A 55,472-nucleotide genomic window follows, 5' to 3' on the forward strand; every position below is an offset into this window, starting at 1 on the left:
GATTCAGTTCATGGACAGATGTCCTGACATTTTCCTTTAGAATTCGCTGGGATAATTCAGAATTCATTGTTCCATCAATGACGGCAAGCCGTCCTGGCCCAGATGCAGCAAAACAGGCCCAAACCATGATACTACTACCACCACCATGTTTCACAGATGGGATAAGGTTCTTATGCTGGAATGCAGTGTTTTTCCTTTCTCCAAACATCCTTTCTTCCTTCAGTTGCTTAGAAGTTACCCTGGGGTCCTTTGTGACCTCGCCGACTATTACATGCCTTGCTCTTGGAGTGATCTTTGTTGGTCGACCACTCCTGGGGAGGGTAACAATGGTCTTGAATTTCCTCCATTTGTACACAATCTGTCTGACTGTGGATTGGTGGAGTCCAAACTCTCTAGAGATGGTTTTGTAACCTTTTCCAGCCTGATGAGCATCAACAACGCTTTTTCTGAGGTCCTCAGAAATCTCCTTTGTTCGTGCCATGATACACTTCCACAAACGTGTTGTGAAGATCAGACTTTGATAGATCCCTGTTCTTTAAATAAAACAGGGTGCCCACTCACACCTGATTGTCATCCCATTGATTGAAAACACCTGACTCTAATTTCACCTGTTAATCCTAGAGGCTCACATACTTTTGCCACTCACAGATATGTAATATTGGATCATTTTCCTCAATAAATAAATGACCAAGTATAATATTTTTGTCTCATTTAACTGGGTTCTCTTTATCTACTTTTAGGACTTGTGTGAAAATATGTTTTAGGTCATATTTATGCAGAAATATAGAAAATTCTAAAGGGTTCACAAATTTTCAAGCACCACTGTATCTGATTAACCTTCATTCTACACATTTTTAAATGTAAAACTTGAAGCAGAGTTTGATGGGGGTGTTTTTTTTTAAACCAAGTTAAAGTCAACACTTGGTGTTTCCTAGCACTTTCAAATATCTAAACACGTAAGCCCCTTCATACATGCTCACACCCGACTCCTGATAGGCCTAGCACCTGTCAGCAGATAAGCCTTTTCGATTTATCCTGATCTTTAAATAGTTCAGCTTCCATTACAGAATCCAAAGATGTCAATCTTCCTGTGAGCGACTCCGTAATGTTTTGGATGCATCTTTTTATCTGTCCTTTCAATGCTTGAGTAACTTGAGCAATACATATCCAGCGGTGGCTTGCTAGGCCTCATCCTGCCTTCACCAGAACCCCTTTAGCCACCGCTGTTGATGGACAAGAGCGTTATGCCGGATGCACCATGAGGAGGAATCTCCGACTCCTCTGTTCAGTCTACAAGGGCTTAAAAACTATTTTCACGAGGCTTCTTGAGTTCAGCGTGGTATCTGTTCCCCCACAAACATCGATTGTGGAAATTTACAAGAATCTATTTTAAGATTAGTCACAAGTACTAATCACCATGAATCAAGGCTAGTCTTTGGCAAAAGATTATTGACTTAAATGAGTTTTGCTTTTGGTACACTTGGACAGTAAGAGCTTCCATTCACTCCACGAGCTAACTATAGTAAGAAGCTTGGCTTTGAGAATTGTACCGATTCCCAGAGACAAGAAGCAGCCTTTTTCTAATATAATCTGCTGTACAGCACCAATGAGATTCTTGATCTTCAACTTGGAAGTTTGATCAAATCATGGAGACTTTTCTCCTCATGGCAAACATGAAAGTAGGCAAATGTCTTAGTAATCTCATTAAATTATAATTAAAAGCTTTTCTATAAAAGTATCTGTATAGAATATTTAAAAAAATCTTGGAGAACTACCCAGAAACTAATGCGGTCATTGACAGGATTTCTGTTGAAAAAAAAAAAAAATCTTTAAAAGGATTTAACAAAGATGGAAGTTTTTAATCTAGCAAAATGTTCTTTCAATTGACTGGGAGCTGCAAGAGAGCAGATAAAAGGAGCGTCTTTGCTACCTGATTAGTGGACTGGGTCAGAAGTACGTCACCCTAGTACTGAACATCTTCCGAAACCATAGGCATTAATACTGGGGCAACCGTTCACTACATTTTGGAGCATAGCTGGGGGAAATTGCCCGTTCATCCACAAGGGTGTACGATCGTACCTTTTACAAACATTGATCCTAATACCATGTTTACACCAACTACCTGGAATACTAACTAAAATACAATCTCTTAGCAAGTTAAAAAAAACCCCAACAATTATGGGATTCAATAGATTTCATTGTAACATGATGCGCTGCACACTGTTAAGGCCTCTGCATGCTCTTGCGACAAGGCTTTCGCAGACAGTTGTAATTTATCGTTGAGCGGGGAGTAATAGGCGTGCACGATGTTATTCACCGCCACAACGCAAGGGGGCGCGAAGTCGCAAAATCGCTAGGAGTAGTTGATGGGTGTGGTTAGTGGAGTGTTTATCCTCCGGTTACTTATAATGACTAGAACTGGAGTCGTATAGATGTACGTACTTCCTCATTTCCTCAATCAACCGCTCTTCGTGCTGCTCCATCTTCGCTCGTGTTTTTAAAAATGGCGGTCGTGAAAACAAACCAAACCGGGAAAGTAGGGAAGCGGAAGTGCGTGTACAGCGGATGTAGAGTGGACCAATCAGAGCCCTCTTGTCTGCGAGGCTTCTGCGGTGGTCACAATTTTTGGGAGGTGTGCGCAGAGCGTCTGCGAAGGTGGGGGGGCTACGCAGACGCTATCTGCGACACCGTCTGCGAGGACTGGGTTGTCAGCATAAATTGGCCTTTACTTAGTAGCCACAAACAGTGGCTACTAAGGTGTAGTGGTTAGCACTGTCGCATCACAGCAAGAAGGTCCGGGTTCGAGCCCAGCGGCCGGCGAGGGCCTTTCTGTGCGGAGTTTGCATGTTCTCCCCGTGTCCGCGTGGGTTTCCCCCACAGTCCAAAGACATGCAGTTAGGTTAACGTGGGCTGAAGTGCTCTTGATCAAGGTGCCTAACCCCTGACTGGTCCCCGGGCGCTGTAGTGTGCGCGCGCGTGCGTGTGTTCACTGCTTCAGATGGGTTAAATACAGAGGATGAATCTCACTGTGCATGTGACAAATAAAGGTTTCTTCTTCTAATCTAAACCATTCTTCCTAAATCTCAAACACTTGTGTAAAACAAGACCCACAAAAAAGAAAACTAATTTTTCTGATTTATTTCAAGAGCAGTACACTATGTACAGATTGTATATACAAGTGGCAAAATTGTCCTTTAGCTCAAAGCAGATGATTAGAAGTTCAACTTTTGAGCTGTAAAAAAAAAAAAAAAAGGGCAGAGAAGCAATCAGATGACGTGGGGATACTTACTGCCAAGCACAGAGCACAACATGACCCTTACATATTCGTTATAGAGCACATGGAGAGGAAAGGAATGGAAAGAAAGGAGACACAGAAGTCAAGAGGAAGCAGCAACGAATGAAAACTAGTTAAAGAAATTCACCTACAAGAGAAGTGAACATCACAAAGAGGAAAGGCATCAAAATAAAGCAAAAACGACAGTACTAAAGAGGTGGGAAGCAGTCAAATCAGAAGACCAGAGGAAGAGGAAAAGAGAGGAGGAGAGAGGAAGAAAAAAAAAAGCGAGCACAATGCACATTTACAGAGAGGGATGGGACCATTAGAAGAGTCAAGGAACACACAGTACATCAGCTACCACAAAATAAAAAAAAGTTAATCTAGAAGATATGGGCAAGCTGTTAATTTTCTTATATAAGGTCATTTAAGCTTTCAAGGGGAAAAAAAATAAAAAAAAAAATACATTCAGCTGAAAACCTGCAAACACTACATTCAGATGTGTCCTGTACCCCAAGCTTAATACACTGCCAGAAAAAAGGAAGCGGGAAAAAAAAAAATTTCACGATATTATAAAACTTGAAGCAGTATAAAGTCACAGAATATAAATTTAAAAAAAAAAAAATGTAAAAAGGGGAACAAAACACATCTGAACATACTGACAACCCATTTACTGACAATGGTGAAAGAAAAAAAAAAAAAGGTACTGTATGACCAAGAGCTTAAAGACTGCAGATATTAAAAAAAAAGGCATTAACATTGCAAACAGGCTCGTTTAGGTTTAGAATAAACACTGGAATAGCAAAGTGTATTCGTTTGTGTCACGTGTGGCTGCCACTTCCCAGCATCCAGCTGAACTCTGGATACACGTTTCTCTCTCATTTTTCATCCCTCGTTTAGCTTCCATTATGCACGACTGCAAAGACAAAAGAGAAATCTGGTAATGAGAAAGAGAGCATGAGACAGAGGGGTGCAGGAGGAGATGGGGAACAGGGTCAGTGCTGCACAGGACAATCAAACTGATCAATATTGCAACAGGCCATCTATTTTAACATCAAATGAAAAGAAACAAAAAGATGAGACATTCTACAAAACAAACCAACAGAAGCGACGCTTAAAGGGAAATGCAACGCAGCAGGTCATCACTTATCCCTACATACTTTAAACATTTTAAATCTTTCACAAACAAGGGGAGGAGGGGGGGAAAAAGAAAAAAAAAAAAAAAAAACCCAAAACCCCACACACACATGTACAAACACACCAGTTAATACGACTTGGCTAATTCTTTTCGATACGGCCAAAAATGCCAAAAGGAGGACAGTCAAACACACTCATTACTGCACAAACATGTAACAGTGGTGTTAACTGGTGCGGGAACAGTACTTAAATCATCTTGTGAACCTCAAAAAAAAAAAAAAAAAGTATGGGGAAAAACTAGCAGTGAATAAACAGTATGAAGAAACAAGAAAATGGGTGGGTTTAAAACAGCATATGGATGAAAAACCATTTACAACTGAGGAATACAGGTGGAGGGGGAAAAAAAAAAACCCCAGCAAAACCTCTTTCGATTATGTTCATTATGTCAGATATTAAATATAGTTATTTTCTTTTTTTTTTTTAATCAGACATCTAGTTTTTAGGTCTGTTTACCTGACGTTTCGACGTACGACTGTCGTCTTCCTCAGTGTCACCGGATGTTGTTGGTGACGCATCTTTTTATCAGCTGATGTTTCCGAAGGCGTGGCCTTCCTGTCTGGTTTGACAGGTCGGTCACGCCTTCTACTGTCTGTTCGTCCCCTGCAAGATCAGGGAGGCCATGGAGATCCGTAAGCGAAGCCCGAGGACCATCAACCGGGATGAGGGAGCGTACATGCTCTCCCATACCTGGAGTGCCATCTTGCAGGGGACGAACAGACAGTAGAAGGCGTGACCGACCTGTCAAACCAGACAGGAAGGCCACGCCTTCGGAAACATCAGCTGATAAAAAGATGCGTCACCAACAACATCCGGTGACACTCTGAGGAAGACGACAGTCGTACGTCGAAACGTCACGTAAACAAACCTAAAACTAGATGTCTGATAAAAAACTACCAGCAAAACCTGCTACGAAAACCTTGCCACCCACAAGGGGGTGGTGAGACTTGGTGCAATTAAAAGCTGGAACATTACCTCAGACCTGTTCATGCTACTAATCTTTGAACTCCAGCAACACGAAAGCAAGAAATTAATGGATACGTCTGCCATCCTCTCGATTTTCCACATTTCATTTACTCAACTGGATTTAACGAAACACTGGTGTTTAAAGGGGGAGGGGGGAGGAGCTTCCTTTTAAATATTCTGTCTGAATAACACTTACCATTGTAAAACAGGAAATTTCACCTATTTAATCCCAGGGCAAAAAGTTCAAATAAAAGGCGCTCTGTACAATATTTACACTTCCACACGTGCGAGTGCTTCACCTGAAGATAACTGAAAGATACACCAATGAAGAACATCTCTGCTCGGTAACACCACTAAAACACACCAAGGTCTGCTCTATGCTCCAACACAGCAAGCTGGGCCAAGAGTTTTGGGCTACAAAAAGAGAAAACCCACAGGCAGGCGACACCGTCAACCCCCCTGATCGATATTCTAAATAGGCGATTGTGTACAACGCAACCCTGCGTCAAGATTCCTTTCAAAACGGCGACATTTTTTCATTTAGCTTACGATCATCCCAAATCCTGCATAGAAACCTTGAACATTTACTCTTGCTAAATTCGTCAGGTGGATCGGAGCGTACTCATGACAGCATGTTTCACTTTATGGCATCTGAAACAGATCATGGTATCTGCTGCTGGATCGACATTTCTCATTCAAGTCCCTCCTTCTTACCACACAATCACGCACTCGGGACAGATACAAACCCATATGCTTTCAGCTCCTACACAGACAGGAGAAGAAAGCTCCGAATAGGAGGTCATCCGGCTGAACTGATCACGGCTGCACTTTCCTTGTGCTGCCATGGTCGTGTGACGCGCTCTGGATTCTCTCCGACGGGTGGTCTTGCTCTTCGTGGAACACCTGCTGTTGATTTGGGCCCTACACAGACTCCGGCTGTGAACTTCTGCAGAATTACCGTGGTCCTAGATTCTGTTGCAGATCTGCATCTCCTTTAACCGAGTCTTTGCCTTGCTGCGGCCGTTTCAGTGAGCTATGCTCTCCAGATGCTGACACAAACCGGTGAACTCGATGGACAGGTTAGGAGACGATGGAGAAGGACTGCACAGACTTGTATCTTGACAAGCCGAATGAGCCATTTTTGCAAGTCCGTACCTGGGATGAAAGACTCAGGATATTGCCGCCCTGTTGCTAATGGAGCAATTCTGCTGCTCTCATAATCGGCACCACACAGGGGGCCCATACAAACCATCTTCTCACCGGACCGGCACCCGTCATCAGTGCAAGGCAAAGTCCACTGAAAATGACAAATTCGGGAAACAGTCTGGATCAGAGAACGTGCGGCAGCCGTCTTTGTCCCGAGATGAAGTCGTTTCATAAATCAGCCTTTTGTCTTCACAGCTTTGGTTTTCAGGACATTCTCTTCTTATGAGCATTGAGGCTGTTGGCTTGAGGGAAGAAAAACATGAGAACACAGAACACCATTAGCTTCAAAACGATCTGCGAGCTCTGGGAAATGGGGGACCCCAGAAACTTCTCAAACTATCTATACCTCTCTGCCAGACAGTGGAAGATGAACTACAGAGCTGATGTTTTAGTGCACTTGATCTATCTCTGATTACTGTGTCGATGTGTGTCGTATATGCAGCTTCTCTCTCAGTGTTAATACTCTGAGGTTTCAAGTACAGGCAGATCAGTTAGTCACTAAGTCATTAAATGCACGTCTTTACAGTCCATTTCTGTACGTATGTCACTCTATAAGAGTAATAAGTGTAATCAATGTTGTATATTGTCATCTCTCTAAGCTGAGATAAGCTGGCTGTGTTATGCAGATATCTGGTCCCTCGTCACTCCTATCGTCTTTAAATAATCCCACCCCTCCCTTGGACTTTACTAAGTGGCGAGACAAGCTGAGCTGGCTTTGCAATCTATCTTGCTAGGATCTGACTGAACAAATGTAACTCCGAGTCCCGTCAGGAAGTTCAAACATGTATCTAAACAAGGGAAGGCCAGACTGGACTCTACATACTCCACCGGCACAGAGGGCCTGAACCTGTGGGAGACAACAGAAGAGGAAACTGGTTTAGTATCAAGCTGTTAAATAAATAGCACTAGAGAACACGTGTCCTTGTTAGCTGGACTCACGTTTTGAGAATAGCCCTCAGTGCTAACTTCCTCTCACGCTCCACAAACTTATCAATGAGGTACGCTGCCATACGCGGTGCTCTCTTGTACAACAGGAAAAAACGATGGTAGTTTCCAAGGGCCCAGGCAGCACGGAGCGCAAGAGCGTGAGACACGCATTCATCCTGACGGAGCTCGGGGGTCAGATAGACCAACTCGGTAGTTAAGTCTGGATTTAAAGAAAAAAAAAAAAAAAAAAAAGTTTGTCGACAACACAATAGCTGTAAGCAACAAATGGGCACAAAACAGGTCAGATTACAATGCATGTTGAATTCGGGTGACTTCAGGTAGCAACGACAGGCCATTTTTAAACCTGGTTGTGATCAAGGAGTGTAGTAAATCAAAACGAGTATGAAGTTCTGAATTCAAAACTGGTTTCATTTTCCCTCTAGGTTAAAGGGGAACAGAGGGCAATATATAGGAGTAGGGGTGGGTATTGCCAAGGACCTCACGATACGATACGCATCACGATAGTTGAGTCACGATACGATACTGCGATATTGAGGTATTTCACCTGACATCACAGGGTCACGTGACGCCCCGGTGTCCGCCATTTTGAACGTCAAGCTAGCTAATGTCAACAACAGTAGCTGGTATGTTACTGTAGCAATGTTTACGTTCAGTCATTTGGATGACTGTTAAAACCTTTCAGTCTCAAGTTTTTCCTTTACTGGATTTACTAGTTTAGTTTACTGAGCTAGCGCGCTCGGGCAAGCCGGCGGCCGGCTAGCGTGCGCTAGCTCCCAGCTTGCCCGAGTGCGCTAGCTCAGTAAACTAGTAAATCCAGTAAAGGAAAAACTTGAGACTGAAAGGTTTTAACAGTCATCCAAATGACTGAACGTAAACATTGCTACAGTAACATACCAGCTATGATGTTGTTGACATTAGCTAGTGCTAACAGCTAGTTGCTAATACACTACCACAACTACACCGACCCTAATAATACAGTTCTTGGTCATTGCCTGGTAACAGCAAATTTATAACGGGCCATGTCTCAACAGACTAAGAAGTTATTTCAATGACATTTAATAACATTTTGTTTATCCTGAGGACCGAAAGTAAATGAAAATGTGAACAAACCTTAGCTGTAATCAGATGGCGACCACCGGCTCCAGGGACGACCCGCTGATGTAGGCATGTTACCCAGCCTGACACAAAATATTTGGAGGCATCCAAACTCTTATACGCTTTCAGATCAATACCTGTGTATGGCGATGGGTTTTTAACGACATAGGTATACAGATCATGTGGGCCGAAGTCAGGTAAAGACGAGGGCTTCGTGTACTTCCAAACGTCAGTGAACAATCCTGGTGGAAGCAGGTAAATGGCGTTCTCTAAGCCTGCTAACCTCAATTTTTGCAAATACCTCTCCCTCTGCTCGCCCTGTAAATGCCCTACGTCGCTGGATAGTGAAGGTGTTTTCTACATCTCGCTCTTTTTTCTTTTATGTTTTTCGTTTGTCGCCTTCCTCGCATTCAAACCGATTCGAGCCGTGCCGTCCAAAATGGCAGCATCACATGACTTGGTCACATGGGTGAAATACCTCAATATTGCGATATTCTACATAGTTCACTGAAAAATGTAAACGCATTATGCATCTTAAAATCCGAGTTGTATGTACATCGGATGATCGTGATAATTCATGGGACAAACAGTCAAAACAATGTAATTCTAATTATCCATGCCATTTTATTGTAACTATACAAGCGCAAGTTACAACATATTTGCAGGAACAACACACTGTCTGGAACACAGTGAAAAGTGCAGTGGGCGTCTTAGTCTCCCTGAGCACAATGATGAAACAAAGTGCAGTGTGGGTCAGTGTCCACACACTGAAACTGAACTGAAACCTCAGTGAATCACGTTTCTTCTGAACTTTGAGTAAATACTCAAAATAAAATCTAGTGTCTCACACACTAAAACTGAAAATGAAAAATAAAAGTGCAGCTTCTTGCCTTTGGTCTTAAATGACAAACTTAAGTTCACAGTTACAGTAAGTCACACATCACTGAAGTAGACGGGAGGACTTTGGCGCTGTCCAGTGTAGTTTGCTTCGGGTCGGGTTTCGGTGGCTCCGGCTGAGCTAATATGTCGGGGTGATGTCGTGCTAAGCAAGTTTGCAAGTTTGTTGTGTTACCTGAATATCTAATTGGAGCGAAACAGGTTTTGCAAAGTGCGTACTCTTTGTCCAGCTCACTGTTTTTTTTTCTCCTTTCCTTTGGAATCCAAAGTGCCTCCAAACATCTGCCTTAAAGTTCGGTGGCGTCTCTAGGTTTACGATAACAGCCATGCTTATGCTTGCATGTTTTTTTTTCCTCACTGCAACCACCGGGAAAAAAAGAGAAGACGAAGAGTACCTTGCAGTGAGGTAGCGGCACAGCGACACCTTGCGGAGCGGAGGTGCGGAAGTCGTACTGGATTTACAACCAGTCTGAAACATGATTTATTATTTGAAAAAATATCGATATTCAAATTTTGAGTATCGATATTGAATCGGAAGACAAAGTACCGCGATATATCGCTGTATCGATAATTTTGCCCACCCCTAATATAGGAGTAAATATAACAAAACACACATTAATGAGCCTTATTCAAGACTTACAAAAGTTTTTTGTTCTAAGGTTGGAAAGTTAGTGTTTTGAAAGTAGCTCGAGCAAACTATTTCCGCAGTTTGAACAGCCCGCCATGATATTAATTTTATCCAATCAGAATGCACGTTCATTTTCTCTGCGTAACACTCATGACGTATGTATGTGCCCAGGTGTGGTGGCTCATTGAGGTTGTAATCGGAAAGTAGGATGAATTGTAAGTGATCGGCTACACAATGCCACAGTGTGTTGCTTTCGGGTGTAATAACAGGACCGATGGAAAGCATAACGATCCTCCAGACGTGTCTTTTCACTCGTTTCCGCTGAAAAACACCAAGCGAGTTCGAGCTTTCTTCTCTTCTTTCGTCATCACCGGAGTCGAGAGTACCTCTCCTAGGTTCAAACTGGTACCCTTCTAAGCCATAGCCTGCTTGCAGTGCGTCTTGCGGGATCTCTTCGTATGATTCGACAGAGCTGTCGCTTTCACTTGATGCGCCCGACGCCATGATTACACGCTTCTCTCCTAGTGCAGTGGGTAGCGCTGACGTCACGGTCTTTTAAAAATGGCGACTCTTGTGCCGTTTAGCGTACCGACTATTATATTTACAATTACCAAGATATTTCGTTGTTTTCTAGTATATAAATTTGATAGAATACTTAAGAATACGTTACTTTGTCACATCAGCAACTGTATATATTATATTTGGTACCCCTTTAAATAAAAGTTACAGCTGTTTGAAATTTGAACCCCCCCCGTCAGTCTTATTTGACCGCTTCCAGCAATATATATCCATCTTGAGAAAAGCCTAGGTCACAACCGGACGTACGATTTTTTGGCCGTGCGATTTTTGGCGTTTCCCAAATCGCTGCGTTTTTTTTTTTTTGTTCGTGGAGAAAGACGCACGTTGGCCATAAGTTTGCCTTGCAACCTGAAAAAAACATAAGCGCCCGTAGAGTTTGTTTGACATGACAAAGAACTTCTGCGGCCGGTCTGCGGCTCGAAAATCAGTACGTCACACGCGCGCCCTCCGTGCGTTTCTTGCACGTAGACCGGCCGTAGGAGCATGTACTTGCCGGTTGTGACCGAGGCTAAAGTAAAACACACCTTTAGGAGCAATTCTCATGCCCAAAACATCTACCAATTGCTCAGTTTAAAAATAACATTTCACTCTAGTATTTATTTGAAACCTCATTGCATTATTTGCATAGTGAGATGACGTAAACTACTCAAATCAGTTTTAACAACTGAGCCATGGCATGACCAGAACTGCTGACTGTAGGTACTTTGCTGGCCATCATACCGAATCATTCAAACCCGACTGAAAGATCATTAAGGATAACAATCTACATAGATTCCTTTTGAAGTATTAAATCTGTGCTCTCTGACTGTATTCTCTTCTCTACAACTCTCCTAATTAGCATACAAAACACCCCATATTGCTTGCGATAGCATAACAAGGCAAAAGGTGGCAGCACAGTTCTACACGCTACTTTTCAGAGGACAGTGCTCAAGAGCGCTATATTTTACATGCTTCTAATCAAATGTGACTTCTTCAAAACTATTAACATCCCTGAACCTTCTCTTTTTTTTCTTTTTCCTCTATCCTCCAGAATTCAATATTTTTGTTTCCTGTAGAAGGATACACATCTATTGACTGTGACTAGAACTCCCATTGTCTCTGGCTGGCTTCTGGTTTGACCGAAATTACCGCAAAAAGGCCAGCCGGGGTCATGATTGTTCCCGACCTCTGGTATCAATTTCAGCCAGTGTCGACCAACAGAAAGCGAGCTAGTCTAACGTCACCAAAATCCAACATGGCTGACCCAGCAGTTTCACTGCCAACATTCAGAAAAAAGATCATGGTGTCAAAAATAATCAGTATCGTGTAGATCTGAAAGTTCATGTTTCTGTGAAGCTGAATGTACTTTTTGTTGGTACACGGCGATCAAATATTTGCAATTTACCATGTAAACAGACAGGAGCTTCCCGAATGGCAAGCGCTGCTGGCATTACTACTTTAGGTATAGCAGTAACAAGAGAATAAAGAAGAATTAACCTCTCTGGATAAAGCCTGAAAAGAACTGGCAGATGGCCAGAGAGCAAAAATACCTCCAGAGTTCTTAGTGAATATATAGTAGAGAAGTCTGTAGGCCGTGAATTCGCCGACGTTGCTTGACGGACACTTCTTGTAGAGTTCCTTCAGCTGTGTCTGGCACTGGTTGAACTCCTCATGATCACCCTAAAAAGAAGTGTGTGATGACACTTTTGCTATAAATAATAATAACAACATACTAAACTCAGGAGACCAAGACACTTCAAACGTGAGAAGACACTGTACCTTCTCCAGGGCGATACGTGCATGGGTTTCATAGACCTCCACTGTGAAGTCTGTTCGTACCCCTTGAACCTTGAAAAGACAGATTCAGCTCTCTTAATACAGAGATAAGCCTTAAATGGGGGGGGGGGGGGGGGGGGGGGAGATAACTAAGCAATAAAATACAGAACTTACATTGGAGTTTCTTTAGCCAGATACAAAAACAAAACAAGGCCTACAGTATATTTCACAATTTGAATGAATGAGAAAAAAAAATTATTTTTTTTATATATACACACACACACACACACACACACACACACACACACACACCAGCTTAAGGTCGGTCCGTATGGTGAAATACCATGACCGAGGTCTTGAAAGTACTGAGCGAGGCCCTCTGGGCCGAGGTCACGGTATTTCACCATACGGACCGACCTCAAGCTGGTAAATAATATATATTTTTTTCTTTACCAAATTCCAACAGAAAACGAGAGCGCCCGAAAGGGAAAACCGAGCCGAGCCGCCATTTTGAATCCTCATTCACAGCTGTAATGCAAATGGCTTCCCCCTTGGTATACAAGTGCACTTCCATGGCAGGAAAAAAACTACATTTTGCCACCTATGTAGTCCCCTATTTATACAAATAGGAGTCATTCAGGATTCAGCCATGTTTTTGCTCGGCATTAGCAACAGTTACAGGTTTTTAGCTTTCTCCTGAAATGTTTTCTTTTATTATTTCTTCCTCAGGGTAGTAAAACTCGCTTTAGCTGTGAAGACTGTCGTTATCGCCATCCATGATGTAAAATTAATGCTATTATGCTGAGAAATGCTGGCAAAAATTTATAAGATTTGATAAAAATCTTATAAAAAAGATAAATGTTGACAAAAATTGCTACTATCTTTGTTGCTGTGAACGAGCGAGTCGCCAGAGGTCCATAACCGGGGTCTGTAGGATACGGACCAACTCGCCAGCCAATCAGAGCGCAGGATTTGATGAAAACCGCACTGCGAAAAAAATAATTGTGGTTATGTCTACCTCACAGGGCAATCTACTGAACATGAGCTACAGGAATTTATTAGGCCTCTAGTAATGGCTAACCAAAGCCACGTCTACAACCCCGATTCCAAAAAAGTTGGGACAAAATACAAATTGTAAATAAAAATGGAACGCAATAATTTACACATCTCAAAAACTGATATTGTATTCACAATAGAACATAGACAACATATCAAATGTCGAAAGTGAGACATTTTGAAATTTCATGCCAAATATTGGCTCATTTGAAATTTCATGACAGCAACACATCTCAAAAAAGTTGGGACAGGGGCAATAAGAGGCTGGAAAAGTTAAAGGTACAAAAAAAAAAAAAAAAATGGCTGGAGGACCAAATTGCAAATTAGGTCAATTGGCAATAGGTCATTAACATGACTGGGTATAAAAAGAGCATCTTGGAGTGGCAGCGGCTCTCAGAAGTAAAGATGGGAAGAGGATCACCAATCCCCCTAATTCTGCGCCGACAAATAGTGGAGCAATATCAGAAAGGAGTTCGACAGTGTAAAATTGCAAAGAGTTTGAACATATCATCATCTACAGTGCATAATATCATCAAAAGATTCAGAGAATCTGGAAGAATCTCTGTGCGTAAGGGTCAAGGCCGGAAAACCATACTGGGTGCCCGTGATCTTCGGGCCCTTAGACGGCACTGCATCACATACAGGCATGCTTCTGTATTGGAAATCACAAAATGGGCTCAGGAATATTTCCAGAGAACATTATCTGTGAACACAATTCACCATGCCATCCGCCGTTGCCAGCTAAAACTCTATAGTTCAAAGAAGAAGCCGTATCTAAACATGATCCAGAAGCGCAGACGTCTTCTCTGGGCCAAGGCTCATTTAAAATGGACTGTGGCAAAGTGGAAAACTGTTCTGTGGTCAGACGAATCAAAATGTGAAGTTCTTTATGGAAATCAGGGACGCCGTGTCATTCGGACTAAAGAGGAGAAGGACGACCCAAGTTGTTATCAGCGCTCAGTTCAGAAGCCTGCATCTCTGATGGTATGGGGTTGCATTAGTGCGTGTGGCATGGGCAGCTTACACATCTGGAAAGACACCATCAATGCTGAAAGGTATATCCAGGTTCTAGAGCAACATATGCTCCCATCCAGACAACGTCTTTTTCAGGGAAGACCTTGCATTTTCCAACATGACAATGCCAAACCACATACTGCATCAATTACAGCATCATGGCTGCGTAGAAGAAGGGTCCGGGTACTGAACTGGCCAGCCTGCAGTCCAGATCTTTCACCCACAGAAAACATTTGGCGCATCATAAAACGGAAGATACGACAAAAAAGACCTAAGACAGTTGAGCAACTAGAATCCTACATTAGACAAGAATGGGTTAACATTCCTATCCCTAAACTTGAGCAACTTGTCTCCTCAGTCCCCAGACGTTTACAGACTGTTGTAAAGAGAAAAGGGGATGTCTCACAGTGGGAAACATGGCCTTGTCCCAACTTTTTTGAGATGTGTTGTTGTCATGAAATTTAAAAATCACCTAATTTTTCTCTTTAAATGATACATTTTCTCAGTTTAAACATTTGATATGTCATCTATGTTCTATTCTGAATAAAATATGGAATTTTGAAACTTCCACATCATTGCATTCCATTTTTATTTACAATTTGTACTTTGTCCCAACTTTTTTGGAATCGGGGTTGTAAATACTTATGGAGAAAACTGGGTAAACTGCCAAACGCTGTTAAAACACCTACATATTTTTGGTACATCTGCCACATCTGTACAGAACAAGAGTTTTTCCCTCTGGCTGACCGTCAGGCAGCACTCTTTTGGGCCAACAGTGTGCTACAGGGAATATTACATCATAAAGCCTATGCAGTGAGTGGCATTTGGTCTGACTGTATTTTGGAAGACTTTCTGCATGAAAAAACAGTCAATATTTACATGAAACTCAGGCAACCTAAGAAATATGCAGCTGTTTTTGCTTTGTATACATGACTGCAACATTACTCAGTGCCTATCACTATTCCAGTGAGTTTACTCACAGTGAGGTCTTGTCGTATTGACTTCATCTGTTCACAGGCATATGGGTAATCCTGATTGGCCTTCCAGTGAGCCTTTACTGCAGTCAAGGACTTGCGCAACACCTGAAAGGCAGAACAATCAGGAACTAAACAAGCGTACACTGTACACAGCAATGTGTTGTCTAAACATTCCAGGAAAGCATTTGGCCCATCGCTCAGTATTATGGTAAAATAAGTGCCTAATAACTTTTTATTTTGCTCCGATTTACAGAAAAGGCCTTGGTGACAGACAGGTGGGACATTCGCGATACTGAAATGATTTCTGTATATTGCTCCAGTCATGAGGCCAATTATGTTTCATCTTAGTGCATGTGTAAGTGATGACCACAAAAAAACAACAAAACATACAGGCACAGGTCGCACGGTGACAGGATCAGGGGCACAGGTCAGACGCAGATAGTTTTTGGTGATGTCCTGGCAGGTACCCACAATGGGGCAATCGTCCCAGCTCAGGCCCTCCTGAGAGGCATTTGGGAGCTCAATGGCATTGATGTTCAGTACCAGTGGCTCAGTGCGCTTGGTGTGGAATCGTGCTGCTCGGCTCTGCTTCTTGGCCTCGTGGTTTGGGTCATGGAAGTCCAGGCCTGCTGTTCCACCCTTCCGCTTTTTACCGAAGACACCAACCAGATCGTCATTCCTGAGAAAGAAGCAGCACAAGCGAGACTTGACTGGTAACTACCATCAACTCTGTGTGTGTGTAAAAAATATAAGGCGTTCTTCATGAATCGATGCATGTTTTGTCATTTTATTCTGAAGCAGTTTTCACAGCTGCCGATCGGTACAGATTCAGGAATTTCACAAATTTACATGCAAGCCGTGAACATCATGTGGTGGCAGCATCCTACTTCAGAAAAGCTTTTCAGCAACAGGAACTGGAAAAGCTATCCGGTTTGGAGCGGAATGATTGTACATTTAACCAGAGACATCCTTGAGGAAAACCTCAAGAGCACACAAGGGATAAATGTTTATCAAAAAAAGTGAAAAAGGAACAGTGTGACATTGAAACGCATTTGGTCCATCAAGTTGATGGGAGCTTATTTTCAAAGTTTGTACCTTCGCCCTCGATTCGCCTTTCCTCCTCTTCCCCTGCCTCTTTCTACTCCTCTCCCTTTTTCCCTCTCTTCCCCACGACCTCTTCCAGCCCGCTGCCGTCGGGAGAGCGGTCGGAAGTCACCGGACATGCTGCTGTCAGACTGGGAGCCAGAGTCACTGCAAACGATACAATATCAACATCATATCTCCAGGCATTTTAAAGAATGACGTCATAGCTTTATTTAAACGTTGTGCTCGTTACCTGCGGCGATGTCTGCTTTTGTCTCTGTAACGGTTATGAGGAGACGGTGAACGTGAAGAGGAACGTGATGAGCTGGAGGAGGGACTCCTTTGAGAGAAAACATTTCTATAGTTGCCCAACCGAGCCCCACCTCGACCTCGAGTGGCTCCCCCTCGGCCAATAGTGTTTTCTTGAGAGCGCGGAGGTGCCGCTTCCCAGCGGGACTGCCGAGGTTTCACCCTGAAGAGAGACAGTTTAGTTCCCCTTTCTCCCAAAGTATAAGACAATGCTCAAGAAACCTCATGTCTGATCGTCTGAGACGACTAAAGTCTGTGCAAGGATGAGTAAAACTTTAATGGTAAGCGTCCAATCAGACGACAAAAGTTAGTGCTGGCAACACAGGCGCTAAGAAAGCAGGGAACCAGTCTAAAGTAGCTCGTCTTGTTTCATGGGAAACGCATTAAAAAGTTTTATTCATCAACATGACAATATATAAATGTACAAAAAATATTTTGAGGAAATCATTCAAATTTCCTTGCTTTTGGTTATAATTTGTCGAAGTATGCGTATGTGTTCAAGTGTACTGGAAAAGCTCGGCTCAGAGGGGTTCACATAATGACGTAATTATACCAACTGGCTCAGAGCGACGAGGGTCAAGGACATCGTGTGCCAGCAGCGCGGTTGAAGCGGACAGGTGTCAAACCTGGAACTTTTATATGACGATTGGAATTAATAATAAACGATATCACTGAATAATAAATGTTCCTTACCTCTAACTGGTAATGTGTGTGTAACGAGTTTTGTTTTTGATGGTTCCATATATTTCATAATGATATTTTTATTTTCTTTCTTTTTTTTTTAAAAAGATTTTTTTTGGGCTTTTTCCACCTTTATTAGATAGGACAGTGTAGAGACAGGAAATGAGCGGGAGAGAGACAGGGAGGGATCAGGAAATGACCTCGGGTCGGAATCGAACCCGGGTCCCCGGATTTATGGTATGGCGCCTTATCCACCTGAGCCACGACGCCCTGATATTTTTATTTTCTAAATATTTATCAACATACCGTCATCGTGGCATGGGAGCCCGTGATTGGTGGACAGCCTACAGAGGGTGGCTCCACTGGTTGTAAATTGTGACATAAAAATCATAAAAAAACACCGGATCTGCTGATTGGCAGTTCACATACTGAAGGCAAGTGGAGATGTCCGGCATCGGTTGCTGCTGTCTGAAGAAAACTACAGCTACAAAAGCTCTACTACCGGATTACTTGGACAATCTTGGTCAGAAAGAAGCACAGGATAGATATACACGGAAATTAGAGTTTATTAGCGCTTATGATCCATGCAAAATTCCTCTAAATGACTGGAGTGATGGTGCAGATTTGTGGCCTAGCGTCAGCATTAGCTACACGTTGGAATATAAATTCTTTTTCCTGAAAAGTCCCGACACGGAAGAACAGTTTAAAAAAAAAAAAAAAAAAAAAAAAAAAAAAACTACAGAAGCAAGAAAACCTGCTTCATGTCAAGACTTTCCTGACATCAGCTTTTGGGAACAGAATGTTGCGAAAGCCAAAGCATTTATTCTCAAAGGGCTCTGACCTAAACTGTGGGCTAGATGTTATCCCCACCCCTTCATGTCTCATCAACCCCAAGGACATCTAGTTAGACAGCTATTTACACTATCGTTTATACAGTGATGCTTATTATTGTTAAAAACAATATCTGACGTGCTATTACTTGTAAAATGAAATACCTTGCTCTAGACTTTCAACGTTGTAAAATTTTATTTTACTTTTATCTAATAGTGGATGGCACAATAATTACAAACACTAACAGAATCAGCACATTTCAGCTGTAGCCATATAGTAACTATAAATCAGCCTTGTAATAATAATTTCAATAAACGGTTAATGTTCAATTCCCTTTTCGTTAATTCCTGATTTAAAGGCAGAGTTGAATCACGCAGGTTGATCAGTGTGTAACGGACAGTAACAATTTTATCCAAAATAGTTTTTCCTGCCTTAGTTGATTTATTTCCATTTCACACGTGTGCATGTAGAACTCTCTCGACCTGTAGGTTCATTACTACACTCTGGTTCCATGGTGACATTTTGCACAGGACTGTGTCCCTTTGATAACAGAAACAAAGCTCCAGCATTATTCTCCTCATTCAAATCTCTCCATAACTTAATAGACCCTAAATTATTCATTCCTCTGCTACTAGAACTTATTTCTCTCTGAATGTGTCTGCATATATTGATGTTATGGTTTTGTGGATTTATGATAATTATGCTGATTCACATTTAAAAAAAAACAAACAAACAAAAAAAACACTGCATTCTGTCCCTCCCCAAAATAAGATAAAGCTCTGGGCAAGTGGAATTGTTTTTCAGGCAAGCATGTTTTGGGTGCTGCTTGCCCACTGGGCAAGTAAGGCTGGAAGATTTTTTTTTCGAGGACTGTAAAAAAACCACCACCATGCACCAAGACAAAGACGCAACTCACTCTGGCAGAGGTTCTCTAGTCCAGTCGATTTTGAAGGCTGAGCCATCCTGCAGTCTGCTCTGTAGAATTTCCTTTAGCACCTTTTCTGTCCTGTCTTTGTCTTCTTCTGTCTCACAAGCTGTGAAGCAACGTTGCACGTATTCCTTCATGGCCTGGGGCCAGTCCTGAGGCCTACACAAATGCACACACTGAAGTTACAATGACTGTCCCCCAGTGTTCTTTTTTTTGTGTGTGAATTACATTGAGGGAACATTGAGGATTTAAAAAAAACGTATTCCTTAAAGCACAGAATAAATTATGTAGCTTACAAAGCCATGTATCAAGTCTCACCCAGTTTGAGAACCTGCTGCAGTGGTAGCTGTTGCTGCTGAAGAAACAGTAGATGTTGAAGTGGTTGTGTTGGAAGCAGACAATCCATTTGCCTGCTCCACAGCTCCAAAACTCTGATTGGACATTACATACGGGCGTTTCTGGATGTTAAACTTCACACCTCCAGCTCCAGGAGCCTCTGTGGGTTGGGACAGATTTATTTTTTCACTGTACCATCAACCTACATGTTCCAACCTACTCATTTATTCTATAGCCAAGGTGACCTTGTCTAAAACAGCATCTTTCTTCCTCACTAAATGAAAAACATACACTTATTTTCTAAGACAACCCAAAATCAGTAATCCCAAGGTTACAACCCACCTTACCAGTTTCCCTTAAAAACAAACTTCCCAGGCATTCCGTTTACTATAACCTGGCTCCCTTCTTTAACCAATTATGTTTGTCAGTGTGTTATGCAGATCACATTTTTTCCCAACTTATACCACTAGGAACTACATTATTAGCTTGAATCAAAGTACATCATTTACAACCCCGATTCCAAAAAAGTAGGGACAAAATACAAATTGTAAATAAAAACGGAATGCAATGATGTGGAAGTTTCAAAATTCCATATTTTATTCAGAATAGAACATAGATGACATATCAAATGTTTAAACTGAGAAAATGTATCATTTAAAGAGAAAAATTAGGTGATTTTAAATTTCATGACAACAACACATCTCAAAAAAGTTGGGACAAGGCCATGTTTACCACTGTGAGACATCCCCTTTTCTCTTTACAACAGTCTGTAAACGTCTGGGGACTGAGGAGACAAGTTGCTCAAGTTTAGGGATAGGAATGTTAACCCATTCTTGTCTAATGTAGGATTCTAGTTGCTCAACTGTCTTAGGTCTTTTTTGTCGTATCTTCCGTTTTATGATGCGCCAAATGTTTTCTATGGGTGAAAGATCTGGACTGCAGGCTGGCCAGTTCAGTACCCGGACCCTTCTTCTACGCAGCCATGATGCTGTAATTGATGCAGTATGTGGTTTGGCATTGTCATGTTGGAAAATGCAAGGTCTTCCCTGAAAGAGACGTCATCTGGATGGGAGCATATGTTGCTCTAGAACCTGGATATACCTTTCAGCATTGATGGTGTCTTTCCAGATGTGTAAGCTGCCCATGCCACATGCACTAATGCAACCCCATACCATCAGAGATGCAGGCTTCTGAACTGAGCGCTGATAACAACTTGGGTCGTCCTTCTCCTCTTTAGTCTGAATGACACGGCGTCCCTGATTTCCATAAAGAACTTCAAATTTTGATTTGTCTGACCACAGAACAGTTTTCCACTTTGCCACAGTCCATTTTAAATGAGCCTTGGCCCAGAGAAGACGTCTGCGCTTCTGGATCATGTTTAGATACGGCTTCTGCTTTGAACTATAGAGTTTTAGCTGGCAACGGCGGATGGCACGGTGAATTGTGTTCACAGATAATGTTCTCTGGAAATATTCCTGAGCCCATTTTGTGATTTCCAATACAGAAGCATGCCTGTATGTGATGCAGTGCCGTCTAAGGGCCCGAAGATCACGGGCACCCAGTATGGCTTTCTGGCCTTGACCCTTACGCACAGAGATTCTTCCAGATTCTCTGAATCTTTTGATGATGCTATGCACTGTAGATGATATGTTCAAACTAGGGCTGCTCGATGTTGGAAAAAAATCAATATCACGATTTTTTCAGTAAATATTGATATCGCGATTTTTAAAACAATATTTATACACCTTTTTTTAAAGCCCCGATCATCAACACCCGAGGCACCAGGCCACATTTTTATAGTACAGGCCTCATAGGCTACCTGTCAACCCTTCCCGTTGTACCCTGAAACACCTTTTACTTAAACTATTTACTGTGCAAGCGCGTACTTTGTATGGGTCCTATCGCCTGCACAAGGCTCACGCTCTCCTCACTCAACATTTCCGATCACAGAGGCTGGAGCCAGCGCTGGTATTACCAGTGATTACTGCGTAACGTCCACACTGGCTCGTAGCCAGCCAAGGATAAAATCTCTCTCTCACACACACACACACTACAACGTAAGCTTGTGTGTTGTTAAGACACCAACATTAAACACGCACACACACGGACTGGCCATTGGGAGTAGTGGGAGTTTTCCCGGTGGTTCAGCGTGGGCCGGCGGGGAGAAAAAAAAAAAACAGTTGCGCGCTGGCCTTTAATATGATAAGCAACATTGCTTATCATATTAAAGGCCATCGCGCAACTGTAATAAACAATGTTAACAGTTTCTTAAAGAAACTGTTAACATTGCTTATATTAAAGGCCAGCGCGCAACTGTTTGTTTTTTTCTCCGCCGGCCCACACTGAACCACCGGCAAAACTCCCGCTACTCCCGATGGCCAGTCCGTGTGTGAACACGCACAATATAGAGACAAGTCCTTAAGAATTATACATGAAAATAGTTCAGCGGCATGTAAACATTCCCTGAAAGTGTAGGTGGCACTGCGGCTAGATGCTACGTGAAATGGCACAAGGCAAACACCATGCGTCGCTCAGTCAACAGACAAAATCCACAAACCCAGTAGTCCTCCTACTACTGTGGGTTAGTGTTCTGTGGCCAAAAACACCCCATGCACAGTCATTCCAAAACATCCCCACTAGTTGCAGGTTATGTCTCAAATACAGATATGCGTTGTGGATTAAGCGATCTATTTTCAAGCATCAGGCTTCTCTTCCTTCATCTTCCAAATGTGGACTCCGCTATCTTTTTGGCATGTCAGCACTGAAATACCATTTGCAGAGATATTTCACTCGAAAAGTAAAAGCAACACATGATTAGGGCTACATGATTAGCAGGGGGATACCGTTTTAAGCGCACGGAATTTTAAAAACAATGTAATTACATCTGAGTCCGTCTACATCGCGCAATAAACCCGTCCTTAGCAGAACCTACTTCAAAGCATGATGCTAGCTGCAGATGCACAAGTCAAAATCAAATGAACCCAAGTAAACATGCCGCGGCGGGCAACATTAATAACCAAATTGCCTTACCTTAAAACGCTGCCTTGACCACAGGACGACTCGCAATTATTCCACTTAAATCCACACGGTTTAACACATCTAACACAGCTAGCAAGCTGGATATGTGCTAATATTGTTGTGCTTGTTTTCTTCCGTAGATGCCATTTTTACATTACCCAGTCCCACATCCAAAAATATGACGTCAATATATGTTAATTGTATTATTATAACTATTAGCAAGCAAATCAAACAACATATTAACAAATCAATATATCAAATCACCCGACACGTATGAAAACAGAAGAACTGATTTTTTACTGTTGCGGAGATATCGCGGGAGTAGAATGGATGACGTATACAAGGCTACGGTGTGCCTTAGGGGACAGAAGGGTTCGTTTTACCTTACAAATGACAAAAAATCGTTTCATATCGATATTATGAATTTTGATATCGTTTGACACCAATATCGATATCGTGATAAAAATACGATATATTGCACAGCTCTAGTTCAAACTCTTTGCAATTTTACACTGTCGAACTCCTTTCTGATATTGCTCCACTATTTGTCGGCGCAGAATTAGGGGGATTGGTGATCCTCTTCCCATCTTTACTTCTGAGAGCCGCTGCCACTCCAAGATGCTCTTTTTATACCCAGTCATGTTAATGACCTATTGCCAATTGACCTAATGAGTTGCAATTTGGTCCTCCAGCTGTTCCTTTTTTGTACCTTTAACTTTTCCAGCCTCTTATTGCCCCTGTCCCAACTTTGAGGATGTGTTGCTGTCATGAAACTTCAAATGAGCCAATATTTGGCATGAAATTTCAAAATGTCTCACTTTTAACATTTGATGTGTTGTCTATGTTCTATTGTGAATACAATATCAGTTTTTGAGATTTGTAAATTATTGCATTCCGTTTTTATTTACAATTTGTACTTTGTCCCAACTTTTTTGGAATCGGGGTTGTAGTATAAATCCAAACACACTTACGTTTCATGCGGTTCCACATCTGCTGCCCACCTTTGTTCACATTTGCATTATTGCCTTTCTTGCTGGTATCCCCCAGACTGTATGGGCCTGGTGCTGTCCCCTGCTGCTGGGATGTTTGGTAGCTTGGAGCCTGGAAGCTCTGGTAACCTGTTCTAGTCTGCCCATAACCGTAAGTCCTCACAGGACTTGAGTCAGTAGGGCTATAAGGCAGCGCTCCATTAGGGTTGTAAGTAGTTGGGGAAGGAGGGTACTGAGAGTTGGGTGGGGGTGGTATGGGAGGGGGAGGAGGAGGAGGCGGCTGCTGCTCTGCGCCTGTGGGACTTTGTGGGGGAGGCTGGGGGACATCAGGCGGCAGAGCCTGTGCTTCACATGGGTAACCAGAAGACTGCTCCTTCAATCCAGCCATGCCATTGTGCTGCCAGAGAAAACAGACAGAAGTGGACCCAACTGTTACACAACTGTACAAGTCCATTGAATGCTCGGCACAATTTTTTTTAACCACCCTCTACCCCATCCCTGAAAAGCATAGGGACTACCAGTAGCCAAATATTATTTGGTGGTGGATCACTCATTTGTTTGCATATCTGCGTCACTGCTGTGTAACTATATTGCTAGGGGTGTTACGTGCAGCACTGTTGCTAGGATTTTAAGCACTACAGACTTACTGACGACCATACCAGAAATACCCACCAGGTGGATATACAACTTATCCTTTTCCATGCCTATAATTAGTGCTCTATCTCTGACCACATGACTGCTTGTGGCTGGATATTTTCTTAAACCAGCAGAAATCTGTTCAATGCTGCCATTTGCAATAAACACCACCAGATGCAAAATGCAGGGTTTCCCATACATAGACCATTGTGTGGCGCAGTGCCACACAATGGATTCCTAGCGCCACACAATCAGACTCGCGATTTTGAAAAAAAAATTCCGTTGCGTATCGTTCCGTTCATTCGTAGTGCTCGCTCTTCTCGTTCACGCGCACACACCCACACACACAGACGGAGGGGCGTGTCCAAAGGCCTGCCGTTGCGCTAATTAAAAATAGCGCAGCCTTCCCGATTCGCCTTCCGACCCCTTATTTTAAAAGGTAGCCTACGTCATGCTCGTGATGAGCTTTATCATAGCCTCCTTGGCTTACAGGAAACGGACATCCCTGAGTCAGGCTATAAACCAATTTTGATGCATACAGTAGCAGCTTGACGCGAGGAACTGGCCTTATTGCATTATCCCGCTTCAGCATTCATGCAAGTTATTAATAATGGCTTGACATTCACAATAAATAAGGATTTCCCCACTAGCCTAAATAAAATGTTATACTCGCGGGGATGCCTAGTTGATGCTATCTGAAGCATAAAATCTGAATCAGAGATGCACCGATTGACCGGCTGCCGATCGGAATCGGCCGATTTTCACGTGATCAGCCATTACCGGCGACCGGCCGGTCAAAATTAAAATATGCCGATTTTCTGCTGATCAAAACTTGTGTATCACAGAGATGAAAGTGGAAATACTTGCAATTCACAACTAAAAAGACTGCAGCTCCACTGGCAGCTTGAACATGCTTCTAGTGCGATTGTGTTGCACTTGCGCAGAACAGCGTCAGTCCTCATTTGGGTGGGAGCCTAACGAGCTCCGGTGCGCGCCATTAAAAAAAAAAAAAAAAAAAAAATCACTATATTTGGATATATTATATATCCAAATATAGTGATTTTTTTTTTGTGCCAGATATTGGATGTGAAAAGAAGAAAATGTTTGTGGTTGTGTGAATTTCCCATTACAGGAATTAATACGTTAGCCTATTACCAAACATCTAGTTAGATTTGTACAAAGAGAGAGAGAGTAAAAATGTCTTTGTTTTACAACCTTGGTTGCACTTGATTCCATTGGAAATTACTCTACAAATACACATTTGACAAAGCTGATAGAATGGCTATGGAAGTATGACTGGAAATTATTTTTGTATTTTGATACTGAATGAAGAAATGGGTTGTTCTATAAGGCATAAGTTTTCAGATCTAAATAGGCTTATGCAAGTGTGTTCCATAGCAGTAGGCAAATAATATATGAGGGGGAAGTTGTTTTTGTGCCAGATATTGGATGGGAAAAGAAAAAAAAAAAAAAAAAGTGTGAATTTCCTATTTCAGGAATTAATATGTTAATACCAAACATGAAGAAAGATTTACAAAGAACAATGCCTTTTTGTTTGTTTTCAACCTTTGAGGTGTTGAAAATTTATTACTGAAAATCTGGCAGAATGTTCTATTAAAGAAAAGATAAAAAGAAAGTCTTTGTGTGTGCTGTGAAGCAGTTTGAAAAAATGAAATCGGAATCGGCCAAAATCGGTGTCGGCAGGTCACACTCCGTGGAAAATCGGAATCGGCCCAAAAAATTGCAATTGGTGCATCTCTAATCTGAATATTTTAAGAAACATCTTTATTAGCTTTATTGGTGAAGTAGATAAACCATCACTGCATCACTGATACGCACACACACTGGCAGCTGAATTAAATGTTCTGATAGGGCATGCAGGCTTTGCACCAATTAGGGTAATGCTTTTTCATTATTGTTAGTTGCCTTGGTGTTACCTTAAGTGGTTTCTTACATCTAATTATGATATTTTATTATTATTTTGTTGTTACATTATACTATTTATTTCATTTTAGTATTGGTTGAGGTAAGTGTTGAGTTCAATATTTAAAATAAAAGCCTCCAGCTTGTTTTTTGCAATTTATTCCTTGAATGTCAACTAAAGAATGATTGAAAGATTGCCACTAAAAAGGCAAAAAACTAAGGTAAAAACTAAACTTTAACTTCAATTTTCATAAATTTAAAAGACAGGTTTTCCACCAACATCAAGCCCAGCAAACTAATGGCCTGCCCTGTAATGTAAAGTTGGGTCGAGGAATGAAACCAGGCAGGGTTCTGGTAAAAATTGTTTTAGCTGTCTTCTCTTAAAGAACTTAAAAGAATTTAGATTGAACTGAATAATCTCAAATGCTTCTTGTAGCTTTAAAATAGTCCCAGCAGGTGACTCTGAAGAAAAATACTGCGTGTTTGAACACCGCCCGCTGTAAACACTTTGCATACACCCCAATGACCGACTCCACCGACCGCCATGACACCACCGCGCACGATTCCCTCATTGGTACAGTGGGGCACCACAAATTGCTACCTGGTCTGTGGGAAACACTGAAATGCATACTTATGCAAAAAGTACGTTTTTGAACATTTAATATCGTCTACTATGTACAAAAATTACCTGTGCAGTGGGAGTTGTCGGTTGCTGGTAGGCTCCTGGAACGCCATACTGACTAGAGGGATATGGTCCTCCATACTAATAATTAGAAAACAAGTCTATCAGTATACATTTCGGATCCCACAGTTTAGCATCCAAAGTACATTAAAGAGACACTTTGTAAGTGTACATTAGGATAAAATATCACTCCAAGCATTATTATTGAACTTTAACTTAGGCTATGGGTCAGTCCATGAAATGGGGTTACCAAAATGTGACAGAGGGAGTCACTTAAAACAATTTACAACTGAAAACAACTTTTATTTCCATGAAGCATTGACCATATAAGAAAATATAACATAGTTGTTAAGATGACTTCTGATCTACAATGTATGATAAAATCCATAAATATTTACCCGGTTGCTAATGTAACAAGGACACGAACAAGCTTTTAAAAATAAAGGAAAAATATTGATAAAATCAATTTTTTGCTTTTATTTGCTTACTTTAAACATTAACACTGAATAAGAATTCATTAGAAATATTAGTTCAACATCATAAACACTGAAAATATGAAATACCAGTATTTCACAAACTTCATAAAATCTCTAAGATTTGAACAATAACAACAGTCATTAACAGGAAACAGTTTCATCCTATATAGGGTAAATGAGATTATTGAATTCATTACTTTACTTAGTCACACTTATATCTGCACTTCTCTAGAGCACGTGTTGTGGTGTGTGAGATCCCGCGAGAAGTTATCTCGCGTCAGTTCAGCTGACCTAGATTGAGTAAATGGGTCTCGCAGGTTGTGAACGAACCAGGAAGTGAGTGCACGCTAAGTCAGGATGTGAGAAAAAAAAAAAAAAGATAATTTCTTTTATTGCCGTTTGTTTAAATTTCTTTCTACCTACATCGTTTTATAGTATATTCTTCTTTATATTAAAAACATCAATCATGATTTCAACTCGTTTTATCATTTTTTTATAAGCCTGGTTTCTAACGTAACACGGTAGGACATCACAATGTTACGTTCACAACCTATTTTTAGTGGATGAATTCAAAGCTAAATAGTTTATAGAACCTTCTTAACTTTATTATGCGAGTGTAAAACTAAATTGCAAGTACCATGAAACTAATTTTATTGAAATTCTCAGAAAGTAATGAAGGTTTATTTAAGCTCAAAGTCAGCAAATATTCCATGTCACAAAAAACGCGTCATCCGTGTCCAGTCACAGGGGAAGAAAATGTTTCACATTTCTTTATTTCAAAAGAAAACTTCATTTTTTTGTTTATTTTATTTCTCCAAACAATATTTATGGATAATCCACTAAATACTTCTTTAAATCATGGAAATTAAAGATGAAATGATTATGTAAACCCGGACCAATGAAAAGTAACATTTCATGGACTGACCCCTATACAAGTTTCGCAGCCCTAGTGTGTACTTACCGGAGGCACTGGGTAGTAGTAGTTGTATGGGTAAGGGTATCCTGCATATTGTTGGTTCTGTGGGTACCACTGATAGTATGGTTGTTGCTGCTGCTGCTGCATTGCAGATGTGTCAGTCACTGCTGCTTGATACTGTCCAGCCTAAAAACAAACAACAAGCTAAGAAAAAGCAACCATACCACACCAGCTTTTAATATTTGACTGCCTGATCTACATTAAGAATCTTTTCCAGAATCAGAATCGGAATCATTGGCCAAGGATACTGACACACACAAGCAGGCCTCAACGTTAACTTCTTAAAAGGCCTTAATTTTTTTGCCTCCCCCCTTTAATTTCCTTTTGCTCTAAAATTTTGCTGTATTTCAGCAAGTTTTCAAGTACACGGTTCAAGGCAATACTGATATGCTTTCTAGGGATATAATTGAGTTATTTAAACAAAAATACTTACCCCCCCCAAAAAAAAACATTTATTTCTGCAACAGAACAAGACAAGCCCTGAAAACATGAAATATAAATCAATATCATATGTAAAACTTATGTACGGTACCGGTACTAGGGATGACGAAAACTAAAAAAAATCTTGACCGACCACTGAGCCTCATTAGCCGGTTAACCTATGAGTTTAAAATTCTAGAATTGGAATTATTAGAATCTATTCTAAATCTAACCGCGAGCATCCGCACATTCAGTCCCAGTCGCTGCCCTCCACTCACATTACCTTTTCTACAGCGCAAAACATTTAGTCAAACGAGGCACTGATGTCGAGGGGTTTGTATTGGAGCGGAAGACGAATGGCTCCAGCTTAGAGACGGTTTCAGTTGGCCATGATGGCATTGAAAATAAAGTCAAGTGCTAGAAGTAGTACAGAACATTCAATGATGGGAATAACGGCGCGCCGATGACCGTTTGACCGATGGTTGACCAAATCAACGTCAACTGGTTAATTTTTTTTGCTTGTTGGTTAAAAAAAAAAAAAAAATCGTTTTGAAGCTGCCGATTTTGGAGCGGAGAACCTGGAATTCTATGTTGTAAACGCTTGGGGCATGCCATGCGGTGTAAGGACGACAGCTGACAAATCAGAAACACCCATTCAGTCATGTCCTGCCCTCCCGTCCCAGTTGAAGACAGCTGCCACTCGGCGAAAGAAAAGTGTAGACACAGGCTTTTTAGCTTACAAATTACTATTCAGGGATGCAAATGGTGCGCCTTTTGGCGGATGCCGCCTTTTTCACGGCTGAATCGCGCAGATCCGATTTTTTTTGGGGGGGGGGGGGGGGGGGGCGTTGGAGTGTCTGATTATAATTTCATCAAAGTAAATTCTGTATATAAGCAAATGCCATTAGTCCATGAAACATAGGAAGTATAAGCAGGGGTTAAATTGGGCCGGTGCTGTCCGGGGCTGAGCCCCGGCACATAAGCTCGGAGCGGATGGCATATGATCACGCACACATCAAAAGCAACAAACCCTTTTCACGATTTTCAGTTCTGAATAATTAAATATCGTTTTATTAATCAATAAACCCATGACTTATGAGATAGATCATAGTTTTCCTGATAACAAGACGACCTGTCAAAGCTATTTAGAACAGAACTTGCGATCAGAGATTCTGGTTTCTGGAACACTGCGTGGGTTGCCAATTCCGCTTTTTATAAGCGACTTTGGGGTTTCTTTTTTTGTGAGCTCGCTTTAAAAAAAAAAATCAGAAGTCGTGGTTTGCGGGTTTTTGGGCTTGTGTTTCAGCTTTGTGACTTGTTTATAATTTTCTCCGTACACCGTCTCCCCTTTTACCTGCATACGATCCTAATCCATCAGAGGTGCTTGAACGAACTGTCTGTGCATTTGGCGAGTTCAATTTCCATAGTCCCCAGTTAGACAGAAATTAGCCAGGGGGAAGGGGGAGATGTCAGTTAAAGTTAGCTACTGAGATTGACCAAAAGTTGAGCCTAACGTTGCCTCAAGTTAGCTACCTTTGGCAAACATAAACAAAACACTCGTCTTGTGCTCTAGCCTTAATTAACTGTCGATAAAAACAAAATATCAAATAATACTGAAGAGGGGAAAAAATACTGATCTAAATATGTTGTGTTTTTATTTTTAGACAGTATGTGTTTAGCAAAACACATACTGTCTAAAAATAAAAAACACAACATATTTAGATCAGTATTATTTTTTCCCCTCTTCAGTATTATTTGATATTTTGTTTTTAATAATAAAAAATGATAATGATTATGTTCACTGTATTGTTAATATTAGTGTTTTATTATTTATTGTTAATATTTAATTTAATGTTAATTCATTATTATTTATTGTTAATATTAGTGTATTATTAGTGTAATTATTATTGTTATTATGTATTCAATTATTTATTTGGCATGTGGTGCTTTTTGTATTGTCTAGAACATACATAAGATGAGCATATTATAGCAGCAAAATAGAAGCACAATCATTTGAATGCAGCAAAACTTTTGCTGCATTCAAATGACTGTGCTTCTATTTTGCTGCTATAATATGCTCATCTTATGTATGTTCTAGACAATACAAAAAGCACCACATGCCAAATAAATAATTGAATACATAATAATAACAAAAATACTTCCAATGTTATAGTGTTGTTTGTATTTGGTTGCATTCACTGCATGAATATATTTGATTGACAGTGTTTTGGCATATTTAACATTTATCCTCCAAAATAAATCAGCTGTTTCAAATTCTCACTGAACATTTCTCCTTCACATTTTTCACCTGTAGGCATGTGACAAGATTTAACATGATATTGCTCAACCTACCTCTGTAAAGTCAGCTAACAACTTATTAAAATGCACCAGAATTCAGCAAATAACATGATAATAAAAAACTTCTGGGGGAGGACCCCCAGACCCCCCACTAATCATTTCCTTCAAACCAATGTACAACAACCTGTACAATCTGTTACATTGGCCAACCAATCTACATTCAAACTGCCATAATGTGTAGGGGGGCACTACAAGACACACATAGGCCTACAACACACAGATAAGGTGTATATCTCTGTGCAATATGATATGGTTATCAAATTAGAGGGTTATTTTCCAAAAAGTATATTGGGGCAGGGTGGCAGGGGCAGGGGCGGGTACGAGGCAGAGCCCCCCCACATAACCAATCCCAATTTAACCCCTGAGTATAAGTATGAGAAGAAAACAGTAAATCAGAAAGCTGCGCACATTTGCGCAAACGTGCGCAGCTTTCTGATTTACTGTTTTCTTCTCATACTTATACTTCCTATGTTTCATGGACTGTAACGGCATTTGCTTATTTAGTAATTTTAATACAGAATTTACTTTGAAATTATAATCAGACACTCCAACGCCCCCCCCCAAAAAAAAGTTCAGGAGTGAACTGGAGTGAAGGTATCAATGCGCTGCTGAAGCACGCAGAAGGTGTTAGTACGCCTGTCATTATAGTGCGGACTTTCCATAGCATAGAAAATCGCCACGTTTCAATCTGTGTAACTGAACTTTGTTTCATGTCACTGGTCATATAAACCTATGTAAACAGGAAAAACGCGGAAGAGTTTGGTCGCATCTAACTACAGCCCCAAAAAATACCATTGGCCATGCTGAGCCTAGCTACATTGCTAACAGGAGTGACAGCGCGTCTGACTGACTGGGAGGTTGCACAAAGCTCGGAGAGGTACGGATCAGCTCATCTCAATTCAGAGAAGAACATATTTCATTATGGAAGTACGGTGGACTGTTCCTTTAAAGCTCAAATAAGGAGGCTACGGACGTCACCATCTTGGCAGCACCTGACTCCGCCTAACTCCCAGCTAGTCCATAAATGGAGAAAAGGGTAGGGATAGTGAAGCCTGGCTGCTGGAATAGTACAGCCAGAACACACCTACTGACCTCAAAGCTAACAAGCAAGCTATGCAAGCTAGCCAAACTAATGCTGTGTTCACACTTATACTGGTACAAAAGTGGTATAACTGTATCGATACAAAGTATACCGGTACAGTTTAGTGCATCTGTCCACACCAGTGAGAAATGTTTGCGGTTTTCTTTCACGGTAGTTGAAATACGCGTGTGCGAAATGTTTCCGTGGTTACCGAGTAACTTCCTTCCGAGAATATATGGCATCCGTTATTTCGAGATCTCGAGAAAACAAAACAATTATTCCGTGATCTTGAGAAAACAAAATTTCATGATCTCAGCTGGATCACTGTATCTCCGTTGGTAGAGACGAAGCCGGGCCAGTCTTCTGCGGAGGTGCCGCGGACTAATTTTGAAGTTATCCCTTATTAAAAGACTTAATGCAATCTCTCCCTTTGTCAACCCCTGATCAAAATATTGCCTTATTAGGTGATCGATTATTCCAGACATTCTAATGACCAAAGCTGCGTCTATACAGAATGAGAAATAGCCCCAAAGTCAGCATATCACAAGTCTCTTGGCGCACCTGAATGAACCATTTCTCAGCTGTTTACTCGAGATCATGAAATAATTGTTTTATTTTCTCGAGATCTCGAAATAACGGTTTTGTTTTCTTGAGCTCTCGAATTAGTTATTTTCTTGAGATCCTGAATTAATTATGTCGTTATCTCAGAATAACAAGGAGAATAAAAAAAAAAGGATTATACGAAGGGCCTCTCTCGGCTTCCGTACGGATGAAACAACGTGCGTGTGCTTTTGGTTGTCAATGTACAGTCTGTATTTCTGGTGGTCATTTATTCAGTCGAATCGTATAAAATGTGTGAGGCAGTTGAGAAAGAAACAAAAGAATCTCCGTTCTTCACCATTTTATTCAGCGAAGACATCGATTGAGGTGTGTGACCTTGCGCATGCGCATTATATTTGTATCGATACAGAGCCGCTTCATCTGTACACACTACAGCGAAGCGCTACAGTACCGATACTGTACCGGTACGAAACCCACAAATGGGAGGTCCACATATTATGGGAGGTCCAGTTATACCGCTACAGTACCGGTATAGTTGCTAGTGTGGACAGGTGTTGTGGTACGAAAGTAGTTTCGTATCGGTACAAAATCCCTAGTGTGGACAGGGTATAAAACAAGCCACTCCATAAGATACAGACCATACCCTCAACGGCCGGTTTACAGAAGGGAGAGGGAAGAGAAAAAAAAAGGTCACTGGGCGTGCAAGCATGCTAACGAGGAGAGGCCGAGGTCAATGGCAGCTACTGTTAGATGGTCAGTCTATGATGGCCACATAGCACAGTGTATTTGATACGAAACAATTGACCAAACCCGCAATTTAGTTCAGAAATGTATCTCTTGGTGAACAACTGACTGTCGCTATGCAAATCTTCATGCTGAATGGATATTATTTCAGCGTCAAATTACAAAATGTATTTTTTTAGTCAGTCGCTCAAGCTGTCAAATTATCCGTCAGAGCCTCATTTACTGAAGGGGCGACCCCGATGAACATCAGCAGTGACTACATCAAAAATATTGAAAAGGTAAGCACAATCTAATAAAGCACACCAACCCTCTGGGGTCTGAGGGTATTTTCTGACACTAATGATTTTGGTATGCTCTGATCTTGTCAATTTCAACAAATCTAAGCAGTATTTTCAAAGTCATATGACCTTTTTATATTCAGCACAAGTTCAGCTACAATAATACCTACATAGTATGTTATGATTATACCTTTATATATTATATATAAAACCTCGATACATGATGTTGTAAAAAGCAGTTTTAGACCTGTGTTGGAATGTGTGAAAAAACATGACCTTACCCATTGTGACGAACCGTTTTGGTCACTTGAGGTAAATCTGTTCAGTCTTAAGAATATATCAAGCACAAAAACTTAAATCTGCTCCACTGATTTGGACAATTAACTGGCCATCAAAAAAATGTATGTTTTGGGATAAAGGGTTGGGAGTGGAAGGGCATTCAGTGAGAAGAGTGAATACCCCTCCAACTGCCAACTCTTAATCCCATCAGGTCAAGTGATCAAAACGGCTCATCACAATGGGTGAGGTCATGTTTTTCCACACATTCCCAGGGGTGATAGCGTTCCGGTGCCGCGCCGGATTTCCGGTGTACCGTGGCTGGGGAAAAAAAAAAAAATCTAGTTCGCCCATTGTCCTGTGTCATTCTGAGATGCGCAGATAGACAGTAAAGGGAATTCCCTTTACTGTCTATCTGCGCATCTCAGAATGACACAGGACAATGGGCGAACTAGATTTTTTTTTCCCCCAGCCACGGTACACCGGAAATCCGGCGCGGCGCCAGAATGCTATCACCCCTGCATTCCAACACTGTTCTAGAACTGCTTTTTACAACAGCTTCATTTATCTGTTATTTGACTATTTTGATTTGACTCTATTTAGTGTCTTGAAATTAATTCTTGTACCATTTTACTAAGTTCAGAGCCACAACCAATTCTGTTATACAATTAATCTAATTTTGCTCTCACTCCAACTTTTACTCTCTAAACTCAAAGTAGAGCAAAATTAGCTATTTTTGAGGAAAATACTTTTAACTCTGGAAAAAATTGCTCACTCATTTTTCCTGTGTATGCATTACAGCGCACGCATATCAGCCAATCTGCTCATAAGAAATATTTACACTTACTCGAGTTGATCTTTGATCAGATCGAGTCGAAGTAAAAAAATAAAAATAAAGAAGGGGGGGGGGGCCCACTCATCATCAGTGTCACAGCCAAATAGCCTAAACGATGGCGGACAGATTTTATCCTGTTTACAGTGGGTGTTCCCACCACAAAAAAGAAACCAATCAAAACAGAAAGAGAGTGAAAGTGATTATCATGCTGTTACCTTGTGAATAGTCTTTTGTGAATACGTAAGTGGGCCCTCAGTGCTCCGACTCCGGTGTGATTGTTACCCCTTTTCCACCAAATCAGTTCCAGGGCTGGTTCGGGGCCAGTGCTGGTTCACAACTCGTTCAACTTGCGAGCCAGCTGAGAACCAGTTTGCTTTTCCATGGCTCGCGGAGCTACGTCACTACGTCGCTGTATACATCAGTTACGTCGCTACGTTTGCATAAACCTTGGCGCGAATATCGAAGCAAAAACAACACAGAAGCAGCAGCAACAATAATAATAATAATGGATGACTTCGCGTTTGTACAGCTGCGGCTTCTTGTCGCTTAAAAATGGCGATCTTTCGCGGTCTTGTTATTGTTGTTGGTCTTAACAACTCCGCCCCCCCCGCTGACGTAAGCGGTTCTTTCCTCTGGCCCAGCAGAGAGTTGGTGCTAGCCTGGAACCGGTTTTTCTGGCCCCAGAGCCAGTTCTTTGTCAGTGGAAACAGAAAACCCGGTTCTAAACTAAGCACTGGCCCCAAACCAGCCCTGGAACTGCTTTGGTGGAAAAAGGGCATCAGTAAGGTAACAAGTTTTATGTTTCCTCTAATTTAAAAAAGATAATTATTTGGCAGTGGGCACATAGGAAAGTGTAAAGTTTCTGTTAATGTTTATCATGCTCGTATGATAAAAACTCATTTATCTAAAATACATGACCTACTCATTCTAAACCTACCGAGCTTCGCCGGCGAAGCTCTCGACCCCAAAGGGTTAAAGTAACTTACAGGTGTAGTAGTGTTTAAAAGCTGTGTTTGCGTGGAAAAACTCTTAGACGAAAATAGGTAAGGGTCCGTAAATTACTTACAGAAATCCATCACCTGTGGTGAATTTGGCTTGAGTTCTGAGGTAAACCCACTAGCTGGCATAACAAGATAACCCAAACCCAGCTATCACTCAAATTGGCCCCACCCCAATTATGCACAAACGTATGGCTCAATATAATTTAAACTGTTGAATTATATAAAAATTCACCCCTGTATAGATGTCATGAAAGGGGAAACTAGCTAGAGAGACAAACTGTTTTTTGTACCAGGCTGTAAACATTTGATTTCGCTGTACATTTGGACATTTTAACATGGGGGTCGATGGGAATTGTTGGGTTTCAGTCACGTGACTTTTCTTAGTGGTTTTACCAGAAGTGAAATAGCTGGTGGTCTAAACAGCTGCTGTAATGCAAACAACTAGTGATAACTAAGATTATTTTTTTCGCGGTCCAAATCCTGCGTTCTGATTGGCTGGCGAGCAGGTCCGTTTCCTATGGTATGGACCCCGGTTATGGACCTCTGGCGACTCACTCCTTCAAAACAACAAACATAGTAGCGTTTGTCAACATTTATCTTTTTTAAATAAGATTTATTTATAAGATTATCAAAATCTGCTATAACCTGGTACAGACATCTGTCCTTACCACAAGGATAATGTTTAATTTGTACACTGTCCCTTTTAAAAATAAAATAAACTCTAAAAATCTTTTTTTGCCAGCATTTCCCAGGAGAATAGCATTAATTTTACAGCATGGATAACGACAGTGTTCACAGCGAAAGCGAGTTTTACTACCCTGAGGAAGAAGATATAAAATAAAACATTTCAGGAGAAAGCTAAAAACCTGTAATTTGCTAACACCGAGCAAAAACATGGCTGAATCCTGAATGACTCCCATTTGTATAAATAGGGGACTACACAGGCGGCAAAATGTAGTTGTTTTCCTGCCATGGAAGTGCACTTGTATACCGAGGAGGAAGCCATTTGCATTACAGCCATGAATGAGGATTCAAAATGGTGGCTTGCTTTGGTTCAGTTTTCCCTTTCAGGTGCTCTCGTTTTCTGTTAGAATTTGGTAAAGAAAAAAATAAATGTTATTTAACAGCTTAAGGTCGGTCCGTATGGTGAAATACCGTGACCGAGGTCTTGAAAGTACTGAGCGAGGCTCTCTGGGCCGAGGTCACGGTATTTCACCATACGGACCGACCTTAAGCTGGTAAATAATATATTTATTTTTCTTTACCAAATTCTATTATTTACCAGCTTAAGGTCGGTCCGTATGGTGAAATACCGTGACCTCGGCCCAGAGGGCCTTGCTCAGTACTTTCAAGACCTCGGTCACGGTATTTCACGATATGGACCTCCCAGCTGTTAAATAACATGAGTATGATCGTAATCTAGAAGCCACTGCTCGCTTTAGGTAAATTCTGAAAATTGCTATGTGCAATGGATTCGACCACTACAGTCTGGAAAAGAAGGATGTGTCACACAATCTTGAAAACTACCCTTCAGTCGAGTTCCCCGACATCTCGAACTATCTGGTGTTGCAGCCGTCCTTCTACACCGCAAAACAGATGAAAGCGTATGGAGGCTTACAACTTTTTGGCTGGGTAAAGGACCTCGCTATCAAGTCGCTGCCGAATGAATCCTGTATTGTTTTTGCCCGTCTAAGTATGTTTTTTTAAGCATTTCGTTCACGTCTTTACAAAGAAGCGCTGCAAGTTGAAGTGTAAAACAACAATTCACTTGATTCTCACTCATGTTGGCTCTTATCTCAGGTAAATCATTCACAAAGATCATCAGAAACCCCTTTAAAGACCTGGATCTTAGTTAAACAAGACGGAGAAGTGATCACGGCACATCGTAACCGTATGGCTGGGTAAGAATTTTGTCGCGACCTTCATACATATAGACTTTGTTTGGAGGAGACAAAAACAGCTGGGGACTTAACGCTTCATGATTAAAAAAAGTACCATAAAATAACGACACATAGCAAGAAAAGTACTTGGAAAACACGAAGGACATAGCTGAGAGGGAGATACAAACCTTTCACCAAGTGATCACTGCAAACTCGAGCATGCTTCGACTCGGCTCCCTACGATTTCAATAAGAGGTTCAAAAGCCACCTTTCTCGACGTCTTTTTGTGAAATCCTGTGTTCGTTCACAGCGAACCCTGAAGAAACTTATCAGTTTCACGGTTTGATTGATTCAAACAACCTAAAACAACGTAAGCATAAAGGCCAATTTATGCCGACAACCCAGTCCCCGCAGATGGCGTCGCAGACAGTGTCTGCGTAGCCCCCCCACCTTCACAGACGCTCTGCGCGCACCTCCCAAAAATTGTGACCACCGCAGAAGCCTCGCAGACAAGAGGGCTCTGATTGGTCCACTCTACATCCGCTGTACACGCACTTCTGCTTCCCTACTTTCCCGGTTTGGTTTGTTTTCACGACCGCCATTTTTAAAAACACAAGCGAAGATGGAGCAGCATGAAGAGCGGTTGATCGAGGAAGTACGTACATCTATACGACTCCAGTTCTAGTCATTATAAGTAACCGGAGGATAAACACTCCACTAACCACACCCACCAACTACTCCTAGCGATTTTGCGCCCCCTTGCGTTGTGGCGGTGAATAACATCGCACACGCCTATTACTCCCCGCTCAACGATAAATTACAACTGTCTGCGAAAAGCTATCTGCGAAAGCCTTGTCGCAAGAGCATGCAGAGGCCCTAAGGCATTTTTCATGTGAGGAATGCACCTTCTCCGTACAAACGCTGAGCTTTGGTAGACCACCAGCTAAAGTTTTGAATAACTAATAAGGCAGATGTGATGTCATGTGACACCCAGCAACTGACTCGCTTTTGGAACCAGCTTCAAGGAGCTACAGGTTTCAGCACTTCTGCATTGGCTTCACTTTTCAGGACCGGAGGCTGCCGCTTGTGATATACACACAAAAGACAAGCATGTGCCGGGTCATAGATTGATTATTTTTGCTTACAACTGTGCTTTATTGTATGCAGCCTAACCTGTGTGTTGGTGTGGTTATTTGCAGATGTCTTAGTAGAGCCCTGGCTCTTGCTGATGGAGGCTAGAGCCTGTCTCGCTTTCTCCCACTCAGGGTTTTCATGAACTGGCGCTTCTGTTGCAGTGCTGCCTCCATATGGCCTGGAGATCAGGAAACAATCATTTTGGCAGTTTATATCCATCCACGAAACTGTTGGTTTCTTTTGAACGAAGTTATTAGACGGCATATGTTTAATAAAATATAAGTAACATGCTCTAATTAAACCAATATAGCTAAGCCAACTAGAACTGCAGGCCATGTACTGTATAAAGTGTACACAAACCGTTAGAAAGGCGTTAACTAGCAAGCTAGCTAGTTAGCCTAACGTTAGCTTAGCAACAACAAACATTTAACTTCGTATACACTCAGTAACCTTATATTAGATAAGAGGAGAATGAAAAGACACAGAACAACAACTTCTGAGAAACGTTTCAGCTAAATGCACTTTATAGGAAGCGAATACTTTACCAGTTGGCCGTCGGAGGCTGCGGTGTCGCATTAGTCGCCATTTTGTTGCTGGCAAATTCGCTGTTAGCAGGCTGGCTAAAGAAGCTGTTCAAAAAAAGGCCAGCCAACTATTAGCTTTATTATTATATTTACAAATACCTTAGATTTTGTCAATTTACCTGGAAAAATATGTCAGAGACAATAATAAAACTATGTAAATAGACAAAATACAACAGGTTTTAAGCCATATTAGAACACAACGACAAGAAAGGAAGTCAACACCTAAAACAAAATGGCTGCCGGTGACTCAGGTGACGTTCAACAGAAACTCCCACCGGATAAAAGTCCCGCCTCCTGGTGATGTATGTGTGGTGACGAGTGCAAATCCGGAGAGCTCATAGGCCAAGGACGCAAATCCCTCTATTGTTAAAACCAGGTCGAAAAAAACATAATATTTAGTCTCATCTCATCTCATCTCATCATCTCTAGCCGCTTTATCCTGTTCTACAGGGTCGCAGGCAAGCTGGAGCCTATCCCAGCTGACTACGGGTGAAAGGCGGGGTACACCCTGGACAAGTCGCCAGGTCATCACAGGGCTGACACATAGACACAGACAACCATTCACACTCACATTCACACCTACGGTCAATTTAGAGTCACCAGTTAACCTAACCTGCATGTCTTTGGACTGTAGGGGAAACCCACGCGGACAACATGCAAACTCCGCACAGAAAGGCCCTCGCTGGTCACGGGGCTCGAACCCGGACCTTCTTGCTGTGAGGCGACAGCGCTAACCACTACACCACCGTGCCGCCCCTTTATTATTATTATCTCATCTCATCTCATTATCTCTAGCCGCTTTATCCTTCTACAGGGTCGCAGGCAAGCTGGAGCCTATCCCAGCTGACTACGGGCGAAAGGCGGGTTACACCCCGGACAAGTCGCCAGGTCATCACAGGGCTGACACATAGACACAGACAACCATTCACACTCACATTCACACCTACGGTCAATTTAGAGTCACCAGTTAACCTAACCTGCATGTCTTTGGACTGTAGGGGAAACTCATGCGGACAACATGCAAACTCCGCACAGAAAGGCCCTCGCCGGCCACGGGGCTCGAACCCGGACCTTCTTGCTGTGAGGCGACAGCGCTAACCACTACACCACCGTGCCGCCCCTTTATTATTATTATTACGTTTCACCCGTTTTTTGGATCCACTACTCCTAGGGCTTTCGAGATAGAGACACCATTCCAACGCTGAAACGTAGGGCCCGATCTGGAATGGCGTGCTTGTTTTCAGCTTTTGGATCGACACACATGTTCTCTCGTTCTTGTCATTTTTCTGAATCAGAATCAGAAATGCTTTTATTGATAGGTATATGGACACTGACGAGGAATTTGACTCCGGTTCACTTAGCTGTCATAGTACAAAACAGATAAAAAAGCGTATACACAAAACAAGCAAACAACAACAAAATAGGTGCATAGTAGGGCTGCTCGATATTGGAAAAAATCAATATCACGATTTTTTCAGTAAATATCGATATCGCGATTTTTAAAACAATATTTATACACCTTTTTTTAAAGCCCCGATCATCAACACCCGAGGCACCGGGCCACATTTTTATAGTACAGGCCTCATAGGCTACCTGTCAACCCTTCCCGTTGTACCCTGAAACGCCTTTTACTTAAACTATTTACTGTGCAAGCCCGTACTTTGCATAGGTCCTATAGCCTGCACAAGGCTCACATTCTCCTCACTCAACATTTCCGATCACAGAGGCTGGAGCCAGCGCTGGTATTACCAGTGATTACTGCGTAACGTCCACACTGGCTCGTAGCCAGCCAAGGATAAAATCTCTCTCTCACACACACACACTACAACGTAAGCTTGTGTGTTGTTAAGACACCAACATTAAACATGCACACAATATAGAGACAAGTCCTTAAGAATTAACATACATGAAAATAGGCTTCTCTTCCTTCATCTTCCAAATGTGGACTCCGCTATCTTTTTGGCATGTCAGCATTGAAATACCATTTGCAGAGATATTTCACTCGCCATTAAGAAAAGTAAAAGCAACACATGATTAGGGCTACATGATTAGCAGGGGGACACCGTTTTAAGCGCACGGAATTTTAAAAACAATGTAATTACATCTGAGTCCGTCTACATCGCGCAATAAACCCGTCCTTAGCAGAACCTACTTCAAAGCATGATGCTAGCTGCAGATGCACAAGTCAAAATCAAATGAACCCAAGTAAACATGCCGCGGCGGGCAACATTAATAACCAAATTGCCTTACCTTAAAACGCTGCCTTGACCACAGGACAACTCGCAATTATTCCACTTAAATCCACACGGTTTAACACATCTAACACAGCTAGCAAGCTGGATATGTGCTAATATTGTTGTGCTTGTTTTCTTCCGTAGATGCCATTTTTACATTACCCAGTCCCACATCCAAAAATATGACATAAATATATGTTAATTGTATTATTATAACTATTAGCAAGCAAATCAATATATCAAATCACCCGACACGTATGAAAACAGAAGAACTGATTTTTTACTGTTGCGGAGATATCGCGGGAGTAGAATGGATGACGTATGCAAGGCTACGGTGTGCCTTAGGGGACAGAAGGGTTCGTTTTACCTTACTGTCACGTCAATGTTATTGTTGTTTTATTGCCATTGTAGAAATATTGTGCACGTCCCTTTTGACAAATGACAAAAAATCGTTTCATATTGATATTATGAATTTTGATATCGTTTGACACCAATATCGATATCGTGATAAAAATACGATATATTGCACAGCTCTAGTGCATAGTGCAAAGTAATCCAGGTAAGTCAAGTATGGAATAGTTAAATAAATATAAAGTATACAGTGTGCACAGAATGACGGTATAAGTGTTCAGATATTTCACAAGTGATATTAGTGATATATGAATCTGGATTTTACCTGTTCATCACAGAAAGGATTTCCCTTTTGGTGCAATATGGTGCATAGTGCAAAGATGAATAGTAAATTTAAATAAGTATAAATATAAGTAACAGTGAGCACAGAATGACAGTATGAGTGTGCAGATATTTTGCAAGTGATATTACTGATATATGAATCTGGATTTTAGCTGTTTGAATTTTTTCGAATTTGAATTTATTTTTATTTCGAACATGTATAAAAAATGTATGTAACTATTTGTACATACAAAAGAAAGAAAACAAGAAAGTGACAAAAAAATTAAATAAAATACATAAAGAGCTAAGACATTACAATACACCGCACATTGTTTGAAAAAGGAGTGGGAAGAAGTACAATACTTTTTTAATTTCCCACCCCTTTTTAACTACCCCGAAATCCAAACTTCATTAATCTCATCTCATCTCATTATCTGTAGCCGCTTTATCCTGTTCTACAGGGTCGCAGGCAAGCTGGAGCCTATCCCAGCTGACTACAGGCGAGAGGCGGGGTACACTCTGGACAAGTCGCCAGGTCATCACAGGGCTGACACATAGACACAGACAACCATTCACACTCACATTCACACCTACGGTCAATTTAGAGTCACCAGTTAACCTAACCTGCATGTCTTTGGACTGTGGGGGAAACCAGAGCACCCAGAGGAAACCCACGCAGACACGGGGAGAACATGCAAACTCCACACAGAAAGGCCCTCGCCGGCCACGGGGCTCGAACCCGGACCTTCTTGCTGTGAGGTGACAGCGCTAACCACTACACCACCGTGCTGCCCTATATAAATATTTAATTACAAAAATAAATATATATATACACCATATACTAAGTTAGTTCTAACAATCAACCCTATTCTATTTATCCCTCATCATCCTCCGTTGACATACTTCGTCTTCTATATACTTGTTTAAAAATATTTTTTGTACCTTTTTTTAAACAGATTTATATTTGCACTTTGTTTTATTTCTGTCTCCAGTCTGTTCCATAAAGTCACCCCACAGCTCGATACGCACATGCTTTTCATATTTGTTCGAACCTTTGTTTTTTTAAAATTTAGGTCTCCCCTTAGATTATATCCCCCCTCTCTCTCACTAAACATTCCTTGTATATTTTTTGGCAATAGATTATTTCTCGCTTTATACATTATTTGTGCTGTTCTGAATTTGACCAGATCCATAAATTTCAACATGTGTGATTTTATGAATAGTGGGTTTGTGTGATCTCTGTTTCCTGTTTTGTTTATTGTCCTTATTGCTCTTTTCTGTATTGTACATATCGGCTGCAGAGTGGTTTTGTAGGTGTTTCCCCAGACTTCGACACAGTAAGTCAGATACGGCAAAAATAATGAGTAATATAGAGTATGCAAAGATTTGCAATCAAGAATATGTTTTGTTTTCCACAGAATTGCCGAGCACTTTGCCAGTTTTGCTCGTACGTATCCTACATGAGGTTTCCAGCAGACTTTATGATCCAAAATCACACCAAGAAATTTAATTTCCTGTACCATTTCTATCTTAGTATTGTCTATTATCAATTCTACATTACAATCTATTTTGTGTCTCCCAAACAACATGATCTTTGTTTTGCTTAGATTTAATGATAATTTATTTTTGTCAAACCATAGTTTTAGTTTATTTATTTCAGTTGTGATTGTCTCTAAAGTCTGCTGCAAATTCTCACCGGAACAAAAAATATTGGTGTCATCTGCAAACAAAACAAATTTCAGTACTCGTGAAATTCTACATATGTCATTAATATATAATATAAATAATTTCGGACCTAATATTGACCCCTGTGGTACCCCCACCCACGTGCAATGAACCGGTGCTACAGGTGCTCTAGCCCCTGCCCCTTTTCTGTTTGCTGTCCAAAGTGCCCTTTTCATAGGGACTGTTTTCTTGTTTTTTTTTTTTTTTAAATATTTGTAAAAGATAAGTTAGCTCCAACATCAATATTCTCTACAATTTGACAATAATATATGAAATTATAGATTTATAAAATAACGTTTTTCTATGTAAATGCGGGCATCAATCCGTGACGTCATGCATTCAGTGAACCTCCGTGCAGAAAGCGCATGCAGGCGGTTGACAGTGGGAGACAGTGCAAGGAACGGCATGGTAAGGTCACACTGAAAGTCTCCTTTCATTTCTTATCTGAACATGCAATATTGTGCAGCTTAGAACACAACAGTAAATGCGTAGGGTTGTTTATCATTTAATGAAGCCGCCTAGGCTATATTTAAACCGTTTGCTCCATCCATTTCATTAACGTGGCAGATTCAGAAACTTTAGTTTGAACGACGGCGTTAATAACATATTCTAGCAGCTTCGAAAACTTAAGGCTGAATGACGACGTCCACAACATATTCTAGGCTGTCAGACCTACTTCTGCTGGCAATTGAGAAAGATATCCATATTGAATACAGTGTTGTCATAGACATTTTCAAGAACATGACAAACCGAAGACTGCTGCTTTGAAGAATACTGCAGCATTTAGATGGATCTCACACACACACACACACACACACACACACACACACACACACACACACACACACACACACACACACACACACACAGAATGTTCAGTTGCAATTAAAATTTAGTTTTGAATAAAGTTAACTTGTGTGAAAAATTTGTTCCAAGTGCCCTTTTTTGAATGTTGAACCCCTGCCCCTCCAAAGGTCTTTGCACGGCCCTGGGTACCCCGCATGTAATGTTCATGAAATCAGATTTATGGTCACCTATCTGCACAAACTATTGCCTGTTTCTTAGATAGCTCGACAGCCAGCTCCACCCAACTCCCCTAACACCACACTTTTCTAGTTTACTTAATAATATACTATGATCAATGGTATCGAATGATTTTTTTTAGGTCCACAAATACTCCAATTGCTATTTTTTTATTGTCTATACATTTTGTGATTTCCTCTATTAGTTCCATTAGTGCCATCGATGTTGATCTGTCCGTTCTGAATCCATATTGACTGTCTGTAAGGAGGTTGTGTTTTTCAATGAATTTGTCCAGTCTATCTGAAAAAAGTTTTTCGAGTATTTTGGAGAATTGGGGGAGTAAAGAAACAGGCCTGTAGTTTGTGAAATGGTGTCTATCTCCGGTTTTAAACAATGGTCTCACTTTTGCAATTTTCATTTTGTCTGGAAATGTACCTGATTGAAAAGATAAATTGCAGATGTGGGTGAGTGGTTTCACAATTCCCTCAATAACTGTCTTTACTGTTAACATGTCTATATCATTCCAGTCTGCAGAGGTTTTGTTTTTACATTTTCTTACAATTTGGATAATTTCTTCCTCATCAGTTGCAGTTAGAAAAATTGTACTTGGATTTCTGTCCCCCATATCTTCTATGTCCCCACATTGTGTTGTCTCAGATTCCTTTATTTTTGCCGCTAAATCTGGTCCCACATTTACAAAGAATTGGTTAAAACCATTCACCACATCCTCCATATTTTTTATGATCTTATCATTTTCAGTGTAGTACTCCGGGTAATTTGTAGTTTTGGATCCATTTCTCACAATACCATTTAGTACAGTCCATATACCTTTAATATTGTTTTTATTTTTCTCCACTAATTTATTATAATAGTCTTTCTTACATATCCTCATAATATTAGTTAATTTATTTTTATTTTTTTATATTTTTCCTCTGCCTCTATAGTTTGATGCTTTAAGAATTGTCTGTATAATATATTTTTCTTTTTGCAGGCATTTTGTAGCCCCTTGGTGACCCACATCACAGAGACAGCCTGAGGGAAGAAACTGTTCTTGTGTCTGGTTGTTTTTGCATACAGTGATCTATATCGCCTCCCTGAGGGGAGAAGATTAAAAAGATTGTGACCAGGGTGTGATGGGTCCGCAGAGATGTTACCTGCCCGTTTCCTGACTCTGGACAAGTATAAGTCTTGGATGGAGGGCAGGTTGACACCAATAATTTTCTCTGCAGACCTTATTGTCCGTTGCAGTCTGTTCTTCTCCTGTTTGGTGACCGATCCAAACCAAACAGTGATGGAAGAGCAAAGAACAGACTGAATGATGGCAGAGTAGAATTGTGTCAGCAGCTCCTTAGGCAGGTTGAGCTTCCTGAGCTGGCGCAGAAAGTACAACCTCTGCTGAGCCTTTTTGATGATAGTGACTGTGTTTGTCTCCCACTTCAAGTCCTGAGAGATTGTGGAACCCAGAAACCTGAAGCTTTCAACGGCAGTCACAGTGACTATGTTTACATGCACGTCCAAATCGAGCTGCTGTCGGTAATCGAGCTGAAGGCCCCAGCAGGGTGCCAGAGAAATCCAATCCTACATGCACACAACTGAAATCGGGCTATTGTGTGAGGTGCATTGTGGACCCGAGCCACAGGTGGCGCAACACGCCCCATCGTGTTGGTACACTTCCGGTTGTCGTCATGAAGAGCTATTCAAGAGTGTAAACAAAGTTATCAGTTCCGTGTTCTCCATTGCGCGTTTTTCTCCCATCCATGAATTTTAATATATTCAACTCCTTAAGCTGAATGAGCATGAACTCTCTCCTCACTGCTCCAGAAGTGCACGTTTCTGCTTGCCTGTGGCAGTGGGGGCGTGGTCAAGCGCCGGTCTGTGACAGGAGGGCGGAGCCAGGGAAGGTGAGTGGCAGAATAACTACACCTGACGGTAATTAACCTGTGTTTGTGTGTCTTCACAGTAACCGCGCCCTATTTAAGGAGGCAGAGGGAGAGCAGAGGGGAGAGCTCATCCCGGGACTAGAACACAGCGTGTGTGTGTGTGCGCACGCGCGCTTCTCTCAAGAATAAAAGTAGGCTGTTAAACTGAAAAGTCTGACAATAAAAAGCCTATTAGTACCAGAAGCTTTGTCCTGCCGTCCTCTGTGCTCCACCCACACTTCAGAGAGCTCTACATGGCCATTTTCTCTTCTTCGTTTGTTCCTCCTGACCTCTTCTGCTGCTCGCTACTACTGTTGTCATGCCGACCGAGGCTGTTGTGTTTCCCGCTTGTGGTCTCGTCACTCGTCACTTCCGGAAGTAGCTCGACAAGTAGCTCGATAGGGTATACATGCACAAAGTAGCTCGGCAGAAATCGCATAAACTAGGTCGTGTAGCTCGATTCCGAGAAATCAAGTTTGGTTCAATTTCAGCCGAATTAAAGTGTATACATGGCATTTTGAACTTCGATTTCAGTCGAGCAACGGCAGAAATTCGATTCTCTCTATGTGCATGTAAACGTAGTGAGTGTTGTTGGTGATGGTGATGGGCAGCAGAGTTGGGGGGCTCCTCCTAAAGTCCACTGTCATCTCCACAGTTTTGAGCGTGTTCAGCTCCAGATTGTTCTGACCGCACCACCAGACCAGCCGTTCAACCTCCCGTCTGTATGCAGACTCGTCACCGACCCGGATGAGGCCAATGACCGTTGTATCGTCTGCAAATTTCAGGAGTTTAACAGACGGGTCTCTTGAGGTGCAGTCGTTGGTATAAAGGGAGAAGAGCAGTGGAGAGAGCACACACCCTTGGGGGGCGGCAGTGCTGACAATCCGAGTGCTGGATATGATGCTCCCCATCCTCGTCTGCTGCTTCCTGTCAGTCAGGAAGTTTGTAATCCACTGACAGGTGGAGGAGGGCACAGTGAGCTGGGTGAGCTTGGTGTGGAGGATGTCTGGAACAATGGTGTTGAATGCCGAACTGAAGTCCACGAACAGAATCCTGGCATACGTCCCTGCAGAGTCAAGGTGTTGCAGGATGTAGCGCAGTCCCATATTGATTGCATCATCCGCTGACCTGTTTGCCCGGTAGGCAAACTGCAGGGGGTCCAGCAGGGGGTCTGTGATGTCCTTCAGGTGTGACAACACCAGTCTCTCGAAGGACTTCATGACTACAGATGTGAGAGCTAGGCCTGTAGTCATTCAGTCCTGTGATGGTGGTTTTTTTGGGAACCGGGATTATTGTGGAGCATTTGAAGTATGAGGGGACTTCACACAGCTCCAGGGATCTATTGAAGATCTGGGTGAAGATGGGAGCCAGCTGATCAGCACAGACCTTCAGACAGGAGGGTGACACACCATCTGGGCCAGGTGCCTTCCTGATCTTCTGTCTGCGAAAAAGCTGACAAACATCCTCTACACAGATCTTGAGTGCTGGTGTGGGGTCAGAGGCGAGAGAAGGCAGAATAGCAGGGGGTGTGAATGGGTCTTTAATGTCTGAGGGGGGGAGAGGTGTGAATTTGTCGAATCTGGAGTAGAACACATTCAACTCGTCAGCCAGTTGATGGTTCATTGCAGTATAGGGGGATGGTCTCCTGTAGTTAGTGATATTCTTCAGGCCTGTCCACACTGATGCCGGATTGTTGGCTGAAAGGCTGTTTTTGATCCTTTCAGCGTAGCTCCTCTTAGCTGATTTCACCTCTTTCGTCAGTCACTACGTTTACATGCACATAGAGAGAATCGAATTTCTGCCGTTGCTCGACTGAAATCGAAGTTCAAAATGCCATGTATACACCTTAATTCGGCTGAAATTGAACCGAACTTGATTTCTCGGAATCGAGCTACACGACCTAGTTTATGCGATTTCTGCCGAGCTACTTTGTGCATGTATACCCTATTGAGCTAGTTGTCGAGCTACTTCCGGAAGTGACGAGTGACGAGACCACAAGCGGGAAACACAACAGCCTCGGTCGGCATGACAACAGTAGTAGCGAGCAGCAGAAGAGGTCAGAAGGAACAAACGAAGAAGAGAAAATGGCAATGTAGAGCTCTCTGAAGTGTGGGTGGAGCACAGAGGACGGCAGGACAAAGCTTCTGGTACTAATAGGCTTTTTATTGTCAGACTTTTCAGTTTAACAGCCTACTTTTATTCTTGAGACACACACACGCGCGCGCTGTGTTCTAGTCCCAGGATGAGCTGTCCCCTCTGCCTCCTTAAATAGGGCGTGGTTACTGGGAAGACACACAAACACAGGTTAATTACCGTCAGGTGAAGTGATTCTGCCACTCACCTTCCCTGGCTCCGCCCTCCTGTCACAGACCGGCGCTTGACCACGCCCCCACTGCCACAGGCAAGCAGAAACGTGCACTTCTGGAGCAATGAGGAGACAGAGTTCATGCTCATTCAGCTTAAGGAGTTGAATATATTAAAATTCATGGACGGGAGAAAAACGCGCAATGGAGAACACGGAACTGATAACTTTGTTTACACTCTTGAATAGCTCTTCTTCACGACGACAACCGGAAGTGTACCAACACAATGGGGCGTGTTGCGCCACCTGTGGCTCGGGTGCACAATGCACCTCACACAATAGCCCGATTTCATTGTGTGCATGTAGGATTGGATTTCTCTGGCACCCTGCTGGGACCTTCAGCTCAATTACCGACAGCAGCTCGATTTGGATGTGCATGTAAACGTAGTCACTGTGTTTCTGGCCTGTTTGTATAGGACTCTGTCCCCACTTCTGTAGGCCTCCTCCTTGGCCTGGCGAAGTTGTCTGAGTTTTGCGGTGAACTAGGGTTTGTTGTTATTGTATGTGCGGAAGGTCTTGGTGGGCACACACACATCCTCACAAAAACTGATGTAAGATGTCACAGTATCAGTTAGTTCATGAAGGTCTGAAGCTGCAGCCTCAAAAACACTCCAATCAGTGCAGTCAAAGCAGGCTTGTAGTTCCACTTTGACCTCATCAGACCATCTCCTCACCGTCTGAGGCCCTGTCCACACGGCAACGGATTCAGGTGAATCCGATACAATTGTTTATCGTTTAGGCCTGGCGTCCACACGGCACCGGCGTTTTGGGTGCCCCAAAACGCAATCTTTTGAGAACGGGTCCCAGAGTGGAAAGATCTGGCAACGTTGCCGTTGCGAAGTTGTCTGCATGAGTAGAACGGATTTGTTTACGATGACGTCACAACCACATGACTGTCAGTGCTTCACGCCGGGTAGAAGTGTAACGAATTCGATGCGAATTGTCAACAAATCCTATAACTTGGTTCATGAAACGCGCTTACAAAATATTTTCACTGTGAATATTTATTGTGTAATGGTGCAAAGTGAGAGAGAGAGAGAGAGAGAGAGAGAGAGAGAGAGAGAGAGAGAAAATAGCCCTTAGGGCAGAGTCAATCCCGCCAGCAAAAATAGGGAAAAAAAGGAGCGATCTCACCTCTTCAGATGTTGGTTTAAGTCCTACAATACATTCCTCAAAAAGGGCGTAGAAGAACAAATTAATCCATCAACGTGTAGCATTCAATTTATTCCGGACCATTAAAGACGCCGCCTTCCGCGTAGAATCATACGTCATCCTCGCTGCCATATTGGATGGGTCAAAGCGGAGAATAAAGATGCCTCATTCATGTGCTGCATTTAACTGTACCAACAGGTTTACCGTCCAAACGAGATCACATGGGATTACCTTTCACAGGTGAGACTGGAAAAATACTTTTCATTGTATTTGGTCATTATAACGTAATTTTACGAACAGATTTTCCTGACTTTGTGGCTAATATGAAGTCTCGCGCATAATAGTTTATGTGCATGCGTCCTTACTTCTTCTATTGTTCTGGTGTCTCCGAAGGGACCGTCTTACAGCGCCCCTAGAGGTGTGTCATGTGTATTGCATCGTTTTCAGCAAGCGTTGCGTTGCCATATCTTACTGATCGTTGCCCATGTGGACGCGATATTTTTTTAAATAACATCTCGTTGCCGTTGTCGTGTGGATGTAGCCTTAACTACAGGCTTAGCAGATTTCAGCTTCTGCCTGTAGGACGGGATAAGATGAACCATACAGTGATCAGATAGTCCCAAGGCTGCACGGGGGACAGAGTGGTATGAGTCCTTTAAAACAGTGTAACAGTGGTCCAGAGTGTTAGAGTCCCTGGTGGGACACTTATGGCCCTTTTCCACTACCCTTTTTCAGCTCACTTCAGCTCGCTTCAGCTCACTTCAGCCCGACACGGCTCGCGTTTCAACTACCAAAAACCAGTACGACTCAGCTCGTTTCAGCCCTGCTTAGCCCCTAAAACTCGCACCATTTTGGAGTGGGGCTGAAGCGAGCCAAACTGTGCCGAGTGAGGCTGGAGGCGTGAGCAGACACTCCCCTGTGCACTGATTGGTGAGGAGGAGTGTCCTCACATGCCCACACACGCCCCGCGAGCACGCTGGGATCTGTAAACACCGCAAACCCGGAAGAAGAATAATTATGAATTACGAGAATTTCTGAAGCCTTATGCGCCTCGCCTCATCTATACGCTCTTGCCAGTATCTGTTGGCGTTGTCGGTGACAACAAGCCACAGCACCAAGACCAGCAACACTAACGACACCATGTCCTCCATGTTTATTGTTTACTATTCGGGTCGTGAGACTACCGCTTAAAAGATCACTGAATCAGTGACATACAGAGCATCATGGACGAGTTCGCGGAGCGCAAGGCTCGTCGTATGCCCTTCAAATAATGCGCGCAGTAGGCTATTGATGTTTTATTATGAGCCATGTACAGTATGTCGCCTAATGTTTTTTTGTTTGAGTTACATGTTCGTTTGAAGGACTTAATGTACAAAATAACATAGTTGCACCCCGTAGTGTTGAAATTGGTAAACACAGTGCATTCAGTGAGGTTTGCACCGCCCTCCTTTTATTTCTGACTCTTCCTGTCACCGTTGCAACCTCTGAGCGCTCATTCGTATGCCCTTCAAATAATGTGCGCAGTATAGGCTATTGATGTTTTATTATGAGCCATGTACAGTATCCTAATGTTTTTTGTTTCTGAGTTACATGTTCGTTTGAAGGACTTGATGTACTAAATAACATAGTTGCACCCGGTAGTGTTGAAATTGGTAAACACCGCAGTTGCGGACATTTTGTAGCCTAAAATGATGTTATGATAAGCTTTAATAAAATGCCCGGTCATTTGCCCCGCCCCCGGCCCGGCTCTGACTTGTTCCGCCACTGTCACTGATGTCACTGTTTGCGCTGCTTAACGACATCACGTGACGTCCACCCACTTTCGCTAACTCCACCCAATGTGTCCACCCACTTCCAGCCAGCACGGTTCAGCGCGGTTGTAGTCGAAATGCAACTTCAATAGCCCCGCTCAGCTCGACTCAGCTCGACTCAGCACGGCACGGCTCAGCCGCGTTTGTAGTGGAAAAGCGGCAATAATGTGCTGTTTATATTTTGGCAATTCGTGGCTGAGGTTTGCTCTGTTAAAGTCCCCCAAAACAATGAGCAAAGAGTCCGAGTGGTTTTTCTCCATGTTGTTTATCTGGTCAGCCAGGTGTTGTAACGCCTCATTAATACACACCTGAGGGGGGATGTAAACTCCAACCAGAATAAACGAGGAAAACTCTTGTGGAGCATAAAACGGTTTGCAGTTTATGAATAATGTCTCCAGATGAGGACTGCATGATTTATTTAGAACTGTGACATCAGTACACCAACCTTTGTTAATATAAAAGCAGATTCCGCCTCCTCTCGTTTTCCCTGTGAGCTCCGTTTTGCGGTCCGCTCGGTGAAGGTGAAATCCAGGTAGACGGACAGAAGAGTCTGGGATGTGCTCACCGAGCCAGGTTTCAGTGAAGCACAAGGCAGCAGATCTGTTAAAATCTGTGTTGATTGTGTTGAGGAGCAGCAGTTCGTCCATCTTATTGGCCAGAGAGCGGACGTTAGCCAGGTGAATAGACGGGAGCTAATGTGCGCTCTCTGGCCAATAAGATGGACGAACTGTAATTTTAACTGTAATTTTAACTGTAATTTTTTTTCCCATAGAGAATGAATAGGGCTCACGAATCGAATCGTCCTGCTCGGACACGCTTCATCGCAGACGCACCAAACCTCATGTGATACCTCAGGCCAACTCCCCAGACACATATATGCATTCGGTTCTGACCCGCACTCATTTTTTCCTTTCTTTTCATGCCCCACTTTTTCATCCATTCACTTCCATTCATTTTTGGCCCCATTGAAAATGAATGGCGTTTCCGGAAAAAAGCTTTCACTCTCCGTCACATTTTTTAACTGAGTGACCAAACTTCAAGAGACTTCAGGGCAAGTCCCCACATATATCCATCCCCTCATCTGAGACCTGCACTCATCTTTTTCTTGGTTTTCACACATCCTTTTTTCCCTCCATAGGCTTCCATTGATTTTTGGCCCCATTCAAATGAATGGAGTTTTGCTCAGTAACACTTCACCACATATCCACTGGTGTAGTGTGCTTGTATACAGCTTTTGGATTGATGCACCCATTCTGTCATCCTTGTCATTTTTCTGTTGTTTTTTCCCATAGAAAATGAATAGGACTCACGAATCGAGTCGTCCTACTTAGACATGCTCCATCGGAGATGCACCAAACTTCATGTGATACTTCAGACCAACTCCCCTGACACATTCATGCAATCGGGTCTGAACTGCACTTGTCTTTTCCTTTTTTCCTTCTTTTTTTCTTCTGTTCTGCTACAGCTCAGCAAGCACACTTTGCATTTTCTTTGCGGAAATGCAGTCTAGTTTTAAAGGATCTTTTTAACAACGAAGGTCATATATTGTCATATGAGATGTTTCTGCGAAAAAAAGGATTTCCCATCAAACCAAAGGATATAGATTTATAGTTAGCTCTATTCCCAGCGGTTTAAAAGAGCTAATGAAAGGCTGTAGTAATCTACACAAGGTTATTAACCTTCAACAGACACTTTATTTAGATGGAATCCAGTCTATTAGTTATAAATGTACAAATAAACATATTAGAAGATGCTTTTTTAGCAAAAGAAAAATAACTCCTCATGGAAAGACTTATTGGAACTCCCTCTTCAAAGATATAAACTGGAGTAGAGCTTGGCTTGTCCCATTTAAATTTTTAATTTCTAACAAAATCAGAGAATTACATCTTAAACTATTATGGGGGAACCAGCCTGTCCTGCCGGAATGTTCGCAGCTGGCTACACGATGGACGCGTGGGAGAGGTCGCGGGTCGTGTGCCTGGCGGTTCTTTCTGTGGAGGACATTGAAGACATCTACCTATTCAGAACCATGATTACAGGACTTTTGCTGATTGGATTAGGCATTGCCCTGGTTTATCGAGGAAATCAGAAAAGGGTGACAGCTGTCCAAAGCCTCATAAAGCTGCCCGATATGATTGAAGCGGTGGGCAGAGCTGTCGGCACTCAGACTGTGGCTATTCAGAACTTGAACCGCAACATGGATAACATCATGGAGAAGCTTTTGGCTTTGCAAAGGAAAATGGATCGATTCGGAGACCAGAATGGACAAACAGAGTAGTCGTGTAAAGGAATGCATCTACTTGCCCCAAGACCAAACAGTCCCAATCTTATCTGCTTTCGGCTCCCTCAGAGAGCACCGGCCTTGGCCAAGGCTGTTGCTGGGACAACAACTTTCTCCCTGGAGATCATTGCTGTTAGACTCTCTCGTATTCCTTCCCCCACTTCCCACGGTCGCCGTTTTTACCCCCAGTGTGACAAGTGGGTAAGCGCCATCTTCGGCTGCAGGACCGGACTGCTTGTTTGCGCTGGGTTACCTATACCTCTGCCCCTCCCTCTCCCCCTTACCCCCTCCCATGATCGCCCCCTCCCTCACCCCCTTCCCCCTCGAGTCTTGAGTCATGTGTAAAGTGTACTGTGTTATTTTTGTGCTTATGTGCTGAGGTGTTTTTTTAATGTTCCCACACTGTACTCCCCACAGGAGCATAGTGTGGGGGTTGCTTTTTTTCTCCTCCCCTCCCCTCATGTTACTCTGTATTTTTCATCCCTGTCTTCCTGTCCTGTCTACTCCCCCTGTGTCAATTGTATATATGTGTATATGTACGGACGGGTTGATGGCTAATTTCGCTGGTACTTGTGACTAAGTGACAATAAAGGGTTCATTCATTCATTCATTCATTCATTACATAACATCTATCCTACTAATGCATACATCTCCAGATTTTCCGATATCGATGACAGCTGTACC

At 42.2% G+C, this 55,472-nt stretch overlaps 1 protein-coding gene across 1 annotated transcript; it reads right to left on the reverse strand.

Moving 5' to 3' along the window:
- Positions 1–5,572: 5,572 nt before the first annotated feature.
- On the reverse strand, positions 5,573–39,832 carry leng8 (leukocyte receptor cluster (LRC) member 8). The gene is made up of 15 exons (XM_060921621.1): positions 39,571–39,832; positions 39,065–39,203; positions 28,443–28,583; positions 27,012–27,086; positions 23,747–24,161; positions 19,740–19,917; positions 19,410–19,580; positions 16,926–17,144; positions 16,685–16,840; positions 15,980–16,268; positions 15,593–15,694; positions 12,546–12,614; positions 12,317–12,446; positions 7,580–7,787; positions 5,573–7,487 (listed from the first exon to the last, which is right to left on the reverse strand). Exons 1-15 carry the CDS (start codon positions 39,609–39,611, stop codon positions 7,328–7,330), a joined length of 2,493 nt encoding a protein of 830 aa, XP_060777604.1. The 5' UTR covers positions 39,612–39,832; the 3' UTR covers positions 5,573–7,327.
- Between the last annotated feature and the right edge of the window lie 15,640 nt (positions 39,833–55,472).

The sequence above is a fragment of the Neoarius graeffei genome, chromosome 5 (genome assembly GCF_027579695.1).
Source record: "Neoarius graeffei isolate fNeoGra1 chromosome 5, fNeoGra1.pri, whole genome shotgun sequence".
Taxonomy (NCBI): Eukaryota; Metazoa; Chordata; class Actinopteri; order Siluriformes; family Ariidae; genus Neoarius; species Neoarius graeffei.

Bases quoted from the DNA above. Each gene is read 5' to 3' on its own strand.
- leng8 (XM_060921621.1), bottom strand. From the start codon at position 39,611: ATGGCGACTAATGCGACACCGCAGCCTCCGACGGCCAACTG. The intron at 28,584-39,064 runs GTTAGGCTGCAT...GTTTGTTTTTAG, and splicing joins ATAACCACACCAACACACAG to GCTGGACAGTATCAAGCAGC. The intron at 19,581-19,739 runs GTGAGACTTGAT...GCATTTGTGTAG, and splicing joins GCAGCAGGTTCTCAAACTGG to GCCTCAGGACTGGCCCCAGG.